The 70,930-nt window shown below is 41.7% G+C and overlaps 5 protein-coding genes across 14 annotated transcripts in view; 3 read left to right on the forward strand and 2 right to left on the reverse strand.

Annotated features, from left to right (window-relative positions):
- Positions 1-6,108, reverse strand: part of cttnbp2 (cortactin binding protein 2) — a 41,486-nt gene extending 35,378 nt beyond the window's left edge. Inside the window, exons 1-2 of the mRNA XM_061251069.1 lie at positions 5,804-6,108; positions 1,363-1,470 (exon numbers count right to left, since the gene is read on the reverse strand). Of these exons, the coding sequence (XP_061107053.1) occupies positions 1,363-1,470; positions 5,804-5,884 (189 nt within the window). The 5' untranslated portion in view covers positions 5,885-6,108. The remainder of the gene's footprint in view (positions 1-1,362; positions 1,471-5,803) is intronic.
- A 5,082-nt stretch (positions 6,109-11,190) lies between these two features.
- Positions 11,191-13,019, forward strand: lsm8 (LSM8 homolog, U6 small nuclear RNA associated). 2 transcript variants are annotated; one of them, XM_061250963.1, is made up of 4 exons: positions 11,191-11,320; positions 11,849-11,889; positions 11,973-12,100; positions 12,333-13,019. In XM_061250963.1, exons 1-4 carry the CDS (start codon positions 11,290-11,292, stop codon positions 12,421-12,423), a joined length of 291 nt encoding a protein of 96 aa, XP_061106947.1. In that variant the 5' UTR covers positions 11,191-11,289; the 3' UTR covers positions 12,424-13,019. The 2 variants fall into 2 exon arrangements, with proteins under 2 accessions (XP_061106947.1, XP_061106949.1); XM_061250965.1 differs by lacking the exon at positions 11,191-11,320 and adding an exon at positions 11,361-11,702.
- A 357-nt stretch (positions 13,020-13,376) lies between these two features.
- si:ch211-272n13.3 (ankyrin repeat domain-containing protein 26) lies at positions 13,377-42,342 on the reverse strand. 8 transcript variants are annotated; one of them, XR_009709333.1, is made up of 45 exons: positions 42,204-42,342; positions 40,361-40,654; positions 39,236-39,350; positions 38,587-38,760; positions 38,013-38,119; positions 37,628-37,765; positions 37,115-37,251; positions 36,770-36,805; positions 36,229-36,265; positions 36,069-36,138; positions 35,916-35,976; positions 35,587-35,771; positions 33,089-33,278; positions 32,827-32,888; positions 31,831-31,927; positions 30,937-31,041; positions 30,541-30,569; positions 30,375-30,450; positions 29,990-30,034; positions 29,431-29,682; positions 28,957-29,058; positions 28,715-28,788; positions 27,170-28,111; positions 25,607-25,827; positions 25,194-25,355; positions 24,882-24,912; positions 24,654-24,795; positions 24,299-24,512; positions 23,709-23,892; positions 23,134-23,280; positions 21,859-22,827; positions 21,170-21,385; positions 20,899-21,074; positions 20,543-20,636; positions 20,121-20,147; positions 19,554-19,631; positions 19,341-19,475; positions 19,148-19,260; positions 18,791-18,929; positions 17,991-18,281; positions 17,602-17,837; positions 17,214-17,463; positions 16,320-16,377; positions 14,829-14,874; positions 14,650-14,731 (listed from the first exon to the last, which is right to left on the reverse strand). XR_009709333.1 is itself a non-coding variant. In XM_061250962.1 (44 exons), exons 2-44 carry the CDS (start codon positions 40,561-40,563, stop codon positions 14,583-14,585), a joined length of 7,194 nt encoding a protein of 2,397 aa, XP_061106946.1. In that variant the 5' UTR covers positions 40,564-40,654; positions 42,204-42,342; the 3' UTR covers positions 13,377-14,582. The 8 variants fall into 8 exon arrangements, 7 of the variants coding, with proteins under 7 accessions (XP_061106946.1, XP_061106941.1, XP_061106940.1 ...); XM_061250962.1 differs by lacking the exon at positions 16,320-16,377 and having other exon boundaries at positions 13,377-14,731; positions 21,170-21,322; XM_061250957.1 differs by lacking the exon at positions 16,320-16,377 and having other exon boundaries at positions 13,377-14,755; positions 21,170-21,322.
- Positions 42,343-42,970: 628 nt separating this feature from the next.
- On the forward strand, positions 42,971-45,077 carry atp6v1f (ATPase H+ transporting V1 subunit F). Its single transcript, XM_061252316.1, has 2 exons — positions 42,971-43,302; positions 43,783-45,077. The coding sequence occupies exons 1-2, from the start codon at positions 43,145-43,147 to the stop codon at positions 43,982-43,984; spliced, it is 360 nt and encodes a 119-aa protein (XP_061108300.1). The 5' UTR covers positions 42,971-43,144; the 3' UTR covers positions 43,985-45,077.
- Positions 45,078-46,424: 1,347 nt separating this feature from the next.
- Positions 46,425-50,007, forward strand: zgc:193726 (uncharacterized protein LOC561161 homolog). Of its 2 annotated transcripts, none has more exons than XM_061250919.1 (5): positions 46,425-46,608; positions 48,529-48,582; positions 48,706-48,786; positions 49,001-49,024; positions 49,756-50,007. In XM_061250919.1, exons 1-5 carry the CDS (start codon positions 46,565-46,567, stop codon positions 49,898-49,900), a joined length of 348 nt encoding a protein of 115 aa, XP_061106903.1. In that variant the 5' UTR covers positions 46,425-46,564; the 3' UTR covers positions 49,901-50,007. The 2 variants fall into 2 exon arrangements, with proteins under 2 accessions (XP_061106903.1, XP_061106905.1); XM_061250921.1 differs by having other exon boundaries at positions 48,709-48,786.
- The last annotated feature ends 20,923 nt before the right edge of the window (positions 50,008-70,930 follow it).

The raw sequence follows: 70,930 nt of genomic DNA on the forward strand, positions 1-70,930 counted from the left end.
GTGGAAAACTTGTGGCTTATCTGAAAGCTGTGCAGAAACAACATTGCTTTTGAGAAAGGGGTAACCATCCAGGAACAGCACAGATTTGGGAGAGAAGAACTTTCCAATCTAACAGTCAGCCGTGAAATACAATGAGCTGGATACAACTGCCTGAAGACGCTCATGGCACAGACAAGGGGAAAAAAACTTGGGAAAGGCTTGTTTTGCTTGGGGAACAACTTCTGCTGTAATTAGCCAAGACAACAGGGCCCCGACTCGCTCTGTTTGTACTGTCTGATGAGAAATGAAGAGATTACAACCGTAACCGTACCCTGTGGTGGTGGTATTATTTGAGCTTGCAGTTCAAAAAAGAAAGAATAACGCTGCCCCAGATATCATTCCGCAAACAGCCTGGCCCAAAGGCTACTGAAATATGACCAATTAGAAATATCCACGGAAGGTATGGTAAAGCGCATACACTTGAATTGGTGAGGGTTCTGTTCCCAAAAGCTTTGTGTATAGGTACCTCTCTGTGCCTCCCTTTCAGACACCAGTGTACTTCTCATTGCTCCTGACAGAGGAGGGCAATGCTTTCAGCCGGAGAGCCCTAGGGCCGGGTCTCACTTTGTCCGTATGTTAAGCATTTCAAAATCAGTTGCGGGCTGATTGATGACTTCCTTGTCTGAGCTGCCTTGCCTTTCTTAGGCGTCAGTGCCATAGCAACACAAAAACACTGAGTTTGACTGACATGATCAACAGACCGTGGACCATTTAAAACGGCAAACCCGTTACAGAACCGCATAAACCGCTCATGCCAGGAATTCCTTCAGTAACTCTCCCCCACGCTGAAGAGCATGTCTGACCTGCTTCAGCACCTCTGTTTGAGACACAGACAACCATTTAAGGAGCTCCTCATGTGGAGCATTGAAAATGAGAAGAGCCACACAGCTGAAACAGTCAGGAAGTCTCAGCAAGGTTACCCGGGTACATATTTGCTTATTGTCACATAAATAAGTAAATGATTTCAGAAATTTTATGCCTCAAATATTTCAACTTTACCTTGCTGCAATCTGTTCTATATGTAGAATTAAATTTTATGGAGGACAAAAAATGTTTGGAAGATTCATAAACAGCCAGAGCTTGTCCCCACTTGAAAGGACACCCCTGTCATTCACCTGGCCTGTACTGTAAACAGCTGGTTAATACATGGCTGTTAATACAGCGCGAAGGACATGTTGAAAACCTGGATTAGCATGCACTTGAAAGGACCATACCGCAATCCATTCTGATGCCGTTAACTGCTCTGAAGCACTGTGGAACCCACCAAGTTGACGGTCAGTATGCGGTCAGTGCATTGCGGTCACTGCGCAGTGGATGACTCACCCTCAGAGCCTCGATGACCAGGTCGCGTGCCTCCAGCTCCCCCTCCATGATGCTGAGCAGCGTCAGGAGCTCTGGCTTGCTCAGACTGTCCACGTTAAACTCACATTTCTGCAATGAAAACACAGCGTTACCCTCACATTTCTGCTAATACAACACCACTCCCCATCAAAAAAACAAAAATTGGGAATATGCAGCAAAAGTCCCAAAACATATCCAGTAAAAGGTTCTCCTGGAGAAGAATCTAGGATAAAAATCCATTCTCCATACCACTTCTTGTTTTTCATCACAACCCAATCAATCAACAAATATGGTTTCACTTTGTTCTTATAATCACGGCAAGACAAAGGACTGAACACCAACAGTTCAATATCCGGTCAAAAGTAACTTAACCAAAAACTTGACTAAATGCAAACGCAGCCTAGCACATGGTCAGGCTATTGTGGTAGAGCAAACTGCACAATAAAAACTAAAGAGTACTATATATACACAACAGGATTTAGCTATATTATGAGTCATAAAATGTAATTAAATGAACTCCATAGTTAACTCTATTGTGAGCCAGCTGGTCGGTGCATTTTGCAGAAAGCAGAATAGTGGAGTGTCAGAATTCCCACCCTTTAATTTGAAATCGAATTAGGCCTAGCCTGTAAGCTTTTGTGTGCACTATGAAGAGGCCTTTGTTGTTATTTGTGCCGCTTAAGGCTTGAGACTGCCAGCTCGTCTGCCCACATTCCAAAAGTTCACATTCTAAAAAATCCTGCCAGGTGGCTGATCAGGAAGTGGAACTTCTGATAAGAAAAAAATGACCCCAGAAGGTAAAACTATGGTTGTGTTCAAATGCTTTTGAAAAAAATGTATCCTTCCTTCTTTCCTCACGTCCATATCTCCTTCTGACTTAGAAGGGGCTAACTGGCTGCCATGACAGAGAAGATTTGATAAGATTTGAACACAGTTCATTAACAACAGAAAGAAACCAAACAGTTCAAAAAAGTGAATGATACATGGATGGATCCTTCGTGGAAGTAATTTGAGCTATAAATGACCACAAGTCCCATAATCCTTCACTTCAAACAAGTCAAACAGATGACAAGAAGTCAGCAGTGATAGTAAGGAAGGACAGAATGAAGGATAGGAAGGACATTTTGCATGCGTCACAGACTAGAGGTCACAGACAGTCATACATAAATGTATGAGAATATAAAAACTGTCTGACAGAAACAGACAGATAATGCAAAAAAGTAAACAAGACTGCCATTTCAATACCAAAAAAATAAATATTTCAGAAAAAGAATTGTTAAAATTGTGCTCAGTCAAAAAAAATACTTCTAAATATGCTGGAGCTGAGTAGATCCATAATTGAATCAAAGAATAGAAAAATCTATTTATAAAAGGTAAAGCTAGGAGTCTGTGCTTAGTTTAGACTATGTCTGTTACAGCACATACGTAATAATACGAAATGTCTGCATAAATGCTCAAGCATATTATATCATTCTGACGGAGCATTGTTTTCCCAAAAAAGGGGAGGAAATCAGCCTTTCATCAGAGGTATTCAATATAGCAGTCAAAGCATGGCTAAAGGTCAATCAAATGTGCTTACATTAACACTTACACAACTACTTTGTCAAGAGAAAAGAGCAAGACTCTGTAATACATCCATAGACCTGACCACAAAGGCCAGGCTTTGGTTAGTGCAGTATTTAATAGGTAATTTAATTGTGCTCATGTGATATGAGTTGGTGAATATGAAGTAAGGAGGATGACTTCAATTTTGTCAATAAACCATGTAAAGGGCAAAACCAGCAGCTGCCAGTGTGCTAGGGCTGTTCTGGGAGTTCATCACATTCACATTACCATCACAAACCATTGCATCTACAAAGACAGCCTATGTGTCCCATTCCCATTCAACTGCAGATGTCTGACAAAAGCATATAATTCATTGTAAGTAAAAGTTATTACACTACTCTGTCTTAAATCGAGATCAGATAGCATGCACTTCACACAGACCAACATTCGCACCATTTAGTTTCTGTCTTACTCTATAACCTTTAACAAATGCCTGACAATCTAATTTAAAGATCTAATTTCCCAAAATGGTGGCATTCCATGCGTAATTGAATATGCCCTGACTGTCTAATGGTTTTCCTAAGAGTGAGTGAGTGAGTGAGTGAGTGAGTGAGTGAGTGAGTGAGTGAGTGAGTGAGTGAGTGAGTGAGTGAGTGAGTGAGTGAGTGAGTGAGTGAGTGAGTGAGTGAGTGAGTGAGTGAGTGAGTGAGTGAGTGAGTGAGTGAGTGAGTGAGTGAGTGAGTGAGTGAGTGAGTGAGTGAGTGAGTGAGTGAGTGTGTGTGTGTGTGTGTGTGTGTGTGTGTGTGTGTGTGTGTGTGTGTGTGTGTGTGTGTGTGTGTGTGTGTGTGTGTGTCTGTGTGCAGGGGGGGATTTTTCTATACAGATATGATTTGATGAAATCAGAGCACACCAATATCAAAGATAATAACCAAGCCAAACAGTTAATGGTCCAGACAAAGGGCCAATAGTTAGCTATGTTGGTGTCTGAAACACAATGGAAGTAGTCTACTTCCCCTAAGAATTGTTCAGGCCCTCTTCAATTCCAAACCCAGAGTCCCTCCTCTTTAAGGACTCTCTACTAAAGAACAGATCTGGCTACTGACTCCAGGAAACACACAGACCATACAGGTCTTCAGCATGTCCCCATGGGGCCTGCAGAACAGTATCCTGCTGTTAGGGTTAAACTGGAGACGACTGGGGATCTCACTGACCCCAACAGTCTGAGGACACCATGCTTTCTAACCCCAATGTTTGAATATCAACGTGCCAACCACATCTAAACTAGCTATGTGCACTTTAACTAAGCTTAACTGGGTAATTCAGTACTCTGGGCACTGCCAGCTGAGTCACTGAAATTGTGTTAAAATTAGAATCCTATCCGGTGTTTGCCTCCACCCTAGCCCCCCACCTCCCCCCACATTCATCCAAGCATCCAACTCCCCCTCCCCACACACACACCGCCTTCTATGCCCCAGCCCCACCCAGGACATTTTCCTGGTTGGTTAATATTCGCATTTCAGATCGCTATTATGTGGGCAACATTGGCAATTAAACGTCCCAATTTCTCTAGCACACATATCGCATATTTAAACAACAACAGCGGGAAAATAATCTATCTGGGCGTGTTGAATGAGGAACTACTGCCATGCATGTGCATAGACTGGTCCGTCATTAGTTTGCTGGCAGCTTTATCACACAATTCCCCGGGCATTGAATCGAGCGCAGAAAGTCAGCCTCGCTGGAATTCTTTAGAACAATTAATGTATTATTGACCAAAGGAAGGCAGTCAGACCTGAAACACGCTGGCGCCCTATGCTACCCGCGACCAGCTACCTGAACACAGCCCAATAGAAACACACTAAATTATTCGTATCACTGAATACACCGACACAGCTTCAACGCAACGCCAAGCAAACTCGCGAGAGGAGAAAAATATAAATGCAATTTTCATTGCGGTGCAGGCTACGCTCAAACATGAGCGCTTTTGACAAGTAATAACGCTCCAATTTGTTCAGCTAATCCTCAAATAATCTATAACATAGCTATTATAGGTTGAACGGAGCGGAACATTTTATTTGATTTTTTTTTAAATCATATTTTAAAACCGCAATACACAGGCCTCCTATTATATTATATTATTCAATAAATAATACGCTGTATAAATGCCCATACTCAAATGAAACAATGAAGGGACAACAAAACACTAGCTATCTGACAAAACGAAAGGAAATGAACAAGATCGACGTTAAAATGGAGATTCGAGCATCTGGGCTTAGCTTTGACAAGCCATTTGGATGTTAGGCTACGGTTTAAATTAGTTGTTTCCGAGTGAAAAATTTACAATGCATTCCAGCAATGAGTCTCCCAAACATTAGGTTTTACCCCCTATGCTGTATGTCATATTCTGTAAACTGTCAACCTTTAAAACGCAAAGTAGCTGCTATACATGCACGTTCACGTGTAGCCTATGGAAATGAAAATTAAATGAAAGAAAGCCACCTCATTCACACCTCCGGAGAAAAACCGCAAATCACTGCACAGATGCTCTTAGAACAGCTGCTTTGAGAATACAAAGACCCGCTCGCACATCTCTAGCTGGCCGATCTAAAATACAAACAAAACATCCAAATGCTAGCCTGGCGTGTAATTTTATTCCTTACTGAGAAAATGCAATACCAAACACGTTTCTCTCCTGTAAACAACTTGTTAAAGTGGCTGGCTGGATTTGCTTAGTCTATTTGTTACAATGCAAACTGCTGCATACGGTGCCCAAAGGACCCTCGTTTGAAATCATGCGCGTTCTTTGTCCTTGTCGTATTTCCTGACACTCACTAAATGTTAGGAACAGTTCATGTCTATTTCAGAGGTAATGTCTTACCGCTTCTATGCTTCCATGCACCGCAGTTGCAAGCGTTTGAACAGGAGGAGGCTTCTCTCCGCTTGCACCCTCCGTCGCCATCTTCCTAGTGTCGCGGCGGTTGGTGAAGTGAGAGCGACACACAGATCAGAAAACAACGCATTCGGCACAGCTTTAACTACTAAGCTGCTGAATTTGAATCGCAGGGGATTACGACATCTGCGTATGAAAACAGGGAAAAGCGAGGTGTGTACGTCTGTGTTGGTGGCTGGTCCAGAATGCGAGAGAACGTTAAGAGGAACGTAAAGCAGCGGTTGTTCCGTACGCATTGCAGATTCCAGATCCAGGTTCTTAACTTGAAAGGAGGTGCACCCCTGCTATGGCTAAATACTGGAATGTGCCTGAATGGCTGTACTGAAGTAGGCAACTTCCACCAGTTACTATTGTAGGCTACAATTTAACGTTGTATACTTTTGTTGCATCGTTTTTACTTCCGATTAGTTTAAGATTTTGTTTTACTACAACTGAGTTTATGTCACTTCACAGAAATACAACTGATCTTCTCTTGCGGGAAATGAGCATCATCATCATACAATACATGAAATGTACAGTCGACTATTTTTGGCTTTAGAATTTCACATTCATTTCACATTTAACATTAAGATGCTCTCTCCAAACAAAGGCCTCCCACATTTCCAGTGTATGTATTTACTATATCTGGGGATTGACAGGGAATGGGGTTCCATCTATGGCACCGGTAACTGTCTGGCCTCAATCACTAAACTCATTTGTACCAATAGATGTAAAAGATCAAATAAAAAAACAGATTATATACACATGCACATGTGTGCTTGCACCTGTGCCACACTGTTTGTGCACTGGGACACATCTCCTCTGCCTGACCTGTTTAAAACAGTGTTTTCAATTTGTATACAAATATGTGATAAGTTAAACATCATCATGATATCATTAGCTTAAAAAAAAAACCCCACATATGTTTACACTGAATTCATTAATTGACATAACATGTTTTTCTCCAGTCAAGATGATTGAGTTCATTTAAGACTGTTGTGTTTTGTTGAACCAGAGTCTGAAGGGCCAGGTGCATGATCCTGGACGTGAGATAAGGCACAAGTGCCCCTGGCCCTGATTCACTTCCTCTGCATAATAAACCAGAATCTCTCAAACCACCCACAAATGAGAGATTCATTGTCTGCCCCAGTTCTGTCTGCCTAATTTTGGATTTTGCCCTATAAAAACTTCAGTGACACAAAGATAAAACAAATTGCAGAAGATCAAAGTCATTGGTGACCAGCGACCTTTTTGAACATTCCTCTTAGATTCTTAGGTTACATTCTTTAGATTATTCCTGTACAGCCTGTGCTATATTTATCCTCCTGAAGGGAACCACTGTATTCCCATTCACCAACTAATTCAGCCTGAACTCTGGCCAAAGCCAGCTAATTATATTTTGTGTAATTGACCGATCATCAATTCTCCAAAGGAAAAGTCCACTCAAGCAGAAACCACCCATCCCAGTCAAACAGGGACTAATGGAGGTCACACCAGTATTGTAGAACACTTGGCTATATTCCACTGATACTGGAGCATGTGAACTGTAATGTAATTTTATTTATATGAAAGGATCATTCATTGTAGGATGTGTGTATGCTGTTGTGCGCATGTGTATCCTTAAATTAATAATGATTAAGAACTAAACTGCTTACCTGAGCTATCCAAGACGACAATCGTTTCTTAGAAATAATTTACAAATGCATATTGTAAATTATTGATCTTTGTGTCAAAGCCTATGCATTATATGGAACATTAGAATGGGATGCTTTGTAATAATCTACACAGCAAGGTTTTCTATGAAGCAAACAGAAGGAAAGAATAACAGAAAATATGCATGTTAATATAGGTACTAATCAAAGGTGAGTGGAGATTTGCTGCTGCAGACTGATGTTGGGGTGACCCTCCATAAATCTCCTGGACTTGGCTCTTACTGACTTGGACATTGTCTGCAGGACCTGGTACAGGGGGATTTCTGTTCACAGTCTCTGGGCATCACATGTGCCCTGCCACCCCTCAGAGTCCTGGTTCTGCTCCAAACTGGATGAGACACAGGTCCCAAAAATCAATCTCGCAAACAACGCAACACAGCAGAGGATTTTTTATTTGTTGCCATTTTTGGGGCCTTAAACAGATGCCATCCTCTCTTGAGACATTTATGGTGTGAAGGGAGAAGGAAAGAAGTGAATGTAGGTTGTATCCAGGCTGTTCCAGCGCTTGGCGAGGCCAGCCGCGCTGTGTGCCAGATGTGTGGTCCTGCAGAACAGCAGCTGCGGCAGCTTGGCAGCTTGCGCAGTGGAACTGAAGCAGTTGGCTGGTTGTTTATACTATACTTGTGATAGTGTGCTCCCAGTCCCTCCTGATCTGATGGATAAAGACTGGGGTAAGGGAATAGGCCAACGGACGTGACTGGGAAGTCTATATTTGGGTGATAAGATAGGGAGGAAAGAAAGTCTAAACTTCAGTCATGGCTGCTCACCATACAGACACACAGCCTACTTACAAACACAATGCTCACTCAGAGAACACAAATCACATGGCATACTCAAAACACCTCACTTACACACCTATCTCAAACATAGCAATGTCACACTGTATTTCCAGTGCAATGAGCAAAATCTAATTTCATAATAAAATTGAATTGATCTTTATTAAGCAATTGGTGTTTTATGCTCATGTGATACAGACTGACTTGTGAATACAAGCACGGGTTGTTTTGCAGTCTGCCTTTAAAAACATTCCAGAAAAAAAAAGTCAGGCATATTTTTGTTGTATTTTCACAGTGATGGCTTCCTGTGTGGACTATTATTCTGTAGTTGTGGAATGAGCAAAACTGTAGCCCAGTGAGTCCTGGAATGTGTATAGATGCCTGACAGGACTCATGGTGACTCACACAAAGGGAATACTAATGATCAGGTTCCAGGTTGTGTTTGTATTAGGATATTTTACATTACTCACAATAAGGGAGTCACATTATAAAATAACCACATTGCTGGCTAATGATAGGTGGCACAGTGCAGTCATAAATCTTTCTTGCAACTGCGCATAATCTGGTTTTCATTTCAATATTTTCATAATGAAAGACTGTGAGGATACAACTGTGTTCATAGTCACTCATAAAAATGCAATGTTGGACAATGTAAACTGTGTTAATACAGTACAGGCAGTGTAAAGCTTATGAATAGTATTGTGAAGGCTAATGGCTCACCCAAATGATGTATGCTGAATTGTATTTTCCACGATCCAAATATCACTGTAATAGCAAGAGCAAAGCAAGTTATATATGTCAATTTGTAATGTCCTGCTATGTCACTAATGCCAGCTGATTGATTGTAGACTCTTCCTTCCAACCAATTGTGCTGTTCGCAGCACTGCCATTGCTCTGGAGAGACTTGTGGAGGTTGCATCTGCCCTGAATGCTGACATGCTGCACCATGGCATTTTGAAAGAAAGGCTAAAATGGTGTGTGTGTGTGTGTGTGTGTATGTATGTGTGTGTACGCGCACGCCCTTGCATGCGTGCCTGGGAGATTTGCTGCAGGGCAGTTGCTTCAGAAGTATATGATGCATTGCAATTAGGGAACAGGCTCCAAGTAGATATGTATGTCACAACAAAAACTAAAAAAAATGTAAGACAAACAGCTTAAACACTGTCATTATTTCACTTAAATAAATTACCATGAAACTGTCTCAGCATCAGTATAGTGACATCTAGTGGCCACTTTGGTTATATGTTGGTTACTTCCCATTGGAATAAATAACCCAGAAGTCCTTTATTTAACCAGGATGGTCAGTTGAGAACAAATTCACATTCGCAATGACAACCTGACATTAGACATTAATGTTTGCCCTTAAAACTTGCAGTAGTATTGAAATCAATTATCTATGGAACTCATAATTTAATAAAAAACTAAATTCACTGTACAGACCTGACTAATGGGACACTAATATAGGAGAGATGATAAAATGCCAGTTTATATTCCACATAGTGGCTGTGATTCTGTTCCATAAGGTCACATGACAACGAATTGGTGCTCTGCACCTGTTCTGATGTGGCAAACAATAACAATTACAACTGAAATTGATGTTAACTACAAAACTCAAATGAACATGATGCAGACTTGAATTATGTAGCCATGGATACATCACCAAATCTAGTCAATCAGTATGACATTGAAGCCAAATTATAGTCTCTGGACACTAATCTAGTCCAGAAACACTGTATATGACACACAGGAGATTCAATGAGGAAAACAATAAAAAAAACATGTTCTCCTTTCTTATGATTCCTGTAAGAGTAATTTTACGTCAATTTATTTGCTGATAGAGGTCAATGGTTCACATGGATAAGCTGAACATACATTATTTAGAATAACAGGCAACTATTTCCTTGTCAGAAATATCTATGAATATGCAAACATTTTTCAAAGATTAATGAGATTTCTTGAGAGCTTGAAATGTGAAGAGGCTTTAAGAGACTAAATTATTAAACCTAAACTGTAGCCGACTGAAGGGACAACTGTTACTGTGAATTTCATTTTAAGAGAACTGAATTCATTGATATTGATATATTACAGGCAGCACAGTCTATATGACCTTATCACCCCATACTCCCCACCTGCTCATCAATTCATCAGGAGTCCTGAGTTGACATCTCTCCCCATGCCTCTCTGTTGGCTCCTGCCTGCTGCCTAAGTTTAAAATCCTGGTGATGTCCTCTCTACCTACCAGCCCTTGCCAGACCCTAAATCCCAACTCTGCAACCGAGCAAATGTTTTGCAATTCCAAACTGGCAGTAGCTAAATAGGGAATGCAAGGTTGTTAAAAATACCATCTCATTTATCACCCAGGCAGGAGGATCATTGGTTTGTGAGTTTACCCTATTTGCTGTAGCATGAGATGTACAATTTAAATATATATTAAATATGTTTTAATCTACTGAGGCCAATGCACATTTAACTCATGCAAATGTATTGTAATGGTGATAAATTGGATGTTACGCTGCGCAGAATTGACATATTTTGAACACCCAGACTCCCGGATAACAGTTAAATGTGGATAACCGTTAAGACATGGCGAAGTTCAAGTGTGTAGCCTAAGGAGGGTAAGCCGAGTACTGTAAGGAAGGCAGGGTAAGACAGTACATGCTGCCTGGGTGAGTCCTTTGAGAAAGAACCATAGGTTCTTATGTAGTTCTGTTGGTAAAGGGTAAAAACTACACCATTTAACAGTTCAATGAATCACACAGCCAAGGACCGGAACTACAGTAGAGCATGACGTAAAACGGGAACCACGCCCATAAATAGTAGTGACCTCGTCATTGCTTATTCAAGCACTTCCGGTTTAAGGTACCAGTTTTTTTTTTTGTTTACGACGTGAGCAGTACGTTTTCTGTGGCTAAATCCGTTCGTTTGGCGAAGTCCGTCTGACAAAGAAATGTCTACTGCACTCGAAAGTTACATCAATCGTATCCTTTTCTGTATGTGCATGCGGAACACGTAATACCAGTGTAGGGAATACGGTGAATGTGGGTGGCTTTCACTGTAGTTTTAGCATTTCTGTCGAAGCTAGCTAGCTGGGTAGCTAACAAAATGCAGTTGCAGCGAACACGTGGATTACTACTTAACTAACGAATTTAATCAAACGTTATTGAATGCAGGAGTGAGATTAATACGTTATTTAAACACTTAACACTTTCAAGCGCTTAGCCACACTGCAACCTAGCTTGATAGCTGCCTATGTCGTTCAATGCCCTATATGTTTTGCTAGGTAGCTAACGTTTCCGAGCTTGCTAGAGTAAAAAAAAAAAAAAGATCACGTTAATTTAAATGCTCATCGACGATCTTGTGGTAACTTATTACCTGTCCCAATACGAATAAAATGCGTAGCATTAAATTAAACCTTGCTGTCATTTAGATTCTGTATAGCTGTATTGCTAACATGGTCATGTTTGCTGTTTGATTGGTTGCCATTTAACTTAACCGTTACATTTTAGGCACAGTGGCAATTATAACATCAGATGGGAGAATGATTGTGGTAAGTTTAGTTTAGTTTGTTAGTTAACCAATATTCTTAAGTAGAGTAATATCTCTCATTTGACCCGATATCCTACTTTTTAGGGCACGTTGAAAGGATTTGATCAGACCATCAACCTGATTCTCGACGAAAGCCACGAGAGGGTATTCAGTTCCACACAGGGAGTAGAGCAGGTCGTCCTGGGGCTATACATCGTCAGAGGAGACAACGTGTACGTGTTAAGTTTCGTTGTTTCGGTTATATCAATTTTAACTGGGTTCTAATCTGGCGAACACTATTTTACTATAGTATGCAGCCCTAAATGACCTCGAGCCAACCATGTAGAATCGATAGTGTAGTAATACTACAACAGATTCTGCATACTTTTAACTACTGTGTCGCTCTTGTAAAATAATGACTACAGCGGCGACCTTTACAATAATTTTCTCTTCTGAATGTTTCAGAGCTGTCATTGGAGAAATAGACGAGGAGACGGATTCAGCTTTGGATTTGGGAAACATTCGGGCGGAACCTCTGAACTCTGTTGTCCACTGACGAGTTTATGGAAACCTCTCCGCACAGGAACCTTCAGTAACACCTTACTTGAACTCCCGCCATAAGGCAGACATTGCACTGTCATACACAGGAAATAACCGGGGTCACAACATGGCATAACAGATATACCGTATAAAAATGTACTGATCCAAGTATGACAATTTTATGTCATTAGACAAGCCTTATGCCGTCTTATGACAGCCGTATGTCATGTGTATGAGTGTCATGTCAGCCTTGTGGTGAGGGGTTGAAGTAATGTGTTACCGAACCTTCACACCTCACTAACCAACCATGATGTCCCTGGCACCTCACACTGCTGACAGCAGTGTGATGCTCCAGGAATCCTCCAGTTTAGTTTGAGTGGTGTTCTGTAATCTTAAAGGACTTCACCTGTTAGTACTTCTGTGTTGTTTTGAGGGATTATTCATATTTGAATTTAAATGTATTATGTTCTATTATACGCTGTAAAATATTGTTCTAATCATCAGGGTATGATATCAATTTGATATATCATTTTGTAAAAATTCTTGGAGGTCAGTAGGGACAGTTTGGTATCCTAATATTACTTATGTTGAAATAAAAAATGATGTTCTTAAGGGCTTTACGATTCTTAATGAGGGTAGAACTTAACACCACTCACTTGGTTGAGGTATCCAGAGGGAACTGTTTTATGTTGTGTTGGATCTAGTTAGATCTGTAAACATACCTTTACTGGTCACTTTACAATCTTTGAAATACCCCTTCCCAAATGGATTCAAATAATGAGATCTAAAAATCTTTTCCCACTCCAGAAATCTATACATCATTTGTAATGATCACCTAGTGCAACACATTGCTAATTATTTAGGACACCCTATTTTGAAGTTCACATTTTAAAATTCGATTGAAAAAAATGGGAAGCCTTATTAAACGCATGCAACAGTCTCCAGACAAATTTGCATTGACCCAATTGATTAGTTTACATTTTTTAATTGAAAAATACAAAGATAAGCATGGAGAAACAGCTGACCATTTACAATTATCCTTTGCCCCAGTGTAGCAGTGAGACAGGTCAACTTTACAGTGGTGTTGAGACTTGTAATCAGCTCTTGGGTTATCAGGGTGTTGCTTCTTCACCAGACTGCACAATAGCACCATCACATTACTGACCTGTATAAGCTCCCAAACCCAACAATTTCTTCAATGATAAGAGAGAACCGTTAGGATACACACACACACATACATCTTTCAGAGGCTGTTGCGTACTGCATTTATGCTCGTTTTCTCCTGGCAACTTGTATAAACTTAATGGGGAGAACTCCATTTGGTCTCAGACAGTTGTTTCTACAAGATTCTTTTTAAAATGGCTACCTTAAATACAATGAACAAAACATGTTACAATATCTATACCCTGGATAAATACATGGACAATCATTAGTTTGTCTCATTCAAGTAAATCTTGTGTTTTTTTAAATAAAAAAAACAGGCGTCTCAAATGAATAGTCATTACAAAACAAGACAAAAACATATTGCACCATTTCATGGCATGTACCAAATGTAATGTAAAAACTGCCGACTTGGCAATAATATTTAAGATTCATTGTAATACTCTTGGAGCAAAGAAAAACATTTCAGACAAACTAAGACAGATTTTAGGACAAGCCTAATTCAACCTTACCTTAAAGTGGCTTTAACTCCAGATGGCAAATTTGAGCTATTTGTTTTTCAACCTTTTCCCCCTTTTTTTTCCTTTTTCTTTTTCTTTTTAAATACTACTTGCTCCCACTTATACAAGTAACAGGAAGTCACACTTAATTCATTTTTTATTCAGTTAAGGAGAAAACTTGACCTCACACTAAGTGGGACTCAGCTATATATACACACTGTCAAAATAAATCCAATGTTTCCAAGGAGAAGTTAAAAGCCGTATTTTTCTGAAGGTGTGGTTCTCCACATGGAACCACTTTAATCATATGTGAAAATATGGCTTCAACAACATTAAAATGGATGTGGTTTGCGCCTGAGCAAGTAAGTGCAGCGTGCATCATTTTCATATACCATCTCCAGGAATAAAAAGGAGCAGGTGATGGCCATATGTGGTATACAGGGAAGAGCAGGCAGATTGAATACCTGCCCTCCCAATCCGGGTGGATGTAAACAGGGTGAGTGTGGCTGTAGTGTCAAATCATGTAGTTTTTCTTTAAGACTTCTAGGTACTGCTGAGTGGCACGGGTCACCGGGTCCTGGTCCACATTCAGGGTCTTCTGTGACCCAGCCGCCGAGCCCACGGGGGACAGACGCGCCGACCCCCCCTCCAGCTCTGCTGCAGCTGACAGACAAGAGCAGTCAGACGCTGTACTGAGATCAGCCAGTTAGGACAAAGTTTCCTCTGGAATGTAAAAACAAAAGGGAGGAGAAACACTCACCATGGTCCAGTTCCTTTGATATGTTCTTTTCCAATTCACTTTGCATCTGGGGATAGAGATGGCACAGAACGAGCAGTGAAATTAAAACCCCATGGGTTTACAAACACGTTTCAGTTGGTTTCAATAATGTAGGTTTTGCACAAGCATTTATTTCTGGACTTCAAGCTTATATGTAACAATCTAAATCTGGAATTCAACAAGTATGGCATTTATGGTTATTACAACATCCCTTCAATTTAAAAATGGTTTACATAGTTCAGTTCAGTTTAGTCTGTTAAAGCCACAATTATATACATTCGGTGCACATTCTATGCACAAAATATACATTCATAAAGCAGTGTTCTATTCCTAGTTCAGCACAGCACCCTCTGTAACAAAAGAGGGAAGATTGCTTAGGCCTTTTTTCTGCAAATATTTAAAGACCTGCATCAGACAACACTGCAGAGGTAAAGAGTTCACACGGGCATGTGAGGGCACCGCACACAATGCATTTTAGCACATATGCTAATGAAAGCATGCCTTTCATCCCACAAACACAACAGTCTCGCTTACATTACAACGGCTAACACTGATGTATCCTTGATGGAAAGTTGTCACGCACATGCACAGAAAGAGAGAGCGGATATTGTGGGGACACGTGGCACAGATCCACCATGGAAAACATTGTTTGAGGTTTGATAAGAATAATTGTTTTATATGGAGTTAACTATGCCTTGCACCCTGGTGAATGTGTGTATCTCCACACAGTTCCACACTGTATGACACTGCCTTAAAAAGTAGATCCTGTTCATTATGGGTAAAACTAGTAATAACTGTCAGTATGATGAAGGTATTTTCATCTAGAAAACAACAACAGTAATAACAGGAATACAGGATTTCCAGAGAAGAAAGTTAGTTTTTTAGGGGTGAATGTGTTTAGTAGTTAATGAATGACAGGGTACAGTACAGACACATTCTAACTCCACATAACAGCAATTCACAGAAGTGGTCTTCAGTTGCCGATTAGACTAGACACCCTTAATCCAGGACACTTTATGGACCTGTCAAATGACCCAGGCACTAAATAAAGCTGGAAATTTACAAGAGCATTTCAGTTGAGAGTTCCTGGGTTTCTGAGGGTACAATTCCAGTGTCCCAAAGGATTTTAACTTGCAGCCTTCAGCCTCTATTTGCTACTTCACACAAGGCTCCATGTGGTGTTCAACCAGTCACTACTGTGATGTTAGGTCATGGCCGCCCAGGTTCACCCATCACAGAGAACACATGAAAAACACAAAATAAAGTATACAGGCCTCCTCTTTCTCTTCCAAAGAACGGCAATTACTTCCCCCCCCCCAATTCAAAGTTTGTAACAAAAACAGCCTGTGACATTCTACCGCAAAGGAATTTTGGGAAAAATTGGGTGTGTAATCTTGTTCAGCATGTGAGTTTTCGCAAGCAAGAGGTGAGGGTAAAGGAAAGAAAGCCACTCAATCGCACACCACTACACACCTTGTCATGTGTCGGGTTGAAGTGAAGAAAGGTGAGAGACAGACTTTTGAGCTAGGAGCTGAAGGAGAGCAAGAAACAGAAGACATTTAGTGCAAAATTATACTACTGGAAAGGTAGAGGGAGTCAAAGAGCGTAGACAGAAGGAAGGAGGAAGCAGAAAGGGGGGGGGGGCAACTTACACCCTTAAAAACTGGACACATGCAACACTGTCTGAAAGACTACAGAACAGTCACGGATTACGTACTGCTGTGTTAACTAGCATGTTTGACTGAGGTGATGTGCGGCTCACTATACTCTGTACAGCGACTGATTACCTAAGGAGCTGAAAACGTGTGTGGGTAAGGGTTGTAGCAGATTTAGAAACACAAGAAAATACAGCGCATGGGAGTGACAAGCCACTTCAACTTAACACAGTTAAACTGTTATTTTCTTACATTTATTTTGTGGATATATAAATTTAGCTTTGATGGGGCAAATTAGATTGCAAACATCAGAAATATTTCCCATTTAGCGGCCATAGTTTTAGCTCAGAGACCACAAAATGTGAAACATTTTAAAGGATGTGCATACTTTATCAAGACAAATGCATTTACTCTTGTTTTGTGTATGCACATATATTTCCATATAAATGCACTTCAGAGTGCTTTGTAGGCGCTAATGCGGAGTTGAGTTCTCCCCTCAGGCAAATGTGTCGTATATCCCTGCATTGAAATGTGAGTGAAGTGACTCATCATCCAATGGCATGGAAATAACAGAATGCTATGAAATGGGAAAACAAGTTGACATGTTTATCTATCCTGGCACAGCACAGATACCAAACACCACGCTGCTGTCCTGTACACTGTGTTTGTTCTTTTTTCCAGCATTGACCGATTCCACTTGGACGGGGCTCACCTTGGCCAGGTAGGCCTCCACCCTGCTGTTGTGTCCTTCCCCCACTGGGCTGAGGAAGCTGCCTCCCAGGTTCAGGCTCCTGTTGAGGGGCCCCAGTGTGGCTCCGTAGGTCCCCACAGACCCCAGCGGGCCCATGTCCAGGGAGGGCCCTGCCAGGCCGCCATTGACAATACTGCTGGTGATGAGGGACTTGCTGCGCTGCCGTTCACTCAGCAGCCTGGTGTTGGTCTCCGCTAGCCTCTCATTGGACCTGCCCAGACCAGGTGACAGCGTGAGCCCACAATGACAGCGTGACATCATCTCAATCACTGCCACAGCATAGTGATGCAGAACTAATGTGAAAAACACAAGCAGGGAACGAGCAGCTGGACTTAAAGGCCATGCTGACCTCTCGAGTTTGCCCGCCAGGGACTTGCGTAGCCGGAGCTCCTCGCCGTAGAGCTGGCGGTAGCGGTCCAGCTCAGTCTTGGTGGAGTCCCTCTGGGAGAGGCTGTCCTGCTGGCTGCTGCGGAGCCGGCTCAGTTCACCGTCCAGGTCCCGGATTCGCTGCTCCAGCTGGCTCCGGAGGCCCGCCTCATTGGCTGCTTTGATCTGCTCCAGGGCGTCCTGGGAGGCCGCCTGTGTCTGAGACACGGACAAAGACCATTATCCAAAGCTGACAATGTATCGGGTAGAAAAGGAAAATGTGTTAACTTCAGTAGGAATGCATTATAACCACATAATGAATGTAAAATGTTATCTGGGATGCCTGTATGAACGCTGCTGTGTTGGCTTCACCTGCAGGAAGAGGTTGACCTCCTCGAGCTTATGCCTGATCTCCTGGCGGGCCCGCTCCTCAGTTTCACGGCGGTACTGCTCAGCCTGGTTCTGGTCCATCATGCTGGTCTCCATCTGCCTCCGCAGGCTGGACACCTCCTCCTCCAGCTGCCTCTTGCTCCTCTCCAGCCTCTCGTGGCTCCTGGTCAGGGTCTTGAGGGAGGAGAGCTGCTCCATCAGCTCGCCGTTCACAGCCTCCAGCCTGCTTCTCTTCAGAGCCTCCTTCTCCAGCTGCAGCGAGAGCTCGTCCGCCTGCCGGGCACACAACTACAGTCAAACTCAACGGTCAGATGAGCACACAACTACAGTCAAACTCAACGGTCAGATATGTCTGCCTGTAGTGCAGTGGTTACGGTACATGACTGGGACCCGCAATGTTGGTGATTCTATTCCCGGTGGTTCAACCCCTGGTGGTTCTATCCGTGGTGGTTCAATCCCTGGTGCACAACTGTTTGGCCCCACATTACCCCACATAATCCCTAGATTGCCTCCTGCTTAGTCTAATCAACTGGAAGTCAGTTTTGATAAAAGCGTCAGCTAAATGTAATGTACTGAAATAAAGAAAAAGCCTGTCCGGCAAATTGATTGGCCTTTAAGCACACTAAATTTTGAATCAGTTAGATTTCCTTATTGGTCTGTCCTCACCTGTGAAAAAACAGACTGAACAGGCTTTTCCTGACTTATTAAATATCACTACATTTAGTAGTCAGATATGTTAAAAAATGCACCGCAAGAAAAGCAAGACGTATGCCAAACCGTGCCTTCATCCTGCCAACGGCAGCATCGGTGTCCATCTGTCTGTGGCCCATCTCCCCTCGAAGGCTGTTCAGTGGGGAGGCCAGTTCCCCCGAGTCCTGCTCCCGTAGCTTCTTTTTGGCTGTTTTCACCAGAGTCCTCAACCTTCACAGAACAGCATCACAGCAACCTTCAGCTAACCACCACCACAGCTCACACAGAACACAATTAATCATCCACATCTGGGGAGCTACAAACACACATTTTCTAAGAAGTGTAAGTAGTTATATATCTACATCTATAGGCTAAATGACTTCCAACCAATGTGTAGTGATATATAGCGTGTATAGCATATATCATTAGGTTGGAGGGGGGAAGGTCACCTGTACATTTCCTTCTGCAGGTCTGTGTTTCTCTTCATCTCCTGATCCAGTCTCTCGTCAACAGACCTTTTCTGCTCTGAGATCTTCTTCACCTTCTTTCGCTCGATATCCATCTAAAACACAATATATATTCTACATATGATGTGTCTGATATAGATACGTTTTTGCTGAGTGACAGGTAGAAGTCACTAACCTGGGTTGAGAGATCTTCTTTCTCCTTCTCTAGCTCAGCCAATCGGAGGCCCAACCTGGAGCGGCTCTTCAGCTCCTCCTCCCACAGCTGGTGGGAGCCCTGGGCATTGTGGGATAGCACACTCTGCTTCTGGACCTAGGATATAAACAGGATGCCATTTTCAACACTGCTCACACGGTGGGCCTATACTGAAAAATAATGTCAGTGACAAACCTCTCGACTAAGCTGATCTTCCAAGTTAATCTTCGCTCCCTGTAGGTCTGTGACCAAACCCTCCAAACGGTTCCTTACCTGTCGAAATGTATACATCAAAGCAGTCAAACAACAGATGCAGGAGGCTTAATATTACACACAGGATAATTAAAATAAGCATTTTAAAACCAACAGAACATGCTTCATGCAGCTCTACATCTCATTATTCTTGTCTGAAGCAGTTGTCTAAAGTCACACAGAAAATGGCTATTAAAAGTTGGGAAGAAAAGGGAAGATTGATGAATTCTAATAAATCAAGTACTAAATTTGAGTAAACCACCACCAAAAGAATTGCAACAGACAAAATTCCAAATTCAAAAGACATTTAAACTACTTGCACCATTTCAAATAATGTCTTTGAAATTAATGCAGTCTAGCATTTCACACCCGAAAGTTCAAGGATTTCTCATTTGAATTTATTAGCAGAACAATCCCTCAAATATATTAACCCCATACTATTTTCAGGAAGTTTCAGAAAGAGATGACTAAAAGAACTGCTAGCATCACATCAACATCCTAAATACCAACCATTCCGCCAGGTGAAGACTCTGATGGCTGTAAAAAGATTAAATTCCTCATTCATTACATTTTTATTGCTTTATTATCATATATTTTATTAGGTTTATTATTAATTTTTTAACAAGATTCCATTCATTATTTAAGTTAATGTCATTTAAACAAAAGTTCTCACTTGAAAGCTACATGTTAAACTGCATATGACAAGTTCTATGTGGGGAAAAAGCAGCGAAGTGCTGCAGGCATTATCTTACAAATTAAGTCACTTCACACGACAATGGTAATCTGAATATATTTAACACCCTGCTGATATGGTGCTGCCTTTATGCTGAAACAAAAAATGGGCAATGATTAGTGGGTTAAAGTGAATTGTGCTTTTCAGTCACTGAGGCTGTTGGATGACGGACGGGTCGTTGACGGTGAGAAAAGCTCACCAGTGCAGCCTCCTGGGCTCCTTTCTGTAGCACCTCGATCCTGTTGATCTGCTGCTTCGCTGTGGCCTCTAGCCGAGCGTTCTCGATCTCCATACTGCAGAGACAGACACATACAAAGTTGTGAAGAGTTGCCATTGCTACATAAACACATCCAGCACGGCTCAGGTAAAGCTGACCAATAGGCCCAGGCCAACAATACCTGTATTTTTGATGGCTCAATTAAACAGGATACGTAGCTATGAGAATGGTTCCGAGGTTTTCTGTGGTTTGGATATTTCAGTAGGAGAGGATGTGTGGTTTAGTGCGTGCTAATGACAGCTCAGTGTAAAAGGATGTATGGTCATGCGTGTATGTACCGCTGTACTGCCTCCTCCAGCTGCTTGGTCGTTTTTTCGGCCACCGAGGAAGCCGACAGGACCTCCTGCAGTTTCTGAGCCGAGGCGATGACCTCTCGCTCTTTGTCGTCCAGGGCGCTCTTCAAGCTGTGGACGCGGCGTTCGGACTGGACGTACTGCTCCTCGCCGTCCTGCAGCTGGAGATAGACACCATCAGCACCCTGAGCCATGGCGTCCTGCTTACTGCACGTCACACCCCCCGGGGTCTGCCCGCCAGCACCGCAACACCTACCTTTCCCTTCAGCCTGTCCATCTCCTTCTGCAGACGCACCTTCTCTTCCTCCAGGTCGCTGCGGTAACGGGTGTTGACTTCCAGCGAGGCCTCGGACATGGACAGCTTCTTCAGCGAGTCGGCCAGCTCCTGCTGCAGCTGCCTCAGTTTGGCCTTCCACCAGAGAACAGAGGAGCATTCAGGGCAGTGACTTACACTGGGAGACTCAGAACAGTGCTGAAGAGAACACACAGTAAAGGGCTTTTCAGACACATAGAGGGAATTTTGGTAAGAAATTAAAGTTGCTACCATTAAGTGTTAAGCTGTGAAACGTTGTTTGTAGTAGTAATAATCTTCTTCTGAGTTGGAGATGTTTATGAGTCTTCAGAGGTGCTCTTATCCAGAGCGATGTACAACAAAGTGCAAAGTGCATACCCACCACCAGGAACAAGTGTGCTGAAAGACCCTAGAAGGAAGTACAGCTTCAAGTGCTAAGATAACAAAGGTAAGGACTAGGGCCAATTTGATAAATATGACAATGGATGTTATGTCTAAAACTATTTTAGCAATAAACAGCTTACATAGCCAGACGAAACTAGCAGAAATATCATCCTAGCGAACAAGTAACACAAGTAATGACACTACTGCGAACTGAAAAACGACCAAAAAAACCTGGCTGTGTGTAAAGCAGCCATTGGCCGTAACGCTACCTCTCTCTCTGCGCTCTCGTGCTCCTGCTTGCGGACCTGCTCGCGGAGCTCCGCGTTCTTGTCCGCCAGCTCCCGGCTCCGTTCCTCCACCATGTGCACGCGGCCGTCGCTGTCGGACCGCAGCTGGGCCAGCATGTCTCCGAAGCGTTCCTGCGCGTCGGCCACCGCCCGCTCCTTCACCGCGCCCCGGCCGTGCGCCTCCTCCAGCTGCTGCCGGAGCAGCATGTTCTCGCTCTGCGCCTGGCCCAGCCGCTCCTGCAGGGCCTCCTGCCGGGCGCCCGCCTTGCTGCGCTGCTCCCTCTCGGCCAGCAGGGCGGCGTCCTGCTCCTTCAGCCGGGCCTGGGCCTGCTCGCGCTCCCGCTCCACCGTCTCCAGCAGCAGGGTCTTCTCGGTGAGGGCCAGGGCCGAGCGGTGGCACTCGTTCTCCAGGCTGTTGGCCTTGGCCTCGGCCTTGCCCAGACGCTGGGAGAGGCCGTGGATGGTCTCCCGCTGCCCTGCCGCCTCGCCGTCCCGCTTCTCCTGCGCCCGCTGCCAGTCGTCGCGCTCCCTCTGCAGGGCTCTCTCGGCCTCGGCCCTCCCCGCCTGGCTGTGCTCCACCTCCCGCAGCGCGGAGGTCAGCCGCGCCCGGGCAGTCTCCGCCTCCGCCTCCAGCTTCTCGCGGGCCTGCCGCTCGTGCTCCAGCTTGGCGGCTGCCACGGAGGCCTCGGCCTTCAGGGCGCTCAGCTGGCCGTTGCACTGGAAGACGGTCTGCGCCAGGGCCTCCTCGCTGACCTTCAGCTCCTGCCGCACGTCCTCCAGCCTCTCCCGCAGGACCTCGCTCTCCTCGGAGAGCCGGCCCTCCTCCTGCCGGCTGTGGGCGCGCGAGCGGTCCAGCTCCAGCTGCAGGGACGTCACCTCCTCCTGCAGGCTGCGGCTCTGCTGCATCAGCTCCCGCTCCCGGTCACTGGCCTCCGACAGCTGGGACATGGCCTGTACAGCACACGACACGGAAACATGAAACATATTTCAATAGAAATATGGAGAGAATACGGAGAAGATATTTCCAGATGCATGTTTTGCGCAGCCAGTATAATGGCAGTTTTGAATCATGGCTTGGTCTTGAATGCAGCCTTGTCCTTGACACCGTGGTCTTGAACCAGACTCGATTAACCAATGACTTTGGTTTTGGCTATAGCCCTGTCACTTTCATCCTCTGTATGCTGTCAGTTCATCTGTCTGTAGAAACAGGGCGGGTGTTTGACTGCAGGCTCTACGACCATCAGGGACAGCGTTTACCTCGGTGCTCTTGTTGAAGTTCCTGCGGTTCTCCTCCTCGATCTCCTTCTGTTTGCGCAGATGGGAGTTGAGCACGCCCTCCTGCAGAGCCCGGGCACTGCGCTCCTGGTTCAGCATCCGCTGGGCCTCGCTGCGGTCCTCTTCCAGCTGTCACACCAACACACCACGGCATTACTACACAATGGACAACAATACAATACACTACACCATGGAGCAGCCATTTTGTCTACTCAGGAAAGTGAGCGTAAGTATTACAGTGTAAATGTTACGGTGTACTGGGATGGTGATTATCAATGCATGATGGGGCAAACACATGAATGCTGCCTTAAGTGTTTTAGCCTTGTGATGAGAATTAAATTATTAAGTAGAAAATAAGTAAGCTCAAGTAACTTGTTTTAAGTTACCATTTGCTTGACAAGTGAAAATGTCTTACTCTATAGGCAAATATTTTTGTCTTATTTAGAAGAAAAAGTAATAGAAATAATTTCAGTCTAAATAAGATGAAAATACTCGAGATTGACATATTTTGGGTTTTTGCAATGAAAAGAAGAGCAGGAGCCTGAGGACTGGCGGACCTGCTTCAGGTTGATGGTGAGCGTTCTCTTCTCCAGCTCCAGGTTCCTCATGGCCAGCTCCATCCTCTGCCGCTCCTCTGCCTCGGACCGCTGCTGCTCCTCCTTCTTACGAAGCTGCTCCCGGCTCTTCTCGTACAGCATGGCCGCATTCCTGTGCTTCTCCTGCTCCTGCTTCAGTGCAAACCTGCAGGGAGCGGGGTGTGAGCAGCAGGAATCAGAGCGCCTTCCTCCATTGCCTTAACCCGACCGGTACACTAAACCACATGCGGAAACCGCATACTATTTCTTGTACATAGCACAGTTAGATGTGTCACCATATGTTAGAACAGCATTCATCCGTGGAGGGTAAAAGCATTTGCAGATGCTACCAGAGGTGTGAAATCCGGTTCCAGAAAGTAAAAGTCCTCCGCAGTACTTTGTTCCAATCACATGGATTTCCTAATTACCATAATTCCTCAGGCAGGAGGTAGAATAAATAGCTGAAATCAGTTGCATCCACGGGTAGAAGCAACATATGGCAGGACTAGGTTCTGGCCCCGGGACTTTCCACCACAGCGGTTCTGATTTAAATGTGAAGTGAAAGATCGTACTTGAGGTTGTTCATGTCGGTCTCCAGCTCCACCTGTCTGCGCTCCAGGGCAGACCTGCCCTCCCGGGTCTCCTCCACGGCCCGCCTCAGCTCGGCCCGGTCTTTCTCCAGCCGGGACACCTTGTCTGCCAGCAGACTGTAGCGCCCCCTCTCTCTCTGGATGGTCCGCTCGTATTCGTGGAACATGTTCTGCAGTTTCACCATGCTCACAGAGTCTGGGGAGGAAGGGGTTAATCGTACACAACGAGTCCTACCAATCAGCTGCAGGAATCTGTCCATCATCCCAAAACAAGGATGTCCTGATCCTCCTCTGCAGTCCTTTAACAGTCAGACTTGCTCGCATTCACCCAACTTACCGACTGAGGAGGAATCGAGCTGCTGGATGAGAAGGGAGGCGTTGCGGTACCCTGAGGTGGGGGAGAACTCATCCTCGGTGGGAGTGTCCGAGGACTGAGTGAGCTCATCCAGATCATCTGCCATTTCCCTCTCACTGTCCCCCTGCAAGGTTCACAACACAACCTGGGCTCACACAACACAGCCTCATCTCGTGTAATACCTTGTGTACCTAATGTCATGATATTTACCTTGCTTCTACAATTTCCTGCGGCTGCAAACCTACAAAAGAAAAATGCAAAAAACATTTGGTTATTGGTAATTTAATTTCTCACTCAAAGGGCATTCTTTCAGCAGCATGGAAAGACGATGATTTATATTCATGCGATGGTATAATGCAGTATACTTTTACCATGAAACTTAAAATGCAACATACAAGCAAACTAACAGTCACGAAAGGTGGGGGGGGCATATAAATATGAAAAAAGGCCAGATTCCACCACCATTACTCAGCTGACATTAGCAAAGTTCACCAGAGTGAGTATGACATACTGCATATATACCTTCCATCATCCTCAGACACCTCACTGACAGTACTATCGTCAAACACAGAGAGAGGGTCTCCATTAGTGTGGGCAGCCTGCCGGGGCCCAGACGGGGGCCGCTGGGTGATCCTTTCACCTGTATCTACACCGTCGCCTTCCTGCTCCAAGACCGTGCTGCCGCTAAAAGATCACAGACCTCACGTTAACAGTGCAGCTTCCACTGGGTATTCCTCAACAAGGGGCCACACCCACACCCGACACCGAACACCCAACCAGCCAACAAGCCCCTCTGGCCACCGCCATGCTTACTGGCACAGATTGAGAACACAGTGAAGCAGTATCTAGTGCAGGTTGTGAAGCGATGCACACAAGAGACTAGATGACTTGAAAGCATGGCTGATGAGATGCAATGATACAGATTGGACGTGTACCTCTTTGGACTTTTAGAGGAATCCCCTTGAGGACGACTGTCCCTAGTCTCGTCCTTTGGAGTCACCCCAGTTCCCTTTTCACTCAGCTGCGGTCTTTGGCTGGTCTGAGGAGGCCTCACCTCCTGAGACTCGTGCACAGACTGTCTGCTTGGTCCTTCAACGTCCCACAATCCACCTGGTCTTTGCACCACAGAAATAACGTTTTTCTTCTCCAAGCCAACCTGAAAGTACACAGGGAATGTTTGCAAGGAGCTCACAGACACTTCAGAAAGATATGGAAAGGGCAAAGTGACTTCAACAAGGGACAAAAACAGGCTTCAGAGCCAGTGAGTAAATCTACTCCAACCTGATATAACATTATCCAAAAACAGAAAACAAGCAAATACAAAAAATATTATCTAGGCCAGCAAGATTTTAAAATGGCAGAACATGTGAACTCAGAAAAAAGATAACTCCATCAGATATTAAGCAAATAAAAAGTTATTATTATAAATGTGTTATAATTATATTTCGTTATATTAATAGCATTATTTCCATGTTATGAAATTATTGGCCAATATGGACAAAAATCTTTAGTTTCTGTTTAATGGACATACTACTGGTTTGAAGGAACATGCAAAGAACACACAAATAACAAAAACACTTATCCCACACACAGAAAATCTGGTTATCACACATTATGACAGAAGTTATTCTTTTTAAATAAAAGAAGGTTTAATTACACACAAAGGGCAAACACAAGACATCTTTAGCTTGGTATACCCAGCAAAAGATGAATAAGGCTCAGACCAAAAAACTGCAGTGCACTTTAAAAAGCTAAATTAAGCATGCATTACATGTTTTTAACCATCCCCCACAAACTTTTCCCACACCGCACATGCAATGGCATTCACTGTAAGAAGCTTTCTACAGACAAAGAACACACTTTCAGCTAACTATATGACACGCTGAAATTGATATGTGGAAAAAAAGGCCCATGAGACCATCAGAAATGTGTACTATTATTAGTATGAACTCAGGGTTAAACAGGGCTACCAGAAAGTCCGTACAGACGGAGACCCTATTAAGTGCGAACATGTAAGAGAAGGTCAAGTTGCCACAAGTCTGAAGAAGCCTCAAGGGGAAATGACATGGATGAGAGACAATATGGTATCAGAGATACCACACGGTGACAGGAGAAATCTCATGATGTGAAGGAACATCATGGGGTGATGGGCGGGACCACAGAGTGACGAGAAAGGTGATGAGAACGGTCAAACAGCAGCACAGGACGTAGCCACAGACGGGTCCTCTGGAGGCCAATGAAAATAAAGCAGTCATTGCAAAGATGGCGCAAGACTTTAGAGTGTGAACTGACGGTGGAAATGGGACAACCAAGAAAATAGACATACAAGAAGAAGGTGAGGGGAAGCCACGGAGGCTGACAACATGAATGTTCTTGATGAATTAGAAAAGAAGATGGAAATGTGGGTCTTTGTTTGGGTCCTTTCTCACAGACAGCGACAGAAGTATGGGGTGGGAATGCAGTGGAGAGCTATGGGAGTGGGGTTCACAGTCCTCTACCTCTTTCCGCAGCTGCGACTTCTCCTTCTCCAAATCCAGGAACACCACCCTTAGCTTCCCTACCTCGCGCTGGAACCTGTGCCGATCCTCCTCCAGCTCTTCGTCAGAGTAGCGCAGGGAGGCTGAGGGGTTGGTGTGGAGGGAGGGGCTCAGGCTTCTTTCAGAGTCTTCCTCCTCTACCTCGGATTCTTTGTGTGTTCTCTGTGTGGTTGCACAGGGCTTGGTCTCCTTGCTGGGCTGGAGTTCGGGTTCACTGATGGAGCTTTTGTCAGAGTGGAGTGGAGTTCTGCATTCGCCGCAGTTCCCAGCATCAACATCAAGGTTAGTGTCATCGTCCTTGAGATCACTTCCTGCTAGCTGCAGAACAGGAATTTGCTTGTTCTCTTGGTTGTTTGTGATGTGGTCAGGCTCCCCCTGCTGGCTGCTGTCAGCACTGCAAGGGTCTTGCGGGGAGCCAGTCTGTAGCAGTGCTCTTCTCTCCACCTGAGGGCTCTCAGCTGGCTCCGTACTCGAGTCCTCCAGCCCCGATTCTCTCTGCTCAGGAATTGGCAGCAGGGCTAAGCTCTTCGCTCTGGCAGGAGGCTGAATCACCTCCTCTTCCTCACTGGATTCTTCCTCTGCGGTTGGGAATGGAATGTCTTCCTCCTTTTGCTCATCCTCATCCTCTCCCCTGCTTGCGACAACGGTGAGGTCTATGACTTCCTTCTCCATTTCCCCAAACTTCTCCTTTAGCTCGGCCGCAACACTCTTGAACTGCGATTTCACCTCCCTTTTCTCAATCTCCACCCATATCTTCTCATAGCGCTTTTCCCATGGCACGCTAGCCTTATCTCCTGTCCTGATGCCCTCTTCCTCCTGAGTCGCATGACTGTGCGACTCCCCAGGGACGATGTGGGTAGGGTTACTCACATCTGAACCCGAGGTATCTATGCCATGCTTCTCCTTTGACAGTGCGAATGGACAAAGAAATACAGCAAAATCTACATAAAAAGGCAAGAACACAAAAATCTCCCAAATGCCATATGCACATAGTATGTCTTCATTCAAATTGCTCTAAAACCATTGAACAAAGGAATTGTATGATGGCAAGAACCTTTCTTTCAACTCATCTAGGCTCACCATGTTACCAAACGTCCAGAGACCAAATATCAAACAAGGTACATTACAAATTGTTCAGTAAAGCCTCATTTAATTTTACATTGGATATTATTAAAGTAGAACTTATAACTAGGTAGTGCCACACTGCCCTTTAATTAAACAATATTGGATGAGTTAAATTGTATGTTATGTCTTGCCTTTCATCTGGACTCCGAGTCTGAAATAAAGTTTAAATTAAATTGAATAATGTCTCTGTCTAGCCTCAGCTGCTAAAAGCAGAATAAATCCTGGCCCTGTCATACTGAGAGGTAAAAAGGCAGGGACTGAGACTGTGTGGCTGTGGAAACCAGCATAGGGTGTTGTAGGGGACACTAAAATGAGTAGAAATGGATAGAAATGTAAAGGACCCTATAACCAGGAGATAAAGATGAAGAAACTGAATCCAACCTTGTGTAGCTCCTCCTTTGACTCCGTGCCCCCTCCATCCTCAGGACTGAGCTGATGTGGACTTGGCAGGGTGTCTGATGGCAAAGTTTAGTTGTCTTATTGCTCAGCAAATATCCTTAGGCCAGCCATATTGGGCTTCTCGTCTGTCCTGCACTATCTGTTTTACTTTTTCAAATCCTTAACCTTTTTTTAAAGGATGCTCACCAACGCAAGTTCAACAATAACTTCACATCTGCACTCACCTGGTTTAGATATGGCTTTGTCTTCAGGCATATTTGGCTGCAGTTTTCCAGACTTCCTTGGACTAGAGGCAGGAGTTCCACTTTCTGAATCCCAGTCAGAATCTGAAAAAGAAAAACCATTTGTATACAATTTAAATATACAAATATACATTTGAAATACAATTACATTTTAAATGTAAATATTACCATTTAAATATATATGTAAATCAGAAATGTTACTAGGGGTGTCAAGGTTCAACACAACCAGTGCCATTTTAGTTTCCGTGTCTCCCCACCTGTCCATCCTGACTATCTTTATTTTAATTTTTTTGGGGGTGGGGGTTATTCGGAATTGTAATGGTAATATTTACATGAACAAACAATGAACACCAACTTATATAATTTTACCTGGAGTCACTCCTAGCTGTCTGTATGAAAACCGAGTGACAGATTTGCACCACCCTAAGCACTGTTATGGGGACAAGGCAGCAGTACCTTCCTCGCTCTCTGCTTTCACAGGTAGAGGTTTTCTGCCACGGGGATGCGGTTGAGGCTGCAGGGTTGTGCTGGGGTTAGAGGATCGAGGACTGGGCAGTGGAGGGGTTTGGGCAGTGGGGCTGGGGGGGCCCTGGTCTTTGCTTGGAGCCACAGGTTGCCTGACGCTTGGCTCTTCTCCTAAGGGCGACGCCAGTTTGCGCTTAGGGATGTTCTTGCTGGCGGTGCTTGCAGTGTCCCAGTCTGAAGCATCTGCAAGGTGTGGAAGAGACTGCGTCACAACAAGCGTCTAATTGTTTCAAAGAACCAGTTACTCCTTCAGGCAGACAGGAAAGTGACCAGTCTGCATTGACACACTACAGCTACTTCATTATTTACTTGTTTATTTGTTTATCCATCTATCCACATGTCAGGGCCTACACTGACAGGTTGGATACCTGTGACTTGTTTTGTTGGAAAGTGAAAAAACAAGTTGGAAGTGTGTAAGCCCAACAGCATGCGATTGGAAAATCGAATGTGAATGACATATGATGAATGACTGTGGAAAAGAGCATATTACCCTCCAGATCATCAGCATCATCCAAACCTAGTTCTTCCATTAAATCTGTTAGAAAAAATAAATAAAACAAAGGTTGGGTACAACAGACAAACAATAGTGAAACAACAGTCGCAAAAATACAAGAAAATACAGGCCTTAAAGTGTACTGAAATTGAAAGAATATGGCTATGTTTAGATCGCAGCTACAAGTGCCCCAAATCAGCAATAAAAGCCACATCTGTATGCGGCAATACACACTTAGTATCGGGGCCCAAATTGACACCAGTGTATTCCAGCTGGATGAGGTGTGCGGTGAATTCATGTCACACTCCACAGTCCTAATTCTGCTTTAACCTTTTGTGGGCTCGATTGATCTTGTCCGGTGCAACATTAAAACGGTGATTACCTGTGTTTTCGACAGCAACGTCTTTAGGTTCAGCTGGTTTGGATAAGATAGGGGCTGGCTGGGCTTTTAATACAGGCTGTAAAGCACAAAACAACACAGGATTTCACTCCAACTGGTTTGGTACTGATAAGCAAAACCCTTCTAAAAGGCAGAGAGATGAACGTACCTTCTTTTCCAAACCGTCGTCTTGCAAAGCTGGAGGATTACAAAAAAAATGGCAAAAAGATAACATTTTTTAAATGACTCTACATTTTTAAATTGACTATTACACTTCTTGCATTCAGACATGCATATGTGCAGGACTGCAGATTACGGATTCATGCCAATGGGTGATGAAGCCGTGCCAGAACATCGAGTTCCCCCTACATGCAGGTGAACACGTGGTTAGGGCTCAGAGGACAGGGCGGTTATGGGACAGACCAGCACAGAAGGGGTTAATGGGAAGCAGGAGGCTACCACGGAGCCCTGCATGCAGCTGGTCACAGCACAGTCGGGTCATGGTCAGTATGGTAATGGCGATCATGTTGGATTGACTCTGCCCCTTGGGAGGCAGTGTCCATACCCAGTGCTGAAAGGTCTCCCATCCTCACTAATCTCCTGGGAGTCTCTAGATAAGCCATCCTACAGTTTCTTGATCCTCTTAAGAAAGAAGGAATGTAAAACAGGTCTACGGAAAGGAATTTGATATAAAATTATGTTAAAAGTCTGCTGGTAAGATTTCTTTAACATACTTTTCAAAGACACTGAGCCTGATCTACTGCAATATTGTATGTACAGTATAATCCTGAATATCCAACCATGTTGGGACAGGAGGTATTTTGTATATGTAAAAAACTAGGAATACAAATAATGAAATATTTAGAAAAGTTGACTTAACATAACGAAACTAACTATAAAAATATAATTCTGTCCATTTAAATAATTTATGTTCATCAAAACAACACTATAAATCATAATGTTATTAACAATTACAATGCTTTCCTTTAGTTTTTCTTTAGTTCTTTCTGTACTTTTAAAGTACTTAATCTTCCTTAATCTTTTAAGATCATTGCACCACACATTTGAGCTATTTTTCCAGATGATAATTCATTATGTTCTGGGGTTAGGTATGCAGGATTATACATTATACTACAAAACCAGCCAAATGAATACAAAAACTGGTATACTTGACCAATGTCCATTTAATAAGCAAATCTTTAAACTAATTTCATTCAGGCTGTACATATAATGTACAAAACATTCATGTCTATTATCAGCAGCTTACTTAAGGCATTTATTACATAAAGTCTATTTGCAAAGTACTACATCAAAGAGGGTGGATAGGCTACCAATTCTTAAAAGCGTGAAATGGCTTTACTGAGATGATTCCAAGGCAAAATCTACAAGCGTAAGTACTGACTAGTGCTTTATAGTTTTTCTGATCTTATACAGCTGAAACAGAGACTGATGCAATTACCTTCATTGTTCTCCTCTGAAATGCTGGCCATCACTTTGTGTGTCTTTACGGGGGAGTGGGCCACAACATGCAGTTTCCCTGGACTGTCAGAGCCAGACTGTATGAAAAAATAACAGCAGCGTCCACTTAAACAACCTGAACACCTGCACACTCTGATCTTGGTTCCCTAAACTGGGATCTGCCCTACCAAGCACCAATTAAGATCTGATCACCATAACCTCTGAATTGATATAGTATGGTGAAGCTCATACAAACCACTGTCCGCCAGTGTTTATGCAAATAGAATGCAGGGCAATAATACTCTGATGGATCGACTGGCACCATCCAAACACAATGTGTGTTGCCTTCAAGGGTAATAGTTTACTGAAAGTGCATATTCCACGTGCTTTTGTGACACACATATATTTAACGACTAAAGACTTACACTACAGTTCCCCTGATCCCCTGTGATAATGGGGCTACATGGCTCAGGCAGTAAGAGCAGTCGTCTGGCAGTTGGAGGGTTCGATCCCCCGCCCGGGCTGCGTCGAAGTGTCCCTGAGCAAGACACCTAACCCCTAAATGCTCCTGACGAGCTGGTTGGTGCCTTGCATGGCAGCCAATCGCCATTGGTGTGTGAGTGTGTGTATGAATGGGTGAATGAGAAGCATCAATTGTACAGCGCTTTGGATAAAGGTGCTATATAAATTCCAACCATTTACCATAACATTTGAATAATGTCATAGTTATAGCTGTAACAGACAGATTATCTGTCAAGTGGTACTTTCTTCAGTTACATTACATCACATGTAAGGGTAAAGTGCTTTGAAAACCCTAGAGGGAAGTACAGTTAAACTAGAGTGACAATGGAGTTATAATACAAAATAGTTGTTTGTTAGGTTAACATTACACTCATTGAATATTATTGGCCATCTGTCTCCTTTTTGGTAAAGAGCAGCTCCATATAAACAAACACATATAAATGAACAGATCTGTGCTGCAATGATTCTGTCCCACCTCAGAGTCCCAGGGCGAGTCCTCCTCATCCCCTCCCTCCAGACCCAACTCTGACAGGAAATCTGTGGAACATTTTGGGACATTCAGTGCTGGCCACATTATGTGACATTCTCTTGTGGAATCTCAAAAAGTTGAAAAGAGTTTTATATAGAGAATATTGTGTTTCTGGTCTTCATTCAGTGCTAAAAGTTACCCATGGTTTCATACAAATATAAACAATTAGGTTGAGTCCAGAATATTGGGAAATTTGTGAATATCTCACCTCTTTTGACATCTTTAGAAGGTTCACTAGTTACACTAGCAGCAACAGATGACTTCTGACCATCCTGAGCACATGTATTAATATCAGGAACCTCTCCATCATCCTCTTCATCATCATCGTCTTTGGTTTCTTCAGCATTGTCTTCATCTTCATCCTCATCATCTTCATCATCTTCAGTGGAAATGTTATCCTATTTGAGAGAAAATTATTGAGTATGACTGGAAAATGATCGTTACAGAACAGAGTTGAGAAATAATGTCGCTCCTCAGATCTCAGGATTAAATGGCTTCACACTGTCTGTCAGGTTGTCATATGAATTAATAAAACCAAACTATGAATAAATGGAAAATTTCAAGTGCATCTACTTTCTTATGCATGTGCTTAATTTATCAACAGTGCCTGCTACCATCATCTACTACATCTGTCCTACCTTAGATACTCCTGTATTAGAACCTTTAAAATGTGCAGCTTGTTTATCTTCAGTGACCTTTTGCCCGCCCTCTTGAAAGTGTGGGGGTTCTTCCCCAGGTGGATCAAGCTCAACGTCATCAATGGCAGTCCGAGGTATCTGCTCATGACCGGAAACTTCATCCCCCCAATCAATATCAGACTCCCCCTCGGCACTCATGCAATGGGATTCCACCCTCTCCTCCTTTGTCTTACTAGAACCTGCAGCAACCATTGAACTTTTAGGCTGCATACCCCGATTCAAATTTATGACCTTAGAAGCTGCATCTTCACCATAAGCCTTTTCTGTTAGTTCTTCCATGTTTTGTTCATTCCTTGCCTTGTGGCACCTTTCCAACTTCTCGACGGAGTTGCCCAAAGCAGTTTGAAAACCTTTTCCCATTTCCTCGCCTGCCTGCTGCCTACTCGTTCCACTGCCTAGGTCAGAGTCTTCTTCATCATGGATGCCATGACCCCTTTTGCTACCTGGACATCTTTTTGAAGTTTTGTCAAATTTGCCTCCTGGCTCATGAAGGCCTTCATAATGGCCGATAATCAGTGACACAGGAACACTGCTCTCCTGCTCCTCTGAAACTTTTCCAGCAGGCTGGAAGTGCTCGTTCTTCAAATCTTCCTCATCTGAATCCCATGAATCACTGGCTTTGGATCTAATCACTGCTGTAGGCTGTGTCTCCAAAGCTTTGTCATTACGACTGGAACCTTCATTATCCTCATCACTTTCATCTCCCCAAGACAACTTGGTAGAGGAAGGTTGATCTCTATTTTTAGCCAAAGGTTTTGTGCCTGCAGTGTTCTGAGCCAGTGTCTTTGCCTTTCCATGAGATCCAGACATTGAAATGTAATCATGTTGACCTGAAGCTCTCACGCCAATACTCTTTTTCTCTCCCCAAGAATCAACAGTTGATGTGTGCTCATTTTCCTCTTTTCCAAGCAAAGCCTTATCTGAGCTTTTTTGAATGGGTGTCTTTAGTTCTGTCAGCACTGGTGACATGCTTGCTTTAACCTCTTCATGGCTTGACGTGTTTTCAATGCCCTCCTTATCTCTCACGTCAGGAGAGACCAGCTCCTGTGGTGTTTTCCCACATGGGGTAAGGCCAGTTTGCAGAGGAGGACTCTTACGTACTTCTGGGGAATCAGACTCTTTCTGATATGATATATCACTCTCATCATCCCCCCAAGACATATCAGGAGAAGTGGGCTCCTCTGCCTTTCCCCCCAGAAGCTTCAAGCCCTGCTGAGGCAGTACCTCTGGTTCTGTATCTATAATCTCTTTAGTCCCAAGATCTTCCTCTTCATCTGAAAACCCTGACTCGACTCTGATGGCTGACACAACACAATCTTCTCCAAAGTCCAGGATTCCTTGGGTGCTATTATCAGCCCGATTGGTCATATTTTTGGAAACCACCTCATCTTCATCGCTGTTATCATTTCTGCTTCCTGCATGAATCACATTTTCCATGGCTTCCTGCTCTTCAGTCACAACTGCTTGCTCAGTGGCTGCTGCAGACTGGTGCTGGTCATGGCCTTCAGCCAGCAGCTGTTCCATGTCAGCTTCCTCTTCAATACCACCTTCAGCATCAACTCCTGCTGTGACAGGTTTGAGCAACTCTTCATCAACAACAGCATTGGTCCTGATGTGAGCCAGGGCAACATCATTCTCCTCCATACCATCCTCCTCCTCCTCTTCATCATCATCCTGCTCCTCTTCCACTTCTTCATCTCCTTCACTTTCTTCAATGTCATCATCCTCCTCATCCTCCTCTTCTTCCTCTTCTTCCTCATTGTCATCATCATCCTCATCTTCATCTTCCTCTTCCTCATCTTCGCTGTCAAATTCCTCTTCTTCCGGTCCATCTGGGCTATCACTTTCCCCCTCGTCCTGTGAGTTACCTCTTGGTTTCTTGGTGAAAGCCACCTCTGAAAGCCCTCCCTCTTAATAAACCCAGAAAAAGTGATGGGGAAAGGCAGAAGGGGAAAACAAAAGGGTGTTAGAAAGACTCCTCATCCGAGTAACCATACACAAATGTTACCTTTTTACAGCGGCTGGGAGGGGTGGAGGTTGGAGGTTTGTAAGAGGATTGGGGAGATAGGGATGCTGGTTTGGGGAGGGCGGTCAGGGGTAAAGCCACGGGGAGGGAGGAGTCTCTCTGGGCGCCACCCTCACTCTCCTGCTCGGACTGGCATTCACTCGAGGATCTATCCACATCCGCTATCACTACAGGGCAGGGGAACAGATTACACGTGAACTATGCAGAGGAAAGCACAGCGTCATTACACAGCCAAAAAATAGCACACCATTTTAATGTAGTTAGTTACAGTTTCAGGAATTGTCATTATATTGCACATGTCTAATAGTTACCATCAGTCCTCCCCTTTTGTGAGACACTCAGTAGTTTCTTTAGGTTTGGCTTTTGTGGTTTCTGTAAATAAAACAGAGAACAAATCTAAGCTGTCGGAAAGCAATGACTACACAGATGAGTCAGAGCGCCTAGTGTACTTAGAGATACCGTACCTTTGGGCTGAAGTCTAACTCATCTTCATCTGAAGAAGGCCATGAATCACCGCCGCCTCTATTTGATGCTCTAGGTAAAAATATGAGAATAAACGGTAAGGAAGAGAACAGACAAATGTTGCGCTAAATACAGGGAAGAAAGATGAGAAGCTTCCCTTACCTACTGATAGATTCTGCTTGTGACTCGTCTTCATCAACTGGAGGGGGGGGAAATGTAACGTTAAATATTTTGAGGATGTTATGGAAACAATTCTACTGTGGGAAGGACGAGGGCACTGAAGAGGCATTTCCAAAACCAGTAAAACAAAACTAAATTCCATTATTTGACTCTTCAACCACAGAGGTCGAATTGTATTGTTCTAATTATGTGGAGAGCTAACGATGGCGACAGCCACAGTGAGATGCACCACATTGCATTGATCTGAGAATACAGCAAGCCAGAGATTTACAATGACAAGACTGGATGTACCACATAGCAAAACCCCTATACATGGGAGCAGGGACATCTTTTTCGACAGGAATGGTCTTAAATCCATGACTGGAGCTGCTTTGATTAAAACAGGTTTAGAATATCAAGTACACTTTCTTGGAATCCGTTTTGGAATCTGCCCTGACTCCCTACTGGACAGAACATATCAAAATGCATCACAGACTCTCCAACCTAGTACTCATAGATCTATGACCGTAACAGTTGGTGATACCTTTCCCTGCTTCAGCTGCTCCTGACAGCTGCAGATCTAGATCCAGTCAGGTGGAAATGCATGAGGGGGGTAGATGAAAGCCAAATCACAATGAACATTCACAGTAATGGAGAACAGAAACCATGAGTACCATAAGTACATTTGTTTAGTTACACTGAGACAAATAAATAGGACTGGTGATGTGATAATTGAAACAGTTTAGCTTTCAGGAACAACATTAGGCACAGTAGTACTCCACTGTGCAAATCCAAGTGTTTGGTGGTTGAATAATGCATTTTTGCTCGTTAAAAAAAATATAAAATAAATAAATAAAGAAAGAAAATTATATCACATCCAAGTGCTCACCTTCTCTGTCAGTGGCTGGTCCTCCAAGGGCAGGACCACCCAATATGGCCGCCCGCTTCTTGCCGGCAGGAGCAAAATGCGAAGGCGATGGCTGAGTCTTCCCCCTTGTTCCGTGTTCAATTATCAGATGAGAACATCTGAAAGACAAAAAGGCATAAGCCAAGGAACATTATGCACAATGTTTAGAAAATAATCTTTACTCTATGGCTGAGTATTTCACTTTCCATAAAATATAATATAGCTGTGAAAACTGAAAACTGCCTGCATTGATGCAATGCATCAAAAAGACTTTGACTAGCACATCCGTCTGTATCATGACCACGGCACCAAAAAGGGTTGGGCCAGGTTAAATATTTAAATGTTTCAGTTGAAGAGATTCTCAGATCATGTAAAATTAAACAGCACTAGCCATTTTCCTCAATGCATGAGTAGCATTTGGACTGATCTGGTCTCCTTCAGGAAATGATCGATATATTTAATGTATCTTGTGCCCATTTCTGGCAGACTACTTACCCATGGTGACCGTTCATCACAGCATAGTCATCAGACGTCCACCCGTTGTCATCCTTTATTGTTACATCGGCATTGTAGAGCAACAGCAGGCGCACCATGCTGATGTGGCCGTTACAAGCAGCAATGATCAAAGACGTCCTAAATCAGACAATGATGATGACAGGGATTTATTTTGATGATCAAAATACATAGATAGACCATCTATGCAAACATTTTAAACGATAGAGGATTTATTCAAAATAAAGCCCAGAAGGCTTATTTCCATTGTGGTCCTCAATCAGGAGAGGTCAGCAGAGGAGTGCACACGTTTTTATTTGCTAGGTGTAACTGAAAGCCAGCCATCAATTCTGCACCTCAGCGCTTCTGCTGCAGCTGAGCATCTCACCTCTTGCCCTGGTCAGGCACATTCACATCTCCTCCCTCCTTCAAAAGGAACTCTGCCATGTCCACATGGTTCTCAGTCACAGCCAGGGTCAGAGGGGTGCAACCATCCTGAATGCAGAAGTCCAGCATGATAACCAAATCCAAACAGGATGAAAGAACGAAAGTCCAGGTAAATGAAATAAAAATATGAGAGATGGCACATTTTCCTCCACATTTTTATACATTTATTTAGAATTTTATGGTATGTTCAGTCAATAGCAGGAGATATTTGCAATTTTGCAATCAAAGGGGAAAGACGATAAATACAAACATAATACTTGCTTACACTTTTAAAGGAGGATAATTATTAGAAAAGCAAGTATTGCTCCATTTGTGAAAGTTAATTGTTGACAGAGGTCAGAACTCTTAATCATGCATGCAACATATGGACACATATCCTGAACCATATTTGCGTCTTCTCCTTTCATTCTGTCCCCATCCATCCCCAATAAAGGCAGATATCCTGCTGGTGTTCCTGCAGGCTGATGCAGTGTGTACTGACTGTTGTCACACCATGTGGCTGGAGCAGGACTAACCTTGTTCTGTGCATTGGCGTTGGCTTCATGCTCCAGGAGCTGCCCAGCCATGTAGATAGAGGGGATGAGGGCAGCCAGGTGCAAGGCTGTGTTCCCATTGATGTCCACCAGGTTGGGGTCAGCATTGTGCTCCAGAAGGGTGATCACACAGCGCTCCTGCTGGCACTGCACTGCCTGCAGGTGGACACAACACCGTCTGTTAATACGAGTCTGCACAACAAATACTCAGATTCACGTCTGTCCAATTTGGTGACTGCAGCGTTAAAAGAAGCAGTGGAAACAACATGCTTCGGTGGACAGGACGTGCTTGTCTGCACTCTCTCAAATCGACAGCCGAAGCTGTGAAAAGGATTTACGTGTGAGCATTATTAGGTATTCAAAAAGAGTAGAAAAGGAAGAGTGTTTTTGGTCTCTAGTTATCAAGACAAAGTATAAACATCCACCAATAACACATAAACCTGAGAAAATCAATGAAAGAAAGACAAAACAGCTTTTGATTTGCACATGCTTTTTTCAGAAATTACAAATCAAAAACTGAATAAATTATCGACAACCAGGTCTCAAAGATAAAAAAATCATTAATGTAGAGATGTAGCCTAAGTTTAGGTACTGCTAAACAGGTATAACAACAAATTCACTGTTATATCACCTTCATTAACGGTGATCTGTTTTGATTGTCACATAGGTTCAGTTTGGCTTTGCTCTCCACCAGGAACTGCACAAGCTCAACATGTCCATTAGCACAGGCAATGTGTAGAGGCGTTCTGAAACACATTATTATTATATAGATTATGCTCACAGTTGCTCATTTTGAATGTAAGAAAGCTAAGCCTTTGCTTCAGAGTTCCTAAGCATGACATTACAATATACAGTCACATTTGTTGGAATACAATATGCAATTATGTACCATCAGGAGCACCACCAAGGACCTATTGATGATGGCTGTTGCACTACAACAATGTGATAATTGATACAGTGCCTCAGGGGTGAAGAACTGTGAGTATCCGGAAATGCCAGCGTGCATTTCCACCGTCATAAAAAAATCACTTTTGCTCTGAAAAACTCACACATACCAGTGTTGTGACTACCCGCAGAAAAGGATTACTCTTTGTTAACGAAAGCCTCCCATTTTCTGAACAGATGCAACTGCTCCTCTTACATGTGCAAACACTCCAAAAGTAATAGGATCTGCTTTGAAACTTAAGGACACCAACAATCACCAAGTAACCAAGCTACTGGTAGGCCTGGTCTACTCATTTTAGTGATGGTAATGGAAAAATTACCCCTGACATACGATATTATTCCAAGTGTGGTGCACAGTATGCTTATTACTTAAGCTAATTATCATTTACACAAATCTTCAGCACCACAAGAATGTCAACTAATTCCTGCACAAACATGAAGAGAATTCTGGCATTTTGTTTGATTGAGCAAACATATTACCCAAATACATTGTTACATTAAGCAGAGTGACATCAAAACCTCTTTATCTGGACAACCTCGTTTCTTTCAGTTTGTTGCCTTTCCATCAACTAAAATATGCATCACATAAAGGTCCCAAAATAGTATGTGGGTGCAACTACAATGTCTATGATAACAACAAATAACAACCTCATTCATATGCCATACTCTGATTCCTCAGCATCTCCATGCATCGACAGGCCAATCCCAAAATATACATTACCCTGTGTAACTTAAATAAATGCAGGTGAAGGTTATGGTACATCTGATCAGATAAATATGTTTGTCCATGTGAAAGCGAAACTTGCCTTACCGGTTTTCTTTATCCAACTGACTTAAATCATTCTTCTTCGCGAGTTGTTTCAGCTTGCAAAGATCGCCAGAAGATGCGGCTTTATGGACCTTGCTTAAATCTTTCTCCTTAATCTCATATCCGACCGACAGCACGCTGCCCGTGTCAGACGAATTAGGAGAGAACCCCTTCTTTTTCTTGGCGAAGCTGAATATTTTCTTCATTGTGTCTGGTTGTGTTGCAGGGCGCAGCTCGGGAGGCTGGTCGTGGCACTCGGGGGCCGTCCGATGATTACCTCAGGAGTCTTTTCCATTCCTAAAAATAAACGTGCAAAGCGGATAAAGCTAGCTTGTTAGCTGGTGTGATGTCACCGTAGAGCCAAACCACCTGGTTTGCTAAATGGATCAATAAATTCCAAGTGTTTGTCAAACAGTGTTTGACATCCGCAAAGAAATCAAATAACATAACATAGGTAGCTTGCTACCGATTGTCAACATCAGCCTCCTATAGAAGCTTGCGGGCAACAAGCAGGTTATGTTGACTAACATAACGTTACTCGAAATGTCACAGGAGACCTAGCTAGCTAGACAACTAGCGTAACGTTAGTTTATAAGATTGTTGGTTATTTAGCTAATGTTAGCTAGTTGCCAATTACGAAATGTACCTCATATTACACTTGTCGCCCTTACCTTATAATGACGGACTATCTGAAAGAACAGTTTATGCGCATTTTGTATTAACGGTATTCATGTTGTTTCACAGTGATGGAGCGTCAGTCTTCTGTTCCCAGCCTCTAGCTAGCCAGTAAACACAGACCGCTGCAGGAGCGCAACAAGCTGAAGGTATAGGCTGTAACCAAGGCAACCACCCGCGCTCATCTGAAAACAGAGCTACGGTTAACTAGATTAGGCTAGATAAAATAAAATGGTCGTTAACGTTACCTTATATCTTGATTCATGTTTATATTTTACGTAACACTTATGCAGGTATCATCATGAATTGAAAAGCTAATTTTCTAGAATTTTAAGTTACGATAGCTGGGCGCTAACGTAAGGAACTAGCTAGCTAACCTTAGCTTCTACCACAGCGTCACCTTCAACCGCGACATTCAAAGCTAGCTAACAGCAACTTACACAGGTAGCTAGCTAGCTAGCACGCAAGACAACTTAATGGTCACATTTTAAAAATGTAGACTAACATCGATACCGGCAAGCAAGCCATCTTGCATTAGCTAGCTACTTTAGTAGTCAGTTGGGATAATTACGTGGCAAGACTTGCGCTTTCATTTTCTGCAGAGATATTATTATTAGCAACCAAATAGCTAGCTAACAGTATATTAGCTAAGTTAAAATTTCAGACAACGATGATTACTTAGCAGGCTAAGTAAATTTAGCTTCTTTCTTAACGTTAGTTATTTTTTATCTAGGTAGCTAATCGCAAATAAATAAAGATAACTTAACGTTAACGTAAGTCAAATAAGCTAACATAACGTTACCGTTCGTGTCAAGTTAGGTGTCCTGTCTAGAGCTAATTTACCAAAGACACTTCACTTGGAGTGCTGTCAGTTAAGTTAACGATTACCACTAACTCCGTAGTAGCTAATTAGCTAGCTAATAATGTGCTCATTATGGACCTTACATGTTATATTTAAGCAATTATCCATAGCTAGATATCTAACGTAACGCAGCTAGCTACAACAACTTGGCCAACAGTTAACGATGGACATAGCTCTAAATTACGTTTGCAAACAGCAAGAGTAAAGTTATGTGTTGTTAGCTAGCCAACTTAAGTTATTGAATGGACACCACTAAATTAACGACATGGAATGTATACATTAGCGAATAAAAAATATTAAATGTATTACCATTCATTGGTCAGTTTCCACTTTGTAAACTAGCTCCCAAACCAACTACGCAATTCCATTAACGTTGCGATTTTATCTCATTTATTTGTATGCTAGCAAGTAACAATTTTCTTTCTAGCTACTAATGACCAACCAAAAGGCTCAGCAGACAGCACATTGCACATGGACAACATAGCTTGTTTGCTGGCTCTTCTGCCAAGGCCAATCACATTTCAGCTACAAAAAGAGAATTCCTAACCCATCCAATGAACGACAAGTAACAAAAAACGTTTTCGTTTCTTCCGCTCATAGAAAAACTTGGCACATTATGCGTTTCTTCAGTTGAGGTTCTATGGTTTCACCGAATCTTCCAAGCTAAGTTTCTTGCACCAGTTTATCAATAGCTAGGTGTACTTTTCACAATGAAACAAAAATTCGCTCATTTGTTCATACATTTTAACAGCATATTTGTTTTTTATTGAAACGCATACACAAGCTAGATTTAGCCGTCAATGAATGTTATAACAATATTGTTTAAAACTGAATTATTTTAAACTTTTCAATAAAAGTCAAGTTTCCATATCTATTAATACCTAACTCGTGAGCCTGACAGCTATCTGCTGCTATCTGCTGGCACCAATGACGTTAAAAACGATAACAAACAAATCAATTGTCATTAGGCAGGTTTAATTTAATAGTTTAAACTTCCGCCAAAGAAAACTGCAATAATGTTTACTACAATTTTTCTATTGGGGCACACATTTTTCCACAAAACATGGGAATATTGCCAAATGCCAAACTGCGCCTGAGCGGTAAATTTTATCACGTGGCAAACTGAAAAGAGGAAGTAGAAAAGTCAGCTGACTTCGAAAAGCCTTTCAAGAAAACACGGACTATAGATCTCGTAATACATTTTCTGTTAGTTTGGGATATTAAAATAACCAGGGCACTCAAACACCACCATGGCTGGGCGAGGTAAACTAATTGCTGTCATTGGTGATGAAGATACATGTACAGGATTCCTGCTTGGGGGTGTTGGCGAGTTGAATAAGAACCGTAAGCCCAATTTCTTGGTGGTCGAAAAAGACACGAGCATCACCGAGATCGAAGAGACCTTCAAGTAAGTGTTGACTGGTGTTAACACATTTGTAACTGGTAGGTTCGCAAAAAAGGTCTAGCGGCAATTGCTATGTACGTTAGTGAGCAATCCCGGGACTGCCACGGTCAGTCGCTGGATGTATACGACTAATTACTGTAACGTCATGCAATTGGCTATAATAAACAAATTGTTTGTTAGCTAGGACTCTATTTACTGCTTGCTAACTATGAACATTATACTATTATAGTATAACGAAATAGTATAATTACATCACCTGGATTTGACATACTCCCTCCAATTAGCCAGCTATCTACACACCCACGGCAATAGCTAACGTTACATGGGTTTTCAATTCAGGTCTTATTCCTTGTTTTATTCCAGATGTTCAATTTGAATATACCCGTATATTAAGCAGATCATGTTCGTTTTAATGTTGATTTGAGAGCTTTTGTTGGCAGCATAGGTTTTTACGACCTGGGCATGAACCTAATCTCTCCTCAGGAGTTTTCTGGCTCGCGATGACATTGGAATCATCCTGATCAACCAGTTCATTGCCGAGATGATCCGCCACGCGATTGACGCGCATATGCAGTCGATCCCCGCTGTGCTGGAGATACCTTCTAAAGAGCACCCTTACGACGCTTCCAAGGACTCCATCTTGCGGAGGGCGAAGGGCATGTTCTCCGCAGATGACTTCCGATAAATCCTGAACCGAAAGGAGAGCTGCAGGCTGGGAGCAGAATAGGCAGATTCATGACCAATAGGAGAATTCCCCGATCCCACTGCATGGGACTTGTTTTTTTGTGATTTCCAAAACTTAATTCCATGCCTGGAAAACTGCTGCAATGCTGAACAGTGTAGCCTTTTAAAACGTAGACTGTTTAGCGGTAATATTGATCATGTTTTCCAAGTTGTGTTTGTCATGTAATGTTATAAATTATTTATCCTGTGTAACAACAACATGCTACAGATAGTCATGTGAGATAGTACTGTGATGTTTACCATACCCTCTGTTAAGTTAAAGAAGTTAAATAGTGTAATCGTATGGCAGTATTTCACATTAATGAAGATTTGTATGCTAAATCTTTAATAGTAATTGGTCATCTTTCCAGTGTAATTTTGGTCATTTTGGAACGTCTTGGCTTTAGGTTAATCAATTATGAGGGTCAACCTAAATAAAAATTAAGTATAACCATAACTTGGGTCTTCTGGGGGTTATGGTGTTTCAAACTGTCCTATGTGTATTTTCCCCAATTTATTAGAGGAGTGCTTTAATGCCCCAGGGTGCACTTCCTAGGATACCATGTCACATACAATTTGGTCTTGTTCCCCAATCTGTTCAGATATTCAGAACCTGTGACTAATCAAAGCAGAGGGTTGTGAGTCATCATTAGCAATTACGGCAATGGTAACACAGACGTGTGTGTGTGTGTGTGTGTCTGTGACTGAATATCTTCAAGTGCTTCATTTTAAACTTCCATAATAATTATGTATGTTTGTGCATCACTGCATATAGGAATGCATATTACACAAATCCATTATAAAATCATTCAGTGAAAACCTAAACTATTTGTGACTCTGCCTATGTGCAGCTTTGTAAGCTTCCACCTGCCTTTGAGGTTCAGTCTAACTTATTCCTTTAAAAAGATTGTTGTGAAGGCAATATTGATGTTCATTAGATAGCTCTGCATTTTCTGTGGATTTGTGGATCTTGTTTGCACTTGTCATGTTTTATTGAAAAACAACTTTACGTTGAAAATGAAAGTCGGCTCATAAATCAGATTATTCAACATTCATTAGTTGTGGTCTGATTTTTATTTTTTCTGCTGCTTTACATTTTTTCGAAAAAGAAAGGAAAAAATATTCCTTAAATGGTTTGTTATAATTCCCATTTTAGCATTCCTATTCTAAACTACGCTGTACAATCCGACTCATCCCCCAGCTGTATTTCAGTATGTTCTGCTAATGGTTATCTCACCCTTATAGTAAATGTCTATCTAGCATGAGAGAAGAACAAAGAATGGAATGTAACGTGCTATTGTAAATCAGGCTCTCGCCGAGCTGAACCTCTAAGTGCTGCTGCTGATGTGGTTTGGCCGGAAAACTATTTGTCTGTGAGAACAAGGCACATGTTCTGAAAAGGGAAGCTCAACAAAAAGCCTGTTCGCTGAGATTTTCAAGGGTTTGTTTTTGTAAGTGTGTGTGTTTTTTTAACACCCCATCACACACACACACACACACACAGACACACACAGTCCCAGTTGCAGGTCAATAAGATGAACCCCCTGACCACCAACAAAAATATGTAGTCTATATCCTTGATTAACTCCAACAACTTGGTAAATGTCGGCAACATAATATGTACATTGAAGAGGCTTTTGAGAAGAACTCATTGAAATGAGCGAATCTAATATGACAAATTCATCAAGTTTACAGGCTTGAAAGTCCTTGAACATAGAGATTATGTCCTTATGACTGATAAAACAATAATCTAGCTGTGAACCTAGACTATTTCACCCTTAACCCAACCTTGACAAACAAAGTTTGACAAATGATTTGGCCCATGGTGTGAACTAACAAATATTTTAACAACACTGGAGAGGAATCATCATTCTTTGGCTGGACATGTTCACTCTGTCCTTCCCAGATGTCCTTCAATTTATCAAATTGTGTTATGTATGCGACACAGATAAGGCCATCACTTTTAAACAACAAGCCCTACATATAAGGAGTACTTGTCCATGAAAGACTTTTCACCCTTTGCCATTGTGAAGTTTTATTCTGAACTATTGAGTGTTTAACAGTCAGCTATACCAGGATGAAGAAAGGACTGATTATCAGTTTGTTTCTCCTCAGCTGTGCATACGGAATTCCAGTAATCCTCAAAACTAGAGAAAGCCGTAGAAGGTATGTTAATACACAGATGTATGTGCAGTATAAATTAGGTTCTTAACATTCTAATAAAAATGTAGAATGGTTGGAAGCGATGATTCAAAGTTTTAGCACATATTTACATGTATTTTGTTTTTGGTGTCTATTTGTCCTATTTACTTGATTTTTATTTTTAATTTTTAAAGATTAACTGAATTGCATAGACTGACCAATGCTGAAAACAACATTGCTATGTAAGTAAAATCTTAATTTCAGTTTATATTGCCCTGGGGACTTGAAGGATCTACTCACCTGGTTTTCTAGACATGAAAATGCTTAAATAATACAGGGCTATGTCTGTGATTTCTGTTTCAGCAGAACATCAGAATCTCAACTTCCCTTAAACAGGACAATGCATCCCATGAATATCACTGAAGTAAATGTTACAGTCATCATGTGAGTGAAGTCTTCGAATTGTATTCCTTTGCTTTTTCTACAAAAGTATTGCAGCAATAACAGTGTCTCTAAAATAATAATAAAATAAATAATCATAATAATCATAATAATAGCTTTATTTGTATAGCATCTTTCATGCAGATTGCAGCCAAAAGTGCAAAAGGCTGGAACTCAGATTTTCCAGTTACGTATGATGACATATTGTTCACGGATTTATTCAAACATATGGCTAGGTTTTGCGTATTAACTTGGCTGAAAATTGTGCTATTTTGACAATATCTGATTAAAAATGTTTTATTAATGCTACTATAACATATCATATATGATATGGTTCCTTAGATGAGCAACGCTTAACAATGAGGTTTAAGAATACTGTGTCAATATGGAGGAAGATACATACTACTTTCTAGGCACATGTATTGTTTGAAAACTGGGAATTTCATATTTCATATTTAAATTTGTATGCATTATACTTTATGAATTTATTGTGTACTTTGAAAAGTTTGGTTACAGCTATAGGCTAAATCCAGTCAGTGCATTAAAAAAAAAAAATCAAAATGTTTTTATAGCGAGATGCTGATGCTGGGCTGGTAAGTACTGTAGCATCCATTCTGAATTTGACTTTTGGCACATTAGCAGTTCAACACAGAGTAGACTATGCGATTAAACCTGCAGTTCAATAGACAGCATATGATGCGTACTTCACACGGAGGTTGGTTGTGATCTAAATTAATTTAATGTTTAAAATATATGCCCATCTCTGTGCAAGAACAACAAAACCGTAGCTCAAATTATGTCTTAGTTCTACAGTACATGATGCAATGCTGATGATTCAGTTTCATTTTATGTCCTTTGTCAGAATTTCAGTTTTTACACACATCTTATGGATAGTTTTTCAAAAGCTTTTTGTGAAAATACATACAACTTAACAGGTTAATATCAAGAACCATTTGGATGTGCATATGTTCAGGAATTGAGGTTGTGCACTTACAGACATTCTAATGAACAATTCCTTCTCTTAGATGTCCCCTGCCATTTGTATTTTGACCAACCTAATGTTATTTCTTCAGCATGTGTGGGGCGACATGGCTCAGGCAGTAAGAGCAGTCGTCTGGCAGTTGGAGGGTTGCCGGTTCGATCCCCCAAATGCTCCTGATGAGCTGGTCGGCGCCTTGCATGGCAGCCAATCGCCATTGGTGTGTGAGTGTGTGTATGAATGGATGAATGAGAAGCATCGATTTTACAGCGCTTTGGATAAAGGCGCTATATAAACCATTTACTGTTTAATATGATATATTAGCTCAACTCCTTTATGTTATCCATCCATTAAGTGCAAATAAATGAACTTTTGCACCATTGCATTATAATTGTTCACTCAAAATCATATTAAATTGGGGGTGACATTAGCTCAGGAAGTGTCCCTGAGCAAGACTCCTAACCCCAAAATGCTCCTGACGAGCTGGTTGGTGCCTTGCACGGTGGCCCATCACCGTTGGTGTGTGTGTGTATATGAATGAGTGAATGAGAAGTATCAATTGTGCAGCGCTTTGGACAAAGTAGCTACATAAATGCCTACCATTTACCATTTAAACTGTGTTGACAAAGTCTGAATGACATGACATGACATCATGACAGAATACCTAAGAAAGGTGTTTTAAGAAGTGTCCTCTCTGCACTTCGGTGATAAGTGACACTTTGGTGCAGTGATGTCGAAGATTTGTACAGTGTATGTTTGCATGAGTACTAAGCATTCATTAACTTGAGGAGCTGAAATTCCCTAACAGATTAGAGACTCTGTAATGGAACAGCAATGTAAACAACGCACTGGCCCATGTGAAGTGAAGTCTCTCCATACAGACTGATTGTGAACCAAAGGTGGAAGGTTCTGAGTGAAGTAGCCTTGCCCCTTTGTTCCCACAGGTCTGACCTGTCCCTGGATTACACCAGAAACAATGTCTCCTTCCTTCTCCATGAGTGAGTAGCCTGAACACAAAGGGTAGTTTATTGCCCTGGGGACTTGAAGGATCTACTCATCTGGTTTTCTAGACATGAAAATGCTTAAATAATACAGGGCTATGTCTATGATTTCTGTTTCAGCAGAACATCAGAATCTCAACTTCCCTTAAACAAGACAGTGCATACCATGAATATCACTGAAGTAAATGTCACAGTCATCATGTGAGTGAAGTCTTCGAATTGTATTCCTTTGCTTTTTCTACAAAAGTATTGCAGCAATAACAGTGTCTCTAAAATAATAATAATAAAATAAATAATCATAATAATCATAATAATAGCTTTATTTGTATGTGAGTAGCCTGAACACAAAGGGTAGATGAAAATTAAAATCCTCCCTATGCTTGAAATACAGTACTTAATCATCTATTTTCTGCAGACTAAACCAACCAGATCTGTTTAGGTGAGTACAACCCTTTTCATTACTCATGTGGAGAAAAGTATTTCTATCAGTTTCAGGTTGAAGTACAAGATTTAAGAGCAGCCAGACATTGACTCACTGAGCACTTTATTAGGAACACTATATTAATACCTCAATTTTACATGGTATGCATTCCACAAGATGCTGAAGACATTCCTTTGAGATTATGTTCCATGTTGACCTGATTGCATCACGCAAATTCTGCATGTTTGTCAGCTGAACATTCATCCTGCAAATATCCTGTTCTACCACATCCCAAAGGTGTTCTAATGGATTCAGATCCAGTAACTGGGAAGGCTGTCACAACAAGGGATACGTTTTGTAAGGGGGATAGAATTTGTTGTGACAAGGCCACTAAAGAGCATTGAACTTATAGTCATGTTGATGAAACCAGTTTGAGCCAGCCGGTTTGGCACTAACAATCATGCCACGGTCAAGATCACTGAGACCACATTTTTTCCCATTCTGCTGGTTGATGTGATACCATATCTGCATGATCTTATGCATTGCACTGTTGTGGAAACTGCAATGAGGGTTGGGATGAGCATTACGACACAAGCATATGACTGGATAATTCCAAATTTGGAGAAAGAGAGAAAGCATTTAAACGTTTGTATTGCAACAATGACTAAAAGCAGGAAATGATAAGAAATTCAGATGAAGTACTCTTATTTGTTCATGATGACACAGAATGATTGAATGTAACTTGTCAGTGTCCCCAGTCAAAGACGGATGTTGGCACCTAGCCGGTGCTTCCTCCCCACATGTGCTCTGGGAAATCTGGCGTCCTCACTACAGCATGGGAATGACAAGGCAGGAGAGTTGACCAGAGACCCATTTGGGATCGGCAAAAAATGATGAATGAGAGAGGATCTCAGACTCTTCCAAATTCAACAGGAAAGCCAACATCCAGCAGTACAGTTTAGCTTTTTTCTTCATTGATTGATATCAAATCGTTAACAAATCATAGTTCCTGTTTATTTCTGGACCATTGATCTTAATTTCTTTTCAAGTTCATCTTCTCCTGATATGGATGTAAAAGTAAGAAATATTATGGTGTAATATTATATATTTTGGAAGAGAGATGTCAGACTTTTTGAAAAGCATTTTTTAGCCAACTGTCTTCCGTGCCTGACATTAATAGAATGTATTGCAATAAAAGTAATCTGTTTTGAGTGTTTCCAAGATCTCTACTATCGATGAAAAGTCTGAAGCAGAATTACACTACGATATTAAATAAATTAAACCAAGGTAGCAATGATTACTATGTGAAGTGATTAAAACTACTAGAGATTTGTGCTACTTTTGCATGGATTTGTATAAAATCACACATTACATGGTTGCCAGGTGTCAACAGGCTTTAGAAAGGTGAGTCATATCAAACAGGATAAAAGCCAGGCTCAACATCTTTAGACTCTGTATTGGCAGACTGGCAGTGACTTCATCTCCTCTTGTCTTCAAGGCCCTTGTCACCAGGGACTTGAAGACATTGAAGATTTTAGACCATTTAAGGGTGCTGAGCATTAACACTTGGAATTCACAATGTCTTCCTGTTCAGGTCTATGGAGGACCACTGGATCCAAGAGCTCCTTAAATCCAGTCGTGTTCCTGAAAGACACATATGTGTGCATTATTTACACAACTATCAGATGTGCCAACCCTGAAAATGCAAATTTCCTTTCATTCCAGCCCAAAAATATTGCATGCAGCCTTATAGAAAAGTTATTACGATTCTATTTATCAGAACACCTTCAGGGAGCTAGTGTGCATAGTTTTAGTGAGGTTATGTTTACTCCTATACAGACTAACGTCTATACCAAATGAAAACTTTGACCCATCAGCAAAGTATCTTTTCCCTTTGGCTGTTGGATCAAAGTATGGATTTGGTGGACATTTTGCTGTAGTGAAAAATGTCATGTTACCTGTCTCTCTTAGACTGCATGATGTGTGAGCGCTCTCGCCTCAGTTGTTCCAGTTTCTCTTTAACAAGCGTTTTCTGCCGATGTCTATCCTCCTGAATCACAGAGGCCTCAGTCAGTGAACGTTATTCCCAGGCTCATCTGCCCACCTCACCTCTCCATAGCCCTACCCCCACAGTGCTCACCATCCTATGTAGCAACACTTGCCTGTTTAAAGTTCTCTGTGAGCTTCTTGAGACTGTCTCCTTGTCTGTGTCCCAGAAGGTCCTCCTCAGACTTCTTCTTCTGGACAATTGATAGACGCTCTTGGATCTGCAAAAAGGGCAGGAAATCATGACTCAATGGTGACACAGCACTGAATACACTAAAATATTTATGCACCACCCACGTGCATACTCACATACCCTGAACATTTGTCTCTCCTTGTCTCGTTGATACTTGCTCTCTGCTTTCCTTTGCATGTCCACAAGACTCTTCATTGTCTCCTCACGCTCCATGTCTGAGATGTGTACAATGGTTTCCTCTCTCTGGTAACCTTTGGCCCCTGTCTACAAGGCCATACATCCAGAATTAAAATATTGCTGTTAAAATTACCGAGCTACAACATTTCTTTTCCATCTCCGCCAATGAAACAATATATCACTTTTGAGTGGTTTTCATCATTTTTGCATCATTAAGGCCTTACTTTAACAGCACTTACAGCACCAAAAATGGAGTCTGTCGCAATGTCAGAATCTGGCTCTTTTGCAGCATCTTCTATGGTTTGTTCACTGTCCTCATCATCAGTTTTATCTGCAGACCTTATTTCATGTGCAGTAGAGCTACTAGGGGGTAACTGTGGGGACATAAAAGCCTTCATTTATGTATACCGCAGGCAGACACTGAGCTGCTAAACATGAAGCACAACAAATCTATTTTCAGTGTTAGTGCTGACATTGATTTTTCAATGGGCCTTTCTGGGATTTCTTATAATTTAAACTTGCTGTTTCCTGGATATAAGAATCAAAGACAGTTCCTCAGTTGTGGTTGAGTCTCACCATGCCAGTGTAAATGGCTTCTTCAGTTGGCTGGCCTTGGTTGTTCCCAGCTACCTGAATACATTCCAAAAATATTGACTCTGAATTGTCTGTGGGGCTCAGTGTGTCCCTTCTCTCCCCGTGTAGCTTGTCAGCTAACTGCCCCTCGTCTTCATCCGGGGCCTCATACAGTGGTAACTGAATAACAAAAATGTTTTAGCATAACGGCTGCCAAGAGAGCACAAACAGCATTGATCAACACAAACTGCTGAAACCAAAAACCGAATCCATTAACCTTTCCCACACCAGGTCCAAGCAATTATGGGTGATAATAAACCATCTCCCCAGACACTATGCAATCTCCTCTCTTTATTGAAGCTAAGGGGAATGGTGAGCCAATCAGGGTGTTACCTTGCCAGCACTGGCATCTTCCTGGTCTGGTTCATCCTGATGTTCTGCAGTACAAGGACTGCCCTGGAAAAAGGCAGAGGCTTCAATTCCACCTGCTTCTTCAGTAGCTTTCTGGAGGTGTGGAGCATTACATACCTCCTCCTGCCTCAGAGGTGCCTCACATGTCACCAGTTCATCAGAGAGTTCCTGATGGGACAGTCAACTCACAGTAACTGCTCTATCATTGATTTATAGGAAAATCATAATTTGTCATGCCCATTGATAACAGCGCAGCCGTAGAAAATTAGAATAAAACTCCTTTCGAAGGCAGATAGAAACGGGAAACAGGAGCAGCTGTTGTTCTCGGAGTACACTGCTAACAACACACACTTTTGGAACTGCACATAGAGCTCATATACAACCCAACTCTGTTTGAGCTTGGTTGTGCTGGTTTCATTTCTGGATAATACTGTATATGACAAGTAATCTTATGAGCTTGCTGGTCTTGTGTGTATAGATAATGTGCCTGGTTGTTGTAGCTGATTGCTGACCTCATGTTGAGGCCATGTGACTGGATGTTGTACCTGGTTATTGCCATCCTCTGCTGGTTTACCCCAAGCCACTGCAATTAGAGAGCCTTGTTTTTCAAAGTATAGAGGAACATCACATGGACTATCTTCTCCCTTTACAATGGCTCCTTCTCCATATGGCGCCTCCTGGTTACTCTCTCCATGTAATACCTCCAAATAGGGGATTTCCTCTGGGACAAGGGAGTTTCTGCACTCTGCCGGACAAATATTGGCATTCTGAAATGTGCCTCTTTCACACACATTATTGTCCTTTAAGGGCTATAAACTATATTAATTTCCTAATTATTATACCCGTGGATAGAAGGTAACTATCATTCCTTGAAATAGTTAAGAAACTTTAGAATCTACTTAATTTAAGTATTAGCCTTCCTTCATCAATCATCAATCAGTGTTGATGTGTTCATGTCCTACTATCAGCATCACTGTAACTTATAAAGTCTGTAATATTTATAAATCAGTTTACCACTGCAGAGTTCCTCTCTGTCACTGCCATCTACTGGCCTCTCCAGTTCTCCCTCTGGATTGTTTCTGGTCTCCTGTGGAATCTCACGAGCCTCACCATTGCACAGTAGCTGTGGAGCACACACCAGGAGAATTCACTCAAAAGCCCTACAGTGCTGTGCATGTTTACTGAGAGATACCTGTGCAGATACTTTCCTCTGAGGCTGAAGATTCTGCATTGTCACGGTTGCCCATGGGTCTGCTCTGCTGGCATGAATCAGGCAGTAAGAGCAGAAACAGGTTGGCCAATTTTTTGTCTTGTAGCTGTGTTGTATATTTATTGTGAAGTTGAATTAGGAAATCCTTACTCTGGAGCAATAGAAGAAATAAAAGAGAAAGTAATAATGGATTTTAAAGAACATCACTGGTAATGCAATGCATCAAAGACAGGGTTAAGAGAACATGAAATGCTTGCCCCAAGCTCTTTGGAGGGGCCAATTATAATGGAGCATGAGAAGTCTTTGGGGTACTCTGGCTATTTTGGAGCGTGTGCAAGGGTCATATGCTGGTGGATGCTCATCCCTCTCGCTGCTCTGTCTGTGACTCACCGCTTCCTGCAGGTCCTGGGTCAGTACCATCACCTCTGCATCCTGCAGCTTCATTAGCTGAATCAGAACCTCCAGTGCACAGTCACCCCAGGAGACTGCCTCCCCGAGCATACCCTTTATATCTCTCAGTCGCATAATGCATGGATCTCTAAGTGCAGAAGGGCATTCTGGGAATATTCCTGAAATAAACCCACAAGAACAGGTACGATTAACCTCACGTTTACTGTTAATAAAACACACATAACCAATCATCTCCTACAAGTGGCGTGACTCCTGAGTGGCTGGTGACTGACCCATGCTTTGTGAGCCCTGTGCCACAGATCCCTGCAGCTCCTCTGGAGTGAAACTGTGGAAGAGTTGAATGAGGTGCTCCCGCTCACACTCCTGACACAACAGCATACTCTGAAGTACAGCCTGCTTGGAGAGGTCAAAGGACAGGAAAACTCCCACTGGAACTTCACAGTTTTAGTCATTTACTAAATATCAGTACAATATTCTGGTTTCATGAGCAAAATAATCTAGGATAGGAGGCCAATTTTGTTCTGGAGTATACTGATAGATTGTGTTAGTGAGTCCAACAACTCATTTGTTTTCAAGCTTGAAGTTCTTGGAGTTATCAGCAAATTGTGCTCCTTTCCAAATAGGCATTCGTAGTACACCATGGTATTGCAGACTGGTTTGGCACTTTAACAGCACACTTTCAAGATTTCAAATTACCCACATATTGTAGTTCAGACAGCCATGCAGGTTATGGGTGTGAGGCAGCATCCTTCCCTATAGACAAGCTATGAACAGACAATCATCAGACAGACCATGAAAATAATTTCAGACCCCTCTCATGTAATCCATGTAGAGTTCCAGCTTCATCTTCACCAGTGTATGCTTAACAGACAAAAACACTCTTCCTGTCAGTCGAACTCCTTAACAGTAGGTAAGGACTGGGTGGGACCAGATGAACCTTTCAAGACTTTTCTGTTCCCTAGGATGAGGACAAGCCTTACCTGTGGTGAGCACTGGTAAGTTGTCACTGCTCTCTTCTCACTGTTCGAGGGATTCTGCTCGCCAAGCCAGAACCTTGCCAGGTCTCTATAGTGAGGGCCTCTAACTTCTGGCCTGCAGGAACCATTGACAATACCCCGCAATTGGGAAGTATACTGTGACCACAGGTTCACTATAAATGCATCATAGGGATGTGTTTAAATTCCATAATGCATGGTTAAATTCCATAATGCCTGGGGTATTCATCTGAGTGTGTGACTTACCAGCTCTCCCATGACTGGCTGGTTGCCAGCAAGGCCCCATGAGAATGTTTCTCGCTCACTGCTCTCATCACTGTCACCTGCACGTACAATGACAGCCATCGCAGGCTTGTCACATCTAGACTGCACCCACAGGAGGAAGAATAGAGAGAAATAGAGAAATAGAGACAGAGAGAGAGAGAAAGAGAGAGATATATTCCTGAGGACTATCATTCATGAACTTTCAACTTTCATCTCGTACTCCGACAGGGTCCTGTTTTTTTCCCCATTCCTGAATTACAGATGAGACTCCCCACAGTAACTATGTGAAGTGCATAGGTGTGCTAAAGTCAGAGCTTTTTAAAAAAAGAATATTTCATGAAATGAAGCATCAAGCAATGACCTGTCTTCAAGACCTCTGTAAGGATGGCAGTGAGGGGGACTGAATAAGTTGGACAGTCATTGCTCATAATGCTATCCTAATTTTTTACTATGCCATGCTTCTCAGTTTGCTGTGGTACAACTGAGCTCTAAAACACATTTTGCTCTTCGTCAGTCCTCAGACATACAGTATAAATTATGTATAAAATTTAGAACTAAAATATGCTCTGAGATCCTTTGCTATTATAAGAGTTATAAGAGTTGAACATGAGCCCTTTAAATGTATCTAGCTTTCTTGTGCACTAATCTGTCTCTATTGATGTGCCAGGCCTCTGTGACACCAAATATTGATCTGTTTCCAGTGTTGTGCTGGGTCCCAGCATCACTGATTACTTATCTGAGATTTGAGAGTGACTCATGGTCGTTTTTCTGAACGTTATTCTGCTACAGCACTCTTTACCTTTTCATGACCGCTGCCAGGCCCCTCTTCTCCAGTTGGTGGCAGGAATGCAGCTCTTTGAGGGAGAGAGCCGCAGTCCATTGCAGTACCTCTGGGTTCACCTGCTCAGGACATGACCTGAGAGCCACCCCGCCGCAGCTCCTGTCAATTACCCAGCAAAGCAGCTCACACAATCATCTGTTCTGATGGACTGTCTGCCTCATTGCGTAAGGTAAGCTATGGATGTTTTTTTCTCATTGAAGTGTGGGTGACCCGGTCAAAGCATAGCACTGAAAAGACTTTTCTGCAGACTGGATCCAAACAGAAAAGACGCTTAAATGTGTCAGGGCATGGCTAGAAGTAAACATGGGCTTTTGAGGGCCAAAAAGCAAATCATCCCAGATGTCAGATCTGTATTCCATGGATGAACATGAGAATTCCATTATGGCTTTGTCACCTGTAGAGTCGGAATGCTCCAGGCAGCTCAGAGAGATGGAGCAGGTCTGCACCGTCCAGGGCACACTCTGCCCAAGCTGCCAGCTCCTCCACCCTCTCCTTCTGCTGCCATGGCAACAAGGTCTCCCAGGATAGCTCGCCTGTGATGTCAACAAACACACAACAAATGCCCTTTTTGGGATTTTGCCTTTTTAGACCTGCCAGCTCATAGAACCAGTGAGAACAATATATATATACTTTTAAAGTAGTTCAGCACTCAGTTGCATAGAACTGAAATGACAAATAAAATCAATAAATATCATCAGAGGCCCTTAATATTTCAGTGGCTATAAATATGTTTTTCACAACAACATACATTGATACTTTTTGTAAGCATAAACAAACTGAAACTTGGATTCACAGCAAATGATTTCTTATTAATTTTGTTTGTTCAGCATTGGATTATACCTTCTTTTTTAATAATTGTAATTTTATTGAGAGAGTGCTTCATTACCATAGTGATCTTGGAGCATCTCAGTACACAGTTTCTGTTGAAGGATGTCATATTTGTCATCTATGTTCTGCAGCAGGTCAGCGCAGGGTGACCAAAGCTCATGGGATTCTGCTGGTCCAATACTCTCCACTCCATAGTAGATCGATGGCAAAGCATGTTGTAGTCCTTCCCTTGAAAGCCTGCAACGTCACATATTAACCCAACAACAGCATTCAGCAGATGTCCTTTGAGGCATCATAGGTACTAAATTGCTATAAAGAAACATCTTGAGAAAAATTGTTGTTTTATACCTTGTGCTGCTGAAATATGTGCACTCCTGCAACACTCTCCGACAAGCCACCAAATATTTTATAACCTACTGGAAGAAGCTGGCCAGAGTGCAGAATATTGATCACTGAAGACAACTGGTACAGTAGCCTACTTTAAACCCAGACTGCCCCAACTGGCAGAACACTAATTTGACCTCCAATCATAGTTAACTCCGGACATATCGCCTATGGTCAAAATTGGTGAAAAACAAGATTCAGCTGGTCTCCTCTGGAATCTTGAAACAAGTGTCATGAAATGTGACTGAAGTCCGGCTCATGCTCAGTTTTTTGTTAAATGGTTATTTGGTATGTCAAATATTTGCTTATTTCAAATTTAATTTCCATTGTCACTTTAGAGCATTAGCTACTGCGTAATTTTCCATTTAAAATTATTGCACTGCAACAGAGATATAGCAGAAATATAGCAGTTTTCACAATGTAGCTGGAATTACAGCAGTGGGATTATTTCTGTCCATTTGCCTTTACTCAATCAGACACTAGCCAAAGACCAATCAGCCAGTTGTGTGTTCAGCTACTGGGCCCGGCAACATCTAATGGTACATCTTGCTTGTTTACTGCTTATTCAACAAATACATGCAAAGCTGCTGATACATACAATTAACCATAAAATGATGGTACAGCAAATTAATTCATATGTAGACATGTCATTTTTCAAGAACACTGATCTGGCTTAGAAATATCAAACCTCTTTCCCCTGTGCGGTATTTCTGTACTTCTTAATGACCACAATATTTTTTTTTACATCTCTCAAATGTTCAAAGGATTTACTGCCACAAAGCTCTGATAGCTTATTTACATCGTAGCTATATGGAAGCTGTGGAAAATCCCATCAAAGTAGTCTTTGATGTCAGCCTTCTCCACAGTGAGGATGCAGCATACTTTAATTAAACCGTCTGAAAAAGTGTCTGCTTATGAGACCCCGGTTTCAGCGAGGACAGGGAAGGAAACCTCAGTATCTGGGTTCAGCTGGCTCAATTTCCCCGCCTCAGCCCTTTTCAAGGAATTCATGAAGTCAGAACACAGGACTACACAAAGGTAAAGTGAATAAAAAACAGCAGCAGGGCATGGTTTATGCATTCTGTAGGCGCGAAGGTCACTTTCTGTCGTGAGCATGTGCCTCTGTTCACCTGCTGCAGATCCTCCTCACGTCCTTCCTCAGCCTGTGTGCATACACACTGCGCTGTGCTCTCTGGTCCCGAGTGCAGCCTCCCTGGAGAGTAAGAGCACAAAACCCTCAGCCATTCATATTAGCCTGCTATCTGAAAACAGCATCCACAAATATATCAATCTGCCATACCCATATACAAACATATACAAGTATTTCACCTGATATTTTCTTTTTTTATAAATGACATTCAGGATAAGTACTCTGCTTGATAGAGTCCCACCTGGGAAAGTTATGAACTAACTTTTTTAAACCACTACACCACACTAAAACCCTTAAGGACAACAAAATCATCTACTTGTGGATTAGTATAATTTCATGCTGGTTCAATATGATGTTAATTATTTTGTGTTATTATGTAAAATAGGCCTTTGCCTCCTCCATTTACCTGAAAGTGCTCTTTGTTCTGACTTTGGTCTTGTGGTTGTTCATATGGACAAGGCATTGTGCGCATACCACTGCTGCCTGGGTACCTTCCAGTGTGTACGCCTGCATTCAGGATCTCTGTATCCCAGAACAACTGAACAGAAAGTACAGAAAGAACACAGACAGCTACAGTGCCACAAGCCTAGGGCAGGCCACAAAGCTTCGTCAAAAACTCACCAACCAGCCAATGCACAAAGAATGACAGATTGGATCAACAGCAGTGCTATATACTGATATTACAATGCATAAGCAAATGAAAGCATCTAGAAGACTTTGCTATGATTAAACACCAATACAGTGCAAAGTGTTTTCTGGCTGAGCATTTTTAATGGGTGAATTGGACAGGATATGTCCTGGACTGAGTAGCTACACTGTAAAGATAGACTACCTCTTCTTTGAGTACACGCTCTTTCTCAATCTCAAGAAGAATATCCAAGATCTTCCCAGCATGGCAGGAGGTCCCTTTGTTGTCCCCAGTAACCTATAAAAACAAGCAAAAAGAACCCAACTAAAAGATAACCATGAAGATGAGAACCTGTCTACCAAGAGTGCTTTGCCTTGTTTAATGAAAACATACTGTCTTTCAACAGAAACAAAGACATTGAAACGCAGAGAAATGAGAAACTTTCTTGCTGAGGCAGAGCCTCTCATCAAATGGTCCTATTAATATTAATATGACAAGAATATGACGAGAATATGAACTCCTGGGTGTACCTCACCTTTCTGACAGCCCTCAGTGTGTCCTGCTGGCTCACAGGGGTATGGAACACTCTGTTGTATACATGCTGGATTTCCACAGCAGACAAGGCGTCCTCTGCTGACACTCCCAGAGTGTCATAAACAGCGCTGAGCTCCATTTCCATCATCCAGAAAACAAACTGAGCATCAAGTAAAATCGCATTCACCTGTTTGATCAGATGAAGGTGGATAGTGAGATATTATGAATGGTCACAGACTAGTGTACCTGAAGTCCCACATTGAGATGGTGCAAAATCATCCATCCATCCATTATCTGAACCTGCTTATCCTGAACAGGGTTGCAGGGGGACTGGAGCCTATCCCAGCATACATTGGGTGAAAGGCAGGAATGCACTCTCGACAGGTCGCCAGTCCATCGCAGGATACACACACCATTCACTCACACACTCATACCCACAGGCAATTTAGACTCTCCAATCAGCCTAACCTGCATGTCTTTGGACTGTGGGAGGAAACCGGAGTACCCGGAGGAAACCCATGCAAACACGGGGAGAACATGCAAACTCCACACCAAGAGGCCCCGGCCGACCATGATTCGAACCCAGGACCTCCTTGCTGTGAGGTGGCAGTGCTACCCACTGCACCATCCATGCTGCCTGGTGCAAAAATCACACGCAGGGTTGTCCTGGCTGCTGCATTATATTAGAGGTAAGTCAAATTTCATTTCCCCCCCAGAACGCCTTTGATATTTGTATTAAGGTGCTGCTATAATCCTGTAATTCTACGTGATATACTTTACTACAATATGGTAGATGTTTTTAAAAACATATGATTAAGATCTTCTGGATTGTTAGGGATGCCCTGAAAAAGTAACATAGTAATCTCTGCCACATTGTGTGATATTATGAAATATAATAATAATAATTCCTCTTTAATGCAAAATTGATACTTTGTACCATAATCTCCTGAGACATGGCAGAAGAAAGATTACATTTTTTGACATAATACAAGTTTCTTGGAGGACAAACCATGTTGCAGTGAAAGTATTTTCAAAAATATTATTTGTTTAATTTTTATTGAATGTTTCAGCATAGTTCAATATACGGTTCTTGAGATTAAAACCAGAACCAAAATGAATTGCCGGGTCTAAATAGGATGTAGGCTCATAACTGCAGGAGCCATATATTCTTATGGGCTAACTGCCATCTGACACTTACATCACCAGGGAATTAAAGATCTTTCATCTGTCACCCTCACAAGAACTCACTCAATACAAACTTAATCACCCAGCTCAAGCACATATCTCAAGCTCCGCTGATCTCTTAATGAGGCACTAAAGCCTTTCCTCACCCCAACATCACTGCACTCAACACCTCAATCCACACATCCACGTTCCTAATTACCTTGAAAAACTATTCTGGGATGCATTAAGTGGTTGAGTCTGCCAAATCTGCCTTTTTACAAATCAACCTGTTGTGGTTGTATTTTTAATACATGCCCTCATTTCTGATAAAAAAATAAAAAAGACTTAGACTACACATTTCTCGTTTTACATGAAAGTATAGTGAATAGGTGCCCTTGATTTGCATGCAATGTACAATATGTAATGAACACTGCTGAGAATATGACCATAAAAGTCTCTTACCTTCTCCTGTAGAGCCCAACTCATTTGTGAATTATAAATGTGCTTGAGAGTGGTGTGTCTGTTGCTGTGACAACAAATAGCTTGAGTTACACGGCTTTGCACGGACCCAGGTACAGTATTTTCAGCAAAGTCATAGGGCATTATCATTATCAGTCATAGTGCATTATCACAATATAATTATATAAACACACTACATAGCTGAATGTGACCCACAAGAAAAATGTGGAGCCTATTTTGCATTGTCCACTTTATCTTTTTTAACCTCATCCTCCTTGTCTTTTTTATTTTTTATAATTCCGGCCTCCACCCACTCCACCCTGGTACACTTTTTTATTTACAGTTATTATTTACAACATTATGTGCTCATGCCTTCTCCTTGTCATGGTTTCAACAATTTAACATTAAAAATGCAATGTTGCACACCACAAGATGGCATTCTAACTCTATTATTCAAATGGATTTGAACTAACAGCAACACTGTAAGACCTCCAACAGAAAATGACTCGATAAGTAGCACAGAATACTTAAAACTGATGAATAGATGAATTATCAATGTTGTTCATGGTTGATGTATGGTAGAGGCTGTCGTTAGCAGGATATATACTGTAGTACATACATGTGAAGTAAATAGCATATTCACATGTCATAAAACAAGACATTTATGATGACTATGATGAGTTATTTTGGAGTTATTACAATTATTGATTTTGTTATTATTGCATTGCAAATGTATTATTCTTATTGGCAAATCTGTGCATGGAGTTTATTATATATTGCTCTGAAAACAAATGAAATTAAAACGAATCAATGAGACAACCTTTATTCTTAATGACCCTAGGTGACAGATGCATTGATTGTCAGACAGGATTTGCCTTCACATATGCCACTGATGATGTTAAATGATTCAAATATGGGCCGCTATCATCATATTTTCCCTGCAGCAGTAATGGTTTTGGCAGCAGAGAAAGCAATAATGTGACTTCAAAGACCAAGACATGCACCCTATTGTCCTGGAATGACATGATAAAGAAAGTATTTAAAAGCAGGCATGTTTGTAGTAAAAGCGGTGAAATGGTGCTTGTCCTGTGTAATCTGAACCACAGTTAATGACTGATACTCCAGCACTTTTCAGAGAAAATGCACATCACAAGGTGTCGAGCAGAGAGCAGTACTACACGAGAAAGAACCGCGCTTACGACTAATTTATGATCCCAAAACAAACTCAGTAAAAAGTTTAATTAAAGCCAGTTTTTGAACTTAAGTAGTCTGCAAGCATTGATCTCCCCAGGAAGCCATGTTAGGTCAGCACACAGTAAATCTACCTGGAGACAGTAGGCCATGTGCCTTGCTTTGAAATACCCACCATCATAAAAGCTGGCTTGTTGGAACACAATCACATGCAATGCAACCATAGACTGATAGCAGAGCCTTCGCCTAGAGGAGCTTCACATCACATACACTCAGTGAGCAGTTTATTAGGTATTTATTGGAGTTAGTTTTTTTACTTATTAAGTCTTCTGCTGTTGTAGCCTATCCACTTAGGGGTTTGACGTGTTGTGTGTTCAGAGATGCTCTTCTGCATGCAACTGTTGTAATGGGTGCTTATTCGCGTTATTGTCACCTTCCTGCCAGCTTTGACTAGTCTGGCCCTTCTCCTCTGACCTCTCTTATTAACCCTGCAGTGCATTAACTGCTGCTCCGCAAACTCTAGAAACTGTTTTGCATGAAAATCCCAGGAGATCAGCAATTTCTGAGATGCTCAAGCCATCCTGTCTGGCACCAACAATCATGCCATGATCACATTTTTTCCCCATTCTGATGGTTGATGTGAACATTAACTGAAGCTCCTAACATGATTTTATGCATTGCACTGCTGCCACATGATTGGCTGATTACATAATCGCATGAATAAGTAGGTGAACAGGTGTGCTCCGTGAGTGTACTCCTAGTTTTGTGTAGCAAAAGGACCGGCTGTGAGTTCTGTATCAGTCCCAAAGTATTCAGAAACTGTTACTCTTGATGATGCTGACTGATGATGACTGATCTGCTTCAGCAGCCCAGATCTCACCAGTTGTACTTGTTGTACTTTATAAAAAACAGGTCACTTTGTCACCACTATCAAGCAATTATGTGTCTTTTTATTTTTTTGGTTGCAGCTCTATGCCGGAAAGCCACAAACTGATTCCAAATGGATTTATTCTGTCGCTGTTTGCTATTCTTGGAATATTCTGCAAATTTGAGAAATCTGAATCCAGATAACAGAGTAGACTGACATTCTGCTGGATGTTGGCATTCAGCGAAAGCACTGAGTCTGGGCTCCAGTGTGTAAACACCCTGATTAAGGTTCATGACTGGCTCCTGTTTAAATAAGCAATCTGACTGATCCGGCAAATCAGGAAAGGGCAGATGGGACTATTTACTTAGTCATTTTAGTGTTTATTTTTTCGTGCAAGAGGCATAACGTTGCCGAAATAATTACAGAATAATAAGTAATTTGAAATTGTGCTTTTTTAATGTCAAAACCTTTTTATTGAAATGAAAAATATATTTTTGGCAGTTATTATGTACGGAGTAAACAACATATATTTTTTCAGTAATGGCAAATTACTTGGGTTGGATCGATCAAGTATGGGTTTGATCACTCAAGTATTCCTCCACCCTCCCACACTGTTGCATTAAACGCAAACTTTCCTCTTCTCATCGTGCAAGGACAGGGGGACACGGGTCCCTGCTGTGTCCTCATTAGTAGGTTTAATGAGTATATTTCAGGCCTGTAATGGTCTTTACTCTCAGAGGCATTCCAGAGCTTCTTGATCATGCACAAGCCCCATTCCCTTAACACCCTCTCCCCTCATATACAATTATTGTCACCTCAGCGTGTACCCCATTCAAGAAGAAAGACATTTTATTCTTCAAGGGTAAAAATTCTAATGCTTTATAAAACTAAATATGCCTATTACCTCAATTTTATGTCCCTCTAAGAACCCTTAAAGCACAATAAGGACTATACTTTCATATGAATGTATTAGAAAACCAGACACCACACTCCATAGCAATTCTAAGCCATTAAAACACACTTCAGAAGAGATACATACAATGCTTATTAATGGAAGTCATGAAAACTTGGGTGATGCCTCAGAAAGCAAAACACATGGAGCCAAGAATTAATTCAGAATGCATTCCAAAATGCAGAAAATTCGAATTGTGCTAATCAGTTTTTTGCCCAAATACTAGTACCAAGACAAATAGATATAAATGACCTTTGGTTTGGTGTTGATCATATTTTTCTCTCTTAGCTCCATTTGACATCATTGATCATAAAGTTTTGTCATATGTTCTGAAAAACTTGGTTGGTCTCTCTAGTATTAGAATTGTTTGTATCCACAGTATTCCATTTCTGCTCTTTTCATGTGGGCCTTGGAGACTCTATAGCTGAAAGATTCTTGTGGGGTGCCATTTAGTTGCCATTTTTCCCTTTTTAGTTGCAGAATAATAGTTCCCTTTTTAGTTTTAGTACAATAAGTGGTCATGGTATTTATTGTCGCACAGCTGTAGGCCTATGTTTTCACACCTTTGTGTCAACCAAGAATAAAACCTAGGAAAGCAAGAAATATAATTTATTCGGACCTGTGTTGTCAAATATGAAATCTGAAGTAATAGTCCTTGAGATTCACATTTAAAGGGCAACAGAAGTGACTTTTTCATCTTCGGAGCATTTTCAAAGTTAAATAATGGCCATCATAACTTAAACATAAACATAAATTTGCCTTTTCACATGTGGAAATGTGCATACATGAAAAGAAAATATACATTACATTGAGCCAGACTTTTTGAAATATGAATTACAATTTTCAAGAGACAACAAAACATCTTGAAAACACATTTCCACTCTCATCATAATAAAAAAACTATGACATAATGGATCATACTAATCAGCTCAATCAAACACACAGCTCACACAAAAATGGACTCGGTTTAGATGAACATCAGTATGGTGTAAATTAATTTGCATTAGCAAATTGAACTTCACACTAACATTACATTAATTGGACACTGACATTCCTGCAGGGCTTTTATTCTAATTTCAGTCGTACTTGGGGAAATAAAAAAAGACAGCGAGGTGGGTGTATCAAACACTTTGATGTCAAATGTTATATACATCTTTGCTCAAATGAGGTTTTCACTAAAGGTTGCCTTGCCTGGAGTTACCTGTAACATTTATATCATGTTGAGTATGAATGTGTAAAGGTGAAAGAGAACATCCTCATTTCAAACTATTTAATTGCATCTTTATTTCAGAGTGAATTTAATAAGTGTCCTCTCATTGATATAGTTGTACTGGTGCCACAAAAGCCAAATCAATCATAAAATGTGCACCAGTTCAGACAGATTCAGGCTTTCCAGGATTCTTCAAAAACATTTTAACGACAAAAAAAAAGAAAGAAACTGTCTGGATGTGCTCAGGATGCATAATGTGTCTTAAATTGGCCGGGGAACTAAAAATAAAACTAGAAACTTCAGGTACATTAAAAGGATTCAAAAGTATATTCTTTGTGATTCAAAAATATATTCTTGACAAAAGCACAGAACATTACTGTACCTTGATGGATTCTCCCCAGAGCTGTTTGAAACCCATTCTCCTATTTAACAAATTATATATACTGTACAGACAATTTTCTGTTATACTCATTTGATACATTTTAGTGTGAAACTGTTCATGAATGGTAATAGAAGCTCATAAGAACAAAATAATGTCTTGATTATACTACATAACCTTTATAAGGACTACGTAGACATTTCTAAAGACTAACATAAAAACAGCAAATAGGCATATGGTGTGTATTGTCCACTGGCTTGTCATGGTAATGTAATTTGCTCTGTTGGTGGTGACATAACGCACCACATGCCAGTTTACATTTATTGAGCATTTACAAAAAAGCATTTATGACAGCTTTTAACGTTTATGAAGGTGTTATGCAGCACTTATGAAGGAGTTCATTAGCAAGATTTTAATTTTGTACAGCCACTACCAAGGAAAGATGGAGCTGGATGATGGACCGATTCCTCAATCAGCCACTTTCTATCCTAGGAGTGAAGGCTGAGATTCACCCACCTCCTAATCAAACCACCCTCCCTCCTTATCAAAATGCCACCCACCTCTGAATATCAGTTTTCGAGAATAAATACCACACCAAGGCTTGCAGAGAAGTAAAATTTAAAAAGGTCCAAAGGGCCAAAAACCATTTTCTTCGCAAATGATTGTTCTCTCTGTGAACAGAAGTGGAGATTTCACTGCAGAGGAGAACTTTTCCATAGAGTTCTGCAAATACAATTATTCAAGCTGTATTTGCCTTGAGAAGAACCCTTCAGCATGCATCTGCTTCTGTTCCTGGCACTCATAAAAGAACATTCTTTGTTTATCAGCATTCTTATATGTATTCAGAGCCCAGATCCTTTTATAGTTAATTTAACTCAGAGACGTTATGCTATGTTTTACAGAACATGCTATCTTAAGAGAAGAAATGAAGAAATCTTCTTGCTGTAGTAATACAATTTTTCATCAGAAATGTGACACATAGTTGAAAATATATTTCACATACCTCAAAGAACAGAAAACATCAAACATCAAAAATATCAGGAATGTGAGCCTCCAGACATAGCCCCACCTGTGAGCACCAGTCCTACATCTAGAATCATCCCTGCCTTCAGTATCTGGCCCCCTATCTGAGCCCTGTTCCCCCAGGGGCATTCAGAAGCCAGGATTCAGATGATGGGTTCAGATGGAACTAAGACCAAATGTCATACAAAGGCACCTTATCAGATGTCAACCTTGGGCTAACCGTAATCCAATGTTTTTTTTTATTTAAGTTTGAAAATTAACAAGCGGCCAGTTCTGATGGCCATCCCAGCCAAAAAGGAAATGTGCTAAAATGGCCCAACAATTGCGCAGTAAAACATTTAATAGTCTAATACCCATCCCTTCAACTGAACCTGTCCGACATCACACCTTTATATCTAGTCTGTAATTATGGCTGGCTACTGACATTAGTCTCATTTAATTAACATGATGACTTAGATGACTATGAGTGAGAAACACAAACCTGTTCAAAACTCTGCAGCATATGATCTTGTGCTTCTTATGATGAAAAAAAAAAAAGCCAATGGAATATTCTGCATGTGAATAGAATGATATCCAAAATGTAAAATAATTAAGTCCATTGAAGGAATAGTGCCTCCAGTGAGTTTAATATTACTTTTATAGGCAGATAAGTTGAATACATTTCAGAAAATATTCTGCAGATTTGAACATTTTGCTCAGTCTGAGCGTCTCACTTGACTGTGTTGTGTTGACGGCGCTGTTTTCAGCAGCGCCCATTGGATGATGCGATACGGTATATGTCCAGTATCCGTCACCCGGATTACTATCTCTAGTTGAATGATTTTCAATCTGCATTAGAAGTCAAGGACCTGTGACATCCCCTCTCTCGCCTGTCATATCGGACACTGCAGACCTTCATCTCCCCTCTAAATACAGGGACAAGATGCTGCTCCTGCATGAGAAACTACTGCCTCCTCCACTGCGTTTGCCCCCGCTTTCCTCTTCTTTCTTCTCATTCACCTCCGTTGTGCCCAAAGCAATGAGAACACAAAAGCTAGATTGGAAACGTTGTATTACTACAAAGCCTGGCTTTGCTTTTTTGGCCTAGGCTCATTCATATCACATATACTACCCCACACTATCATACACTTAGGGTTGTGGTTAGTATTTAGTCAGAGATCACACAGCACTTTATAAATACAGTTAGATGAATATAAATATTTGTAAAGGTAATCAGCTAAAGTACCTAGATTACAGCTGGCCACAGCGTCTGCTATTCCTCTTTGAATGCAATTTGTGCAACAAATATAACCTTAGTGCCATTAATTGGCTTCGTACAACATAATCTGTAGAAATATGAATCTGCCCCCTTAACAGTTATGGCATTCTGTGTTGTTCTCTGTGGAGGGCATTGCAATAATCATTTCTTGTTGACACTTTAATGCATGCTGTCCCGAATCTTTGAGAGGGTGTTTATTGAAAGCTCTGCATCGAGACAGAGAATTTCAAGAGGAGCTTCGGCAAGCTATAGTTGTGTTTTTTCCCCGACTACCTCACCATAGACACACTGCATGGCTTGTACACAAATCATCTGCACAGCCATCATCATCCTCCAAATAATATAAGATAAAACTATTGCGATTACTGCTGCATTGCTGTTCATGGAAACACAGTTAATCCTGGATGTCATATCCATACAAAATGATCCAAGATGGTTCACAGACAAATTTGTTATTATTATAAAATTTATCTAAAATCCATAAACTCTCATAATCTTTAATTAATTACTGCACTTGATCTTAATATAAAATTAACTTAATATAAATTTAAAATTAACTTTAAAAAAAAGATTTTAAATTAATATATGTACTCGTCAGGAACATATATATTAAAAAAACTCATATATTTGTACATACCCCTGTTCTCATATCATAAATACTCATTAGTTAATATCCTTAAATATGTGCATAATATACATACATTCATACCCACATTCTAATATTTATAATAACTCTTTGGTTCCTATTAATAAATGAACAAAATTAAAAACCATAATCACATTTTAAAATGTTACTCTTTTTACTTTTGGATCATTTTTCAAATATAATCAAATACAAATATTGTCACAAGAATGCTGAAAAAGTTTTGACACATGATACTTGTATGAATTTTAATACTGCTGTTTGAGTTTCACTGACGCACTATATTGTAGTGTGTATTTAATGCTTGATTGGCTGATGGCTAGAATGGTGCTTACTTCAGAGACCTGTGAGATAATTAACACAAGACGAAGGAATCAATGTAGGGTCAAAGCACCACGTCAATGAAAGGGCAAAAATCTAACTCTCACCATTCAAAAACACTACATGTAGGATAGAGAAGGCTTTTTAAAAACCGCTACAGCATTACCTTACAGGCAATTACCTGTAAGAGACAGAAAAATCAATTCTGGCAAACAGACTGAATGTAAAGTGGTCATACAACTGAATAATGACCAGGCAGATGACCGGCACCGTCTTGCTGAGGATTGAAATGGACATCTAAGCCAAAACTCAATGCATTGCTAATAAAAAGACAATGCATTCATCAATCGGCTGAATTTAGAAACGCTTTCACCTGGGAAACAGGAGCACGCTTTTAATGACTGACTCACCTCAGATGTCATCACGATAAATATTCCTTTGTTCTGGGGCAACAGGAGCTAGTCATGGGTGAGTGAGGTTTAATGGACTCCATAATTGGACGAGCAGCCATGTTTTGTGAATGACCCGTGTCAGCAGCCAGCATGTAGCCTAGTGGCTGAGGTAAATGATGGAGATCCGGAAGGTTAGTGGTTCAAACACTGGTGTAGCCCTGAGAAGCACAGCTTTTGGACCCTTAAGCAAGGCTCTTAACCCAATATTGCTCTAGGGGGGATTGCCCCCTGTTTAGTCTAATTAAGTAGCTTTGGATAACTAAGAAATAATAATAATTATCACTACTACTGGCCAGGCTGCAGGCCGCTGGTGCCAACATGCTGTACACACAGAATCACACTCGCACGCGCTCATACATTTGGCCCGACATGGATTAGAAGAGGGTTTCATGTATAGTTCCCTTATTTGTATGATTTTAAGGCCCTGTAATACTCTTCTTGTACTTTCCTTTTGCACCATGATTATGATTCTTATCAGTATCACTTGCTCAAGGACTTTTCCTCCATCTGCAGTAACAGGCTAAAGGCTTAAATCTTCATCCACAGAGTGAAAAGCAATTTTATGACTTAATGAGCAGATGGAAAGGTTACAGCAACTTTACGGTACTGTATCATCCTTGTCAAGAGTCACATGCAATACCTCCATCTCCTTTTCCAATAGAAGCTTACAGTGAAGATGAGTTTCAGATTGGAGAACTGGAAATAATAACAAGCTCCAGCTCAATTTTCACTTGAGCAGGTTCTATTCACAGCCATCTTCCCTGGTCATAAATCCTTGCTGTGCAAATGACCCATTGAGATCCAGCAGCCTTTCCCTGCCAATACCTTGGGCTTTGTATGCAGAACATTAAATGAACTTCACACTTCTCATTAAACACAGTGCACTCAGACACGCATTACTGATCTGTGGACTCATTTCCTCCACAGTCACGACCTTCCCATTGAAAACAATAATGAATGAAACTCTTGCCGATGTGATTTCGACAAGGTCACTGTCCTGGGAGAGAATTAGCTTCACGTTCATAAGTCCGTCTTGGGAATGGTCACAGAAGCTTATCACTAGGGCATTCAGAGTTATGGGATATGGTGTAGTGTGCTTCCATCAGTCACTCAAATAGAACTAAATGCACAGGGACTTTCAGGAGACTGCAGAATCTGATTCATTTTCATTTAAAGGATTTAATGCCTCAGTGCAGTACAGGCAGTACGGCCCATTACAACAGCAATTGTGCCTAATGTTCTATATAATTAAGTGACAAATCTATTGTTTTTCTCTGTCATTAGATTAGAATTAAGAGCAGGAAATAGTTCAAGTAGTTAAATATTTAAGCCCATGCCACTTGAAAAAAACTTGTTTGT

The sequence above is a fragment of the Conger conger genome, chromosome 8 (genome assembly GCF_963514075.1).
Source record: "Conger conger chromosome 8, fConCon1.1, whole genome shotgun sequence".
Taxonomy (NCBI): domain Eukaryota; kingdom Metazoa; phylum Chordata; class Actinopteri; order Anguilliformes; family Congridae; genus Conger; species Conger conger.

Coding starts and splice junctions, on each gene's coding strand:
- lsm8 (XM_061250963.1), top strand. CDS start 11,290: ATGTCTACTGCACTCGAAAGTTACATCAATC. Junction 11,890..11,972: donor CAGATGGGAGAATGATTGTG/GTAAGTTTAGTT, acceptor CCTACTTTTTAG/GGCACGTTGAAAGGATTTGA. Junction 12,101..12,332: donor ATCGTCAGAGGAGACAACGT/GTACGTGTTAAG, acceptor TGAATGTTTCAG/AGCTGTCATTGGAGAAATAG.
- si:ch211-272n13.3 (XM_061250956.1), bottom strand. CDS start 40,563: ATGAAGAAAATATTCAGCTTCGCCAAGAAAAAGAAGGGGTTCTCTCCT. Junction 36,266..36,769: donor AGCAGCTGAAGCAGGGAAAG/GTATCACCAACT, acceptor CCCCCCCTCCAG/TTGATGAAGACGAGTCACAA. Junction 35,772..35,915: donor ACAAAAGGGGAGGACTGATG/GTAACTATTAGA, acceptor CCTGCCCTGTAG/TGATAGCGGATGTGGATAGA.
- atp6v1f (XM_061252316.1), top strand. CDS start 43,145: ATGGCTGGGCGAGGTAAACTAATTGCTGTCATTGGTGATGAAGATACA. Junction 43,303..43,782: donor GAGATCGAAGAGACCTTCAA/GTAAGTGTTGAC, acceptor ATCTCTCCTCAG/GAGTTTTCTGGCTCGCGATG.
- zgc:193726 (XM_061250919.1), top strand. CDS start 46,565: ATGCATCCCATGAATATCACTGAAGTAAATGTTACAGTCATCAT. Junction 48,787..49,000: donor GTAAATGTCACAGTCATCAT/GTGAGTGAAGTC, acceptor TATTTTCTGCAG/ACTAAACCAACCAGATCTGT. Junction 49,025..49,755: donor AACCAACCAGATCTGTTTAG/GTGAGTACAACC, acceptor GTAACTTGTCAG/TGTCCCCAGTCAAAGACGGA.